Source organism: Camelina sativa, chromosome 12, assembly GCF_030686135.1.
Source record: "Camelina sativa cultivar CO46 ecotype springtype chromosome 12, ASM3068613v1".
Taxonomy (NCBI): domain Eukaryota; kingdom Viridiplantae; phylum Streptophyta; class Magnoliopsida; order Brassicales; family Brassicaceae; genus Camelina; species Camelina sativa.
In genome coordinates, this window is record NC_141891.1 from 10,330,610 (window position 1) to 10,399,797 (window position 69,188).

At 37.0% G+C, this 69,188-nt stretch overlaps 9 protein-coding genes and 5 pseudogenes across 23 annotated transcripts; 5 read left to right on the plus strand and 9 right to left on the minus strand.

Annotated features, from left to right (window-relative positions):
- Positions 1 to 83: 83 nt before the first annotated feature.
- LOC109127926 (uncharacterized) lies at positions 84 to 1,263 on the minus strand. Its single transcript, XM_087477936.1, has one exon. The coding sequence runs from the start codon at positions 993 to 995 to the stop codon at positions 201 to 203; it is 795 nt and encodes a 264-aa protein (XP_087334062.1). The 5' UTR covers positions 996 to 1,263; the 3' UTR covers positions 84 to 200.
- A 1,815-nt stretch (positions 1,264 to 3,078) lies between these two features.
- On the plus strand, positions 3,079 to 6,535 carry LOC104731251 (putative lipid phosphate phosphatase beta). Of its 7 annotated transcripts, XR_015575557.1 has the most exons (7): positions 3,111 to 3,849; positions 4,135 to 4,199; positions 4,504 to 4,617; positions 5,089 to 5,219; positions 5,652 to 5,924; positions 6,014 to 6,140; positions 6,334 to 6,535. XR_015575557.1 is itself a non-coding variant. In XM_087479854.1 (1 exon), the coding sequence occupies exon 1, from the start codon at positions 3,212 to 3,214 to the stop codon at positions 3,851 to 3,853; it is 642 nt and encodes a 213-aa protein (XP_087335980.1). In that variant the 5' UTR covers positions 3,079 to 3,211; the 3' UTR covers positions 3,854 to 3,995. The 7 variants fall into 7 exon arrangements, 1 of the variants encoding a protein (XP_087335980.1); XR_015575553.1 differs by lacking the exon at positions 4,135 to 4,199; XR_015575558.1 differs by lacking the exons at positions 5,652 to 5,924; positions 6,014 to 6,140.
- A 7,745-nt stretch (positions 6,536 to 14,280) lies between these two features.
- LOC104731254 (oxysterol-binding protein-related protein 2A) lies at positions 14,281 to 20,804 on the plus strand. Of its 7 annotated transcripts, none has more exons than XM_087479855.1 (11): positions 14,281 to 15,238; positions 16,881 to 17,246; positions 17,950 to 18,019; positions 18,248 to 18,603; positions 18,702 to 18,857; positions 18,957 to 19,124; positions 19,210 to 19,350; positions 19,446 to 19,676; positions 19,804 to 19,917; positions 20,110 to 20,304; positions 20,443 to 20,804. In XM_087479855.1, the coding sequence occupies exons 1-10, from the start codon at positions 14,780 to 14,782 to the stop codon at positions 20,278 to 20,280; spliced, it is 2,232 nt and encodes a 743-aa protein (XP_087335981.1). In that variant the 5' UTR covers positions 14,281 to 14,779; the 3' UTR covers positions 20,281 to 20,304; positions 20,443 to 20,804. The 7 variants fall into 7 exon arrangements, with proteins under 7 accessions (XP_087335981.1, XP_010448881.1, XP_087335983.1 ...); XM_010450579.3 differs by having other exon boundaries at positions 14,322 to 15,238; positions 16,884 to 17,246; XM_087479857.1 differs by having other exon boundaries at positions 14,327 to 15,238; positions 16,884 to 17,246; positions 20,438 to 20,804.
- A 51-nt stretch (positions 20,805 to 20,855) lies between these two features.
- LOC104731255 (uncharacterized) lies at positions 20,856 to 21,968 on the plus strand. Its single transcript, XM_010450580.3, has 2 exons — positions 20,856 to 21,160; positions 21,235 to 21,968. The coding sequence occupies exons 1-2, from the start codon at positions 21,011 to 21,013 to the stop codon at positions 21,871 to 21,873; spliced, it is 789 nt and encodes a 262-aa protein (XP_010448882.1). The 5' UTR covers positions 20,856 to 21,010; the 3' UTR covers positions 21,874 to 21,968.
- A 2,374-nt stretch (positions 21,969 to 24,342) lies between these two features.
- LOC147930357 (uncharacterized) lies at positions 24,343 to 24,675 on the minus strand. The gene has a single exon (XM_087476824.1). The coding sequence runs from the start codon at positions 24,664 to 24,666 to the stop codon at positions 24,343 to 24,345; it is 324 nt and encodes a 107-aa protein (XP_087332950.1). The 5' UTR covers positions 24,667 to 24,675.
- Positions 24,676 to 25,265: 590 nt separating this feature from the next.
- LOC147930358 (uncharacterized) lies at positions 25,266 to 27,305 on the plus strand. Its single transcript, XM_087476825.1, has 2 exons — positions 25,266 to 26,045; positions 26,232 to 27,305. Exons 1-2 carry the CDS (start codon positions 25,266 to 25,268, stop codon positions 27,303 to 27,305), a joined length of 1,854 nt encoding a protein of 617 aa, XP_087332951.1.
- Positions 27,306 to 28,704: 1,399 nt separating this feature from the next.
- Positions 28,705 to 30,704, plus strand: LOC147930359 (uncharacterized). Its single transcript, XM_087476826.1, has 3 exons — positions 28,705 to 29,052; positions 29,185 to 29,388; positions 29,454 to 30,704. Exons 1-3 carry the CDS (start codon positions 28,705 to 28,707, stop codon positions 30,702 to 30,704), a joined length of 1,803 nt encoding a protein of 600 aa, XP_087332952.1.
- Positions 30,705 to 31,558: 854 nt separating this feature from the next.
- Positions 31,559 to 34,022, minus strand: LOC147930360 (uncharacterized). Its single transcript, XM_087476827.1, has 4 exons — positions 33,482 to 34,022; positions 32,667 to 33,368; positions 32,496 to 32,578; positions 31,559 to 32,383 (listed from the first exon to the last, which is right to left on the minus strand). Exons 1-4 carry the CDS (start codon positions 34,020 to 34,022, stop codon positions 31,559 to 31,561), a joined length of 2,151 nt encoding a protein of 716 aa, XP_087332953.1.
- A 3,550-nt stretch (positions 34,023 to 37,572) lies between these two features.
- On the minus strand, positions 37,573 to 38,210 carry LOC104731256 (putative lipid-binding protein AIR1B pseudogene; annotated as a pseudogene). Its single transcript, XR_015575559.1, has one exon. The product of XR_015575559.1 is annotated as a putative lipid-binding protein AIR1B pseudogene (transcript).
- A 1,187-nt stretch (positions 38,211 to 39,397) lies between these two features.
- LOC147930361 (uncharacterized) lies at positions 39,398 to 40,066 on the minus strand. Its single transcript, XM_087476828.1, has one exon. It carries the CDS (start codon positions 40,064 to 40,066, stop codon positions 39,398 to 39,400), a length of 669 nt encoding a protein of 222 aa, XP_087332954.1.
- Positions 40,067 to 42,088: 2,022 nt separating this feature from the next.
- On the minus strand, positions 42,089 to 42,734 carry LOC104731259 (putative lipid-binding protein AIR1B pseudogene; annotated as a pseudogene).
- Positions 42,735 to 47,734: 5,000 nt separating this feature from the next.
- LOC104731258 (putative lipid-binding protein AIR1B pseudogene) lies at positions 47,735 to 48,330 on the minus strand (annotated as a pseudogene). Its single transcript, XR_015574163.1, has one exon. The product of XR_015574163.1 is annotated as a putative lipid-binding protein AIR1B pseudogene (transcript).
- Positions 48,331 to 51,009: 2,679 nt separating this feature from the next.
- LOC104731257 (putative lipid-binding protein AIR1B pseudogene) lies at positions 51,010 to 51,655 on the minus strand (annotated as a pseudogene).
- A 2,278-nt stretch (positions 51,656 to 53,933) lies between these two features.
- Positions 53,934 to 55,589, minus strand: LOC147930362 (uncharacterized; annotated as a pseudogene).
- Positions 55,590 to 69,188: the final 13,599 nt, after the last annotated feature.

Here is a 69,188-nt window from a genome sequence, read left to right on the forward strand (position 1 = left end):
AACGTGGTAATTAAGCTACCACGCCTCAACCCACAAGAAAAGTTTCATAGGCCACAGTATTTGTCTGCCTCCCCAAGAAAAGCTTTAATCACATATATCATCTTTCTATTCAAGTACCATGACCCTTCAAACAATTCACAACGGTGTTCATAAGCATGTGTTGTTGATAGAAAAAAAAAAAATATACAGTGTCTATAATATCACAATCTGAAAATGATTAGGAAACAAGGCAACACCGCACGTGTATCAAAAACAAACAACTCGCCGTCACGACCCGCTACCGAGTCCGACCCAAACCCGATTCTATCATCAACCCGACCCGCTATCACCCGACAAATCATCATCACCTTCCTTCCTCCGCCACATCCGCCGCTCACGTACGCTTCACCGCTTCCCGAAAACGTACACACAGCCTGACCTTTCCCGCCGGAGAAAACACACGCGCCGCCGTTAAACCCTTCCGGAACCGGATAAAACCTCATCATCTCGTTACCATCAGCCAAACACCGCGCGTCCTCCTCCTCGCACGTGCCTACGTTTAAACCAGCACGTGACTTCACAACCTCTCTGTACTCCTCGAACCGGGTCACAGTCCTCGCCCCGTTTTCCACTTTGAAAATCATCTCTATCCGACCCGGAAACTCGTCGGAGCTCCAGCTTGACTGGAATATGATCTCCACTACGTTCCTTGACGGGTGACCATCGGGAAGCTCGGTCAGCGTTTCGGATGATCGGGCAGATTTGCTTCTTCTGGTTCGGGTTTGCGAGTTAAGAAGCTCTGTTTCGGTTCGACAAGACTTCAAACGCCTTAGATTCTGGTCTGGTTTCGGGTTTTTGTTACCTAATAATCGTGTATCGATCACGTCTTTGACGCAGTTTGAGCTCTTTCGACTACAACCGTAACTCGACGAGATTAGTGGTTTAGTTTTGAAGTTACAGACATCATCGAACGCTTTTGATTTGCATTGCAATGACTTGATCCACCCGTTTGGCATGTTCGGGTCGTGACTCGTGATCTTTGTTGTCTTTTTTTTCTCTCTTCACAAGTTAAAGTAAAGTTGTAAAACTATGAAGGAACAATACCCGCGAGCGTTTTATCATGATCAGCAACTACGAATTTACCATTTTCTTTATCTACTAGGCTTGGCCCATGTTAACGTGGTGGGTATATATATATATATAATCAATAGGAAATTATGTTAATATTTTGGTCCGAAGTGGTGACTCAAATCATATAAGTTGATTTTGTGAATATTAAATTGATGCTTAGATTCTGTGTGTGGGTTGTGTATACATTATACAACTATACATGCGACTGATTTGATGATGAGGATTTTATTTGTAGTTTCTATAAAAGTTACTGCTGGAGTAGTATTGAAGAAGGAATTTATTACTAGAATAGGCCTGCCTGAGTGAGAAGAGAAGGTTAGGTGAAAGAAGCAAAAAAATTTCTTTTTACATTAAATGAGGAAAGCAAATTTGACGTAGTGTTTCCTGTTAACGTATCAAGAACTGAATGGTTTTAAGTGTTGTGTCGGATGTTATTTATTGAGATATTGACAAATAATAAATACGAATCCGAGTCATTTTACTGTAGTGTAACAACAAGGTAAGGGGAATCAGTAGGAGTAGGACCAATTCTAATGTTTTCTGAACATTTACTTCTTCATATAAGTATGGTAAATATGCTTATATAACAAATTGGGGATATTTATTGCGAAAATTTCAACCAACGAGCTTGACCGGTTCAAACGCTGCAGTTGCGGTTGCGGAAGATTGCAGAAGCGGGCGATTACGGTTTCAAGCGTTATTAAGCGTTTTGAACGACTGGTTTAGCGGTTTAAATTTGGTATGTTTGCGGGAGGTTTATGACTGGTTGACCAGCTGGTGCAATAGCGGTTGAAACAAAATAAATGTGATATATAATATATAAATGTTTAAAAACACCAAATTTTTTATTAAACTTGATTTATAATTAAAATTTATTACAAAAATACTAAAATAATTATTCAAAAAACAAATAAATTTCATATTGAAATACTTATTCCTTTATGCATTTGGATTTTTACCAAAAAATTAATCAAGTAATCTGATAAATAACAAAACATATGCTTTAGATCGTATATTTTTTCTCTTTTTTCTTAGATCGTGGGTCAGTAGTTGCATCGGTAGGAATGGTCAAGTGAGAGTTGAGAAGAGTCACTGGTGATTTGCTTTAATATTTTTCACAAATAATCTTGTTTTCTTAATTTTCTGATGAAATATTATATTTATTTAGATTTTTTTGAACTTATGTGCGATATGCCATTAAATTTACATCAAGTTTTCCGAGTTATTGTTACTTGGAATATTATTTTCTTCTAACTATTTATTTTATAATCTCTGCAACTGTATCCGTACTTCATTTTCTCCCATCCTTAATGAGTAAAATGGTTAGATAGAAGATATAACAAAAAAAATCTCATTATCATTGATTTCTTTTAAGTTTTTTTACAAAAAAAAAAAAAATTCCAATCGCAATCGCCCGCAACCGCAAAGGCTTGTGGGAAACAGCTTTTGGAATTCAATGGTTTGAAGCGGTTGAGAATGATTAGGAGCGATTAAGAGCGGTTTGTGTGATTGGTTCCAATCGCTAGCAACCGCTACCACCCGTAAACGCAGCGTTTACGGGAGGTAGCGGGAGAATCAATCAACACCTAAGTTATGTTTGATTTTGCAGTTGCTAGCGATAATAATCAATAGTTATGATGTGTTCGGTTTACAGTTTTGCTAACTACGATAAAACCGGGTTGGTTGATTCAAATTTTACACTGATAATAAATTTATATTTGTCACCAAAAGATATCAGCGAACTAACAAACTACAAAATTATAAGATTTAGTCTCTTTTGTCACTAACAAATTTATAACTTAGTGAAACAGACAAAAAATATGTTGCTACTTGCTAGTGTCTATAGCTAATTTTTGAAACTAATAGAGTGACTGAATCCCTGAATCTATTATTATCTATATGGGCTTAATAACAAAAGGCCCAATATAAATGTCTCCAGTTTCATGGATACTTTTTCTCCTCATACGACGCGACGTCGTTTCCTTAGAGTCTAAGGCTTAGACTCGGTTTCATAATTTTAAAAGTTTTTTTGACTAATCTCTTCCGTTATCCTAACAAACGTCGTCGTTTCATATCAGACTCAAATCTTTAAACAACAGTTATGTCTCCGTCGACGGCGGCGATTTTCGTCGGTCCAATCTTAGCGGTGGACGCCGCCGTATCTCGCGCAATTCACACGGCGGCGAAACCTTTCCTCCCACCGTTTCTTCTCCTATTCCTCGAAATCTCAGCTGATTTCAGATTCTCCTTCCCCGTATCACTTTCCCTCCTCCTCTCCCCTCCATTACGCTCTTTCCTCGTCCCATTCCTTCTCGGCCTCCTCTTCGATCTAATCTTCGTCGGACTCGTGAAATTAATCTTCCGTCGTGCTCGTCCCGCTTACAATCACCCTTCAATGTCCGCCGCTGTATCAGCCGATCACTATTCTTTTCCCTCAGGTCACGCGTCTCGCGTCTTCTTCGTTGCCGCATCTGTTCACTTCTTCTCAGCTGTTGTCAAAGCTCCCATGGTTGGTCCAACCTACTCTTTCTTAGATGGATGGATCAGAGATCATAACGATGGCGTTGTGAAAGGAGAGGTTGTGGTGGCTGTATGGATCTGGGCAACATTGACTGCGATCTCTAGGATTCTATTAGGGAGACATTACGTTCTCGATGTAGCTGCTGGTGCTTGCTTAGGGATTCTAGAAGCTCTCTTTGCTCTTCGGTTTCTGAGATTTGATGAATTGATCTTTGGAAGGTAAGCAAAGAAACGTATCCAAAAATGTTGCTGTTGGTTTCAACAAATTGTTATGTAATTGTTGTGAATTTGAAATTGTTTTGATTACATTTGAGAACATAAATTGTATTGTTCATGAATCAAAGATTGTTCCTTTTTTTGTTTCACATTATCATTACAATGCTTATTGTATGAAATCTTGTGTTATATCATCCTTAATGTGAGTGTTATTGAGCTAGGCCTGCATCATTAAAGGCTAAGCCTTTCACATTGATGTTATTGTTATCTGAGTATGGTTTTTATCAGGACCTGAGGTTGAGATCATCTGTGAACCAGATGAGCTGTTTGAAGCAATGAACTTGTGGATGAATGTAATCTTCTTAGCTTACTTTGTACAGATTTTTACCATATTCTTTCTATGTAACTTCTCTTCGTTGTTTTCTTTCGAGTTATGAAAAGATAAATTGAGGGAAAAAGGCACTGGCATGTGGAATGTTGGTAAAGAGAGACCATGACTGATTGATTAGATGTTTTTTCGTTACTGTTAAACATGCTTATGCTTGCCAATATCTGTGGTTCCTCTGCGTTTTGGGAATATTTACTACCTTGTGAGTTGGTTTCTATTTCTTTGCTCTCTTTCTTAGTGTAGCCAGCATGTTCTGTACTATGTTTCAGAGTCTTTCGTTAACGTCAGAGAGAAAACCGTTGCTACATTTCCCAAGGATCATATTATTTCTTTCAACCGAGGCCTTTGCTTTGTTGGATATACTTTTGCAAGCTCGGTCACAGGTATTTTTACTCGAATCTCTGCCTCTTCATGTTGCCTTTTCTTTGCTAATCTCATATTTTGTCTAAGGTTGTTGAAAGTTATGCATATGCTAGGCATGGGTTTATAGGGTATCAGTTATAACAGGTAATCTTAGTACATCAAAGGTTCAGTAGTAACTTAGGTACTTAGAATGTTTAAGGTTGCAGGAGATGCGTGTGAAATTGGACCCACCCTGCAGTATGTAAGAGGCTGTCTTCTACAATCGTGGAGCTAACTGGGTGGGAGATATTATTTTTTAAAAATAGCTATAATTGAAGCTTGAATGAAAGGTCCAAGATTGTTTTTTTCTTGAATAGCTTTTTCACCTTCTAATTATTCGTCTACTTTTTCTTTTTTTCTTTGAAATGTAGAAGATGGGTATGAATGTGATTGATTGATTGTGACATCATAAACTTGCTAAATTATCGCTGACAGAATTTGTTATGTGTCAGCTGTTTCTGCAGCAATTCCTGCAGGAAACTCTGTTGATTAGACTGAGAAAATAGAGCCAAGCTTAGATGGCAAGGAGGTGTAAAGTCCCGATCTGAAAATTCAGTTGACATGACTCTCTCTCTCTCTCACGGTAACAAACTCTTTTTCTAAGATATATCCACCATATTGCTTCTTGGATTGGGTTCTTGATGTTATCCAAATAAACCCGATACCAGAGCCAACCGGTTATGAGTTTGGGAGTGAGAGTATGAGTGTGTTATGAATTATGGGATCTGTATGTGTTGTTTACCTTGGATTGGTTCCTGTCACCATTTATGAGAGGGTGTGTTATGAATTATGGGATTGGTATGTGTTGTTTTCTTTGGTGTTATGTATGCTGCAAAAGTAGAGGCACACAAAGTAGGATGGTACATCAAGAACAATGCCCACCATGGGAAAACTTTGATTAATGAGTTCACATGGTTCTCTCCTGTAGATAAAACAAGGACATACCTTGTTTCAACCTTAATGATCACTCTTAGTTTTGTGTGGCTACCAAACAAAACCTCTTTTAATATTTCAGTGTCTCCTCATCAGACCCTACCACCATTTTGAGCACGCGGCGTCGTAGTTTATTGACAAAAAAAAAAGAACGGGAACAGACCCAGTTCTATGATTAGCAAAAGAGAGTGTGATTAGCAAACTGATAAATCAAACATTGTAAAAGATAAAGGAGTGATATTTGAGTTGAGAGGTGGTGATGGAACATCGTAGCAGTGAATCTCCTTTTACATCTGAGAGTGGCAGAGAGTTGAAAGGGGTCTGGTCTGGTCATCTCTTTGTTACCATATTTGAGGTGAATTATTGTTGTACTAGAGTTTCTTATTTTTGCCCTAAAATTTTGCAAGTCAAGCACTCTCCCCCTGTGACTGTGACTTAGCTCAGATAAAAAAGTGGATCTGAAGCTAGAGAGGTCTGATGCTGTTTCTGAGTTCATCATTATCATGTCCTGCACTAACATCCCAAAAAAGGAAGAAAATTTTGTTTGAAAAGAAAATTTGATTACAGACATGTGAGTACTTTTTATTAGAAATTCTGAAAGAGAAGAGGATAGTGCCAACAACAACACACACATACACCTATAAGAAATAACTTTCTTCTGATGTTTCTTTTGGGGCTTTGTTTCATATTCTTTAGTAAAAGTTAAATTCTTTTACTTCTAATTTTAAATTTCTTTGATGGACTATGTGACATTACTATTGCAGGTTAGGAGGAGGTTTAACAGCAGGAATTGGATTCAAATATTGGTATTTTGGTATAACAAAAAAAAACTGAATTTTTTTTCTTTTTATGGGGGGTCATTGTGGGTTGTCCTCCACTTTCTAGTTTTCTATGGCACTCGTGTTCTCATAAACTGTGTATATTTGTTAAATAATAAGAAAATATAGAGATAAAACTTATAAAGGACCACTGAGAGAGATTGGATTTTACAATGGCAAGGGGAACCTGAAGCACAGAAAAAGAAAAAGGTCAGATGTGATGACAGACATATAGTATTACACTTCTCTTTTAACTTTAATCTATGTTTCATATCTTTGCCAAATTATTCATTTTATAAAAGAGAACAAAAAATGTTTGCAATCTTGACTGGATCATCTATACCTTACAACAAGAGAGTGGTTGATTATGTGGGGAGTTGGAAAATGTAGTAATTCAATTTTGGGATCCAAAAGCATATTCTTCAGTTTTATATTGTATATCATAAACTTTATAGTTTCATACATAGTTGAATATTTGGAAAATGTAACGTATTTATTAAGAAAAGTGCTCTGGTTAACTTTTAAAGGGTTATCGTTTTCTTAAATGCTAAACCATATTTGTAAGAAAAGGGAAACTACAAAACAGTATCTTATTCATGGCTCAGTTTTATTTTCCTTCTTCAAAGGCAAGCAAGTGGCAAATCCGTACATATACATTAAATATGAGAATCTTTCTTATTTTCTCTCCTACCATTTTATATAGTAAAAATAAAAAAACTGTGTGTACCATTCTTGGTTTGGATTAATGTTGGAAGTTTTGGACAAAATAATATATACATTTTTTTTTTAAAAATGAAAGACAGTGTATACTATTCTTGATTTTTGTTACCTTCTTCAGCATAATCTGTTCTTTTCCCTAATATATATATCTATTTTAATTTACTTATTGCAAAAACTAAAATCTACACCAAAAAATCAAAAACTTAAAAAATCAAAATCCAAAATCCAAAATCTAAAAACCAAAATCTAAAAAACCAGTAAAACACCAGCAGCCATTCATGGCCTACATATATTGGATCTTGAGTCCTCTTGAAATTGAAATATGAATGAAGAAGTGTATTACGTATGTATATATAATAGTGACTCCAAGTACATATATAGTAAGAGAAAAATGGAATTGCAATTAAAAATATAAGAGCTGATTGGGATATAACCATCTTTACATCCACATGTTTTTTTATAAGGCTAATAATATACTACTTTGTTGTGGTATTTGTTAATATTACCCATAAAAAAATTATACTACTTATATGTTTTAAAATAAATATATCACAACGGTTACAATTAAAATGGTGCAATCAAGCAAAATTGTATAATGTACAATTAATGTTTTAGTAGTTTGTTTGATAGACTCAAAGTGTCTATGTAAATACAAGATTAAAATTATAAAGATGTAAAATATTGAAAAATACATGTAGATGGGGTCGTCCTTTATCAGTTGTAAATTGAGTTATTATCTCAATAAACGTTTCGAATATATGAATATATCTGTCTGTGTAGTCGATATATAATAAACTTGTACTACAGTTAATTCAATACAAATAGCAAAAGACTATGGAATTATGATAATTTATTTTTTGTTTTCTTTTATCTTGATAATTCTCGAATGTAATTGTACATAATGCTGTTATACATATGTAATACAATATAAAATTTAAAAACGAACGTAACGAACTTGTGAATGAAAAATTAAGCAAAATATCACGTGAAGCCTTTGCGAGTTGTAAAAAAAAAACAGAAATGATCCCATGCTGCTTCGTATTCTTAACTATCTTTACTAGTTTAAGATATACACATTCTCAAGTTTATAATTTATGAGATTATTATAATACATCTTGGAAGTTGTAACACTGACGAAAATACGATGGTAGAACATAACCTTGGAGAAAAGAACTCATAAAGTGATTACAAAAGAATGCTAATACATATAGATAATTGCAAAAGTAAGCTGTTCACAGCTTGGATAATTTTTTAATAGAGATAAGTAGATAACCTAGTGGGGGTGGATGAGTGTGTAATGTTGAGTACTTATGAAACATGGATTTGATATGCAAGCTTTCTTTGTGTATTCCATATTCTTCTCTTCTTGATGACCCACGTTTTTTTGCTTATTATTTATCTCAATAATCTCTTCCTCCCATTGTAATTTTCTTGTAAAATTTTCACATTTTAATTGATAAATACGCTTCATTGGATTCCTTTATTTTAATTTTCAAATTCAAGATCTATGACACTTTAGTCATTCGATGTCTTGCTTTGGACGTCATTTACATCATACAAGATATTTTCATGCAATTATTATATAGATTAGGTTTTACACACACCAACAAAAAAAGGACATATTAATATTGAATTATCAACAATCTCTACCAGTTCTTCAAAAATATAAATGAGCAACCAAATATGGACGACGGATTTGAACCTGCAAGTCTAATTACCATGATTTTTAGTTATACCTTTTGTTATTAGAATTTTGAAGTAAATAACAATTTATACTGTATTATAATATGATCAGTAAAAAAATAGCATTTTTTCATATAACTAGCACAAGTAACATTATAGCGTATATATGTCAGTCTTCTTGAAGATTTTCCTTTCTTGCCTTTGATTTTTATTTTGAAAAAGAAACCATCATTTTCGTAAGTGATGGTTATTTTGAAAACCTTTTGTTGTCAAAAACTAACATATGATCACATTTATTTTTACACATCTTCAATTTTAATTCATCTTCTTTTTTTTTTAGATAGTTGAAAGTTATCAAAACAATAGTATATTTTTATCATAAGTTATAGAGATATTGTTAGATCTAATGATTCTAATGTTTTTGAATGTTATAGTCGTAGTTTTTAATTGTTATAAAAGCTTAAAAGTTTATGATTTTTCTCAAAACACATAAATTTAAGATGATATTTACGCATTTTAATTTAGTCGATAAGATGGGGTCCTAATTCTTATAGATCATCATTTTTTCTGATGTAAGGTTTTATTTTTTAATCATTGTTTGGCAATTAGATGGAACTATGGAAGTATGGTTGGACATTTAGTCAAATGCCTTTTTGGACAATTATTGAAAGCAATAATAATATCTATTAGACATTTATCTTCTAATATAAAGTTGGATAGTACTTAATTAAAAATATCTTAACCTTCACATCATAAAAAGTTAAGAGGAGATAATATGGTTTGGAAGTTTTATTTGTCTTTAACTCTATTTTTAGTAGTTTTGCTAGTTCGAAGAATATTAATATTCTCTTTCTTAACATCGTTTGGACTTTTTAACATATGCTCATATTATTATAATGTATTAACAACATCTTGCATTGTGATGAAAAAGATTATTGTATTAACATTAAGATTGAAAGACACGTCAATTTTCCCACCAAAATAGACAAACAAATAAATATAATTATATGACTATATTTATCACAAAGAAAGGCTGATTCAATCAAATTATAGCGTTTTGTTATTTTTGTTAGCAATGTGCACATGGGAACATATATATGTGGATCCCTACATTAAATCGAGTCCATCACTTTCCATGGGAAAGCACCTCTCACAAAAGCAAGCTTCTCAATTATTTAATTTTGACGCTGATTCCTATTCATATTTGCTTATAAAAAGGTCTGAAGCATTACAAATTACTTAAATCAATTTGGAAATCCGATGTATTTTTCATATAATATAGAACTCTAACTTAGTTCCTACAAAAATCGTATAACTGATCATGTAGTTTCTGAAGATTAGTATTTATTCCATCATGTAATTGAAACCATCCGTTTAGTTACTAAAATGTAAACTCTACTACATTCATTGGATCATCCGTTTAGTTTAACCGACAAAGTCCAATATTTCTAAGATGCTTGATAAAAATAGAGATGAAAATGACATAAAACGGTTTAAACGTCTATTTTATTGGGATATTTGTAGACTAAACATTATCTTACGTATATATATATATATATATATATATATATATATATTTAATTAACTACCAACCATCTATTTTAAGAAACTCTCTCAAATTAGATATGATAAAAACTTTATATATTTATAGTATTACCAATGAAAAATGGGTTACTAAGTTAATCAATTATTAGTTGGTGCTATATATGTATACGAATAATACCCAAACGATACAGAGTCTTATCAATATGCAACTGATCGAACACAAAAAATATCATCATTTTTTTTTGGGTTAAAAGGTTAAAGATATTATCATTGTTGATATACTACTAAAAACTCCATAGATTCTTACCGTTTGCTAAAAACTAATACGAACTTATAAAACAAAATTAAATCTACACAAATTCATTATTGCAATGGCCCCTGGGTTAACATAAACGTGTAGTACAAGATTGATCAATAAAATTTGTTATAGTTTCAGATTCACTCTATTAATCCATATAAATTAGCACCGTAACAACGGATCCATATGTATAGTTTATACTTTAAGTCGAGTTCTCCTAACTTAATGGTTTAAATAGATTAGACATGTGACTGAGACTAACTATCTTAATAATTTTATAAAGAGTGGACAAACTATTTGGGAACAAAACCACATATATGGGGCATATGGCTGTTTGTGATGTTATCTAAAGATAATACTGGTCACAGACACAAAGACACGAAGAGTTTACCATTATTATTTATAATTTTTTGGTAGTTAGTGGTTTCGAATTGATCCATCTTGGTTTCGTATTAGGATGACAATTTGTTCCCTGTTTTAATTTTTGTTTTTTGTTTATTTTGGTAAATAATCGTGTATATGTAATTATTGAGTTTCGTTATTCATCAGTACTTCTGTTTCTGTAGATCACTAATATTGAGGGAAAATGCCGGGAACCTTCAGAACGAGATTAGCTGAGAAGGGCATTTTACATGCATAATATTTGGAATAGCCTTATACTGTTAAGAGAAAACATGTTGCGGAAGTTGCTGGAAAAGGTTTTATATGGTAAACATTTAAGAAAAACCTACCTGGCTACTGTAAGCATATGACGTTGACAAAGATCGTTTACGGTAAGTGATTAAGAAGAACCTTCATGGCATTGCGTTTGGGATGGACATTAAATGTATGTGAAAAAACTTTGCTTGCTAGCTAATGGGAAGGACTTTAAACGTTAGACATTTGGAAAAATTATTCTGTTATAGATTTATGGGGAAAAAAATTCCGTGGCAAGCATCTGAAAAATATTTTTATGGATAAATCACAAAAAAAAAAAAAAAAAAATTGTGTTTTTCGTAATAACCATCCACAATTCTTGAATACATAATGTAGTGATCATGATAAACCAATGTTGTGCTTTTCGTAAATACCTTTTAACTTTTATGAAAAACTATATAATTTGCTAAATTTTGGGATGAGAAAACCGAGGAATAAATCTTTTAATGTGAGAAATATACAAGTTATTTATAGTGTTTTCTTCAGAGAGCTTGCGAAGTATAGTTACATAATTATTTTGCAAAAAACTTACATTTGAAGTTATTTTACCAAAAAGAGGTTATCTACTACAAAATAACCATTCACAATTCTTGAATACATAATGTAGTTTCTTCTGATTCTAGGGAACTAAAAAGTAGTATTACATATATATATATATATATATATATATATGAATAGTTACTTACGGAATTAGTAACTATAAATAATGTTGTTTATCCACGCGTTGATTTATGGGTTATGCACTGAAGCATAATGTATGCTTGTCAATCGTTTTCGAAACTACAATGACAACTATCTCGGATAATAATTTCAAGCATTGAATTGCTTTTGATAAATGATTTTTTTTTCTTTCTGGTAGATGATTGTGATTTGTGGCAATGAAAACCATTTTATTTTTAGATTGTGTATTTTCTTTTTTAAAGTATATATATGAAGTGTATTATTGAGTTGGCGCTTGGCGGGGGAGTCAGTATACCAAGAAAAAAGAATAAAACTAGTGTTTAAGTACTAAGATTTGAACACTGATTTTTATAATGCGTTATGCAGGCGTCGGTTAACAAAAACGAATTATCATGACGACTGATAGACACGGGTAGGATTAAAAAGCCAAGTCGCAAGAAACAAGAAAGCGTGGGGAGTGGAACGCCGAGCCTCACAGAATTGCATAGACCCGAGTGTACGTCTAAATATAGACTTCTTTCAGTTATTACATTTCTAGTTTCACACCAGAATCCAGAACCAAAGTACTAAACAAAAACAATAATCAATTATATATTTGCAATAAGATTTAATTATATTAAGAAATTTTACGTTTTTAATTTAAGTTTTAGTATATAATATTAATGTTAATAATTATTGTTTAAACGAAAGTAATGAAAATTTTCATTACAAAAAAATATTTAAGATACTATAATATATATATATATATATATATATATATGTGTGTGTGTAAGAATTTTTTTTTAATAAGAACAAAACAATTTTAAAAAATATATATTTTCTGAGTGTTGTATAGAAAATATATAATATGACAAGGGTATCTTTAAACTATATGGTAGCTGCAAGGGAAAAGAGAAAGTAAAAAGAAATGAACTCTGACCCGTGTGAGACAGTGGGACAACAGGCCAGTACCGGGTCCTCCACGCCACGCTGGTTCTCTGCCTCAAACATCCCACGGTCCATGCTATATTTGTAATAAATGAGAATAATAAAACATTATGCTTTTGTACATCTGACATCAAATTTATAATTATACACTGTCTTATTGTAAACTTGACTCCACAGCTTTTATTACTACTCTTTTCAAATCTATGCGCATACTCTTTTCTTGTGTGACAAAATACGATTTTTTTTTTTTGAATGTCTAATACATTTGATTAGGAACCACAAATGGAGTCTTTAAGTGATACGAATGAGTTACTAATTCAACATATGTATCTATTTGTTTTTTCGTTTCTATGACTAGAATATATAGTGTGGCATGTTATTCCAAAAAACAAAAGTGGGCTTTTCCTTGATGTACGGTTTGTATTTTTTTTTACTATTTAACTTAGTGATTTTATTTTTTTCCCTCACTGATAAGTCATTTTCGCCAAACAAAATACGAGAAAAAAAAATGATTATAGTGGTTCCCTTTTTAATCTTTGGAAATTCTGTCTCCGAGTTTAAACCCAATTTCCTTCTCGAGCTTCTTTCATATAGTTAAAATAACTTTGGTTATTTTTTTTTAGTATACTTATAATAAAATAAAAGTATGTAAAATAAAAATAAAAAAACTAGTTTCCTCTGAAAAACTATGAATGATCCTGCCGGCACCCTTGAAGAGTTTTGAAAAAAAAAATGAAAATGGCTTACACGTCAAAATAATTAGATAAAGACTTTATATGCAAAGTCCAGTCCATTTCAAATTTTCCAACAAAGTGACAACCTATAAACATCTCAATCTAACAACATTAACACGTCTCATAACGAATCGGCATCAAATTTGTAACAACCGGAAAAAAACATTATGTAGTGTATAAACACTATTCCTAATCCATAACCTACCTAAACTGTATATAAAAAACAACTACAACAACTTATATTTATTTATTTATAAAGTGAATCATAATTTCCTAATGTGCATTACTAACAAAAGTTTAAACAATGGCTATAGATAGATGCTCAGGTTTATCCTCAACGGCTGCTCCAATTTTTTTTTTTCCTTTAACTTTTTTCATTTTTTATTTTATTTTAAAAATTTCAGTTGAATTGTGGATAAAATGATTTTTATTTTTTTTTTGTAGTAATAAACACTCTCAAGTCTCTCAATTGAGCTTGAAAATCAAGCTATGTGGTTAATTAATGTTGTGGACCTTTTCCTACTTTAAAATTAATATAAACAAATCCTCTTTTTATAACAACAGTATCTTAATCAAGGATAAAATCAGAAGATCATCAAGGAAAAAAATAATTTACTTACCATTTATATCCTCTTAAACATTACAAAATTACAATACAAAGCCATCGTCTTAAATTTTTTCCCAACTTCGTTCCCAACCTCTTTCTGAAACAATTCACACCATCACATACACATACACACACAACTATATAATATAAACACATTACAATGTATATATATAAGTTTTAATTTACACATAAAGCCTTTATAATTGGGTTCTCAAAGCTTTACGCAGTCTCACATTTAAGCAACCTCTCTCTCTCTCTCTCTTCTCTGAGAAATCTCAGTTTCAGAGCTTCTCTCTTCAGGTTCCTTTTATTCTTCGTCTTCTTCTTCTTCTTCAAATCTGCATGCTTCGATCTGGTATCATCACTGTATCAGATTCAAATACGATGAATGTGCTTCGTTGTTTTATGATCTGAGATTATTATTAAAAATCCCACGGCGACGGCGACGGTGACGGAGACAGCGGCGGAGGAAGAGATTGATTGATTATTAAAAATAAAAAAATGAGGGTGAAGGAGTTGCATCCGCTGTGTTGTATCACATTAGAGAGTCCACAAGGGATTAATAATAATAATAACAAGTCACCGGAAGAGCCGGTGACGACGACGACGACGACGACGGCTTTGATTAGGTCGAGGAGTTTACCGGCGAAATCGTTGTTGACCGGTGTTGGATCCAGAGTGATTGGATCGGAGCAGCAGCAGCAGCAGGCGGAGACGGTGGCTGGGATCTTATACAAGTGGACTAACTTTGGTAAAGGGTGGAGATCTAGGTGGTTCCTCCTCCGTAACGGAATCTTATCTTACTCTAAGATCCGTCGGCCGGAGAATTTGAATCTTCTCTCTCCTTCGTCGGATGATGTGAGGTTAATCGGAGATATCTCCGCCGATCGTCTCTCTAGGATGGATAGTTGTAGTGGTCGCCGGAAACAACATAAAACCGTCGGCATTGTTCATCTTAAGGTACAATATACTCAAATTTGATTTTTCCAATTTTTTTTTTTTTTTGAATTTGAAAAAAATAAAATTCACCTGAGATGTGATTTTATTGATTTCTGTTTGATTTTTGTTTTTTGGGGAAATGAAGCAAAACTTTTGTTTGGTATCAACTATTAGTTAGAGGAAAGAACCAGTGGTTTATAGAATTGTTCATTGTGTTCTTGTGAAAAAAGATAAACCCTAAAATGTGTTAGTACTCTCTTGTCCTATGACCTTTCATCATCATCAGATTCATCACCACTTTTTTTTCTTTTTTCTTGAGTCTTTGACTCTTGATTGACCCAATTTTTTTTTTGGTTCATGTGTATTATTAATATTAATCTTGATTGTATTTTCCAGCTTTGAACTTGCTGTTAATCTCTTAGTGGGTCACATCAACAGGTGCTTATGTTTGTCTTTTCAAAATTTTAAAATTTTTTTGGTGGTTGCTACAATCTGGTTTAGGGTTTTGTTCAGTGGTCACATTGTTGTTTTTTTTTTACAAGTTGGTTTCTTTGTGTTTGTATGTGTAATAATAAAAGGTCCTCTCCATCTTCAATGGTTTTTGTATTTTTTTTTAATTGGTTTCAAGATTAACTCATTTGCCATCCGTCAAAAAATGTGGATTCTTTTTTTTTTTTTTTTTGTTGGGGGAGAAGGAAAAAGCCAAAAGAAGCCTATAGATATGTCAATTTTTGGTCACTAGAACTAAGAACTTTTTCAGTTGCATAACTAAAACAAGTCTTTTGAGTTTTGGACACTTTTGACAATTTGTTCTTTGGTGCTTCTTTGCCCCTTTGCATGTGCTTGCTTTGATTTGTCTTGTTGGCAACGTAAGTTAATGGGTGGGTATACGCTTTTTTAAACTTTTCATTGTCATCTTTTACTTTGGAATCCTCTCCCTTAGCTATAAGAAGGCTATAAACTATATCTACATCTATCTTATATATTAATATTACTGAATATGGGTTTACTTGTATACGATTATCCTATGTACATTTAAAATATATCTTTTCTTTTTATTGCGATTTTGGACATGTTTGGTGTGTAGAAATTAGTTTGCTTAGAAATAATGGAGGTGTGGGGTCTTGCCAATTATAAAAAAAAAAAAAATTTGTGTTGACATGCTTGACAATGAGAAAACGATGGATTGTTCTGTATTTTTAAGAGGCATATTCTTTTGATGAACTTTCAAAAAATTACATTTGCCTAATCCAAAATACACCAAAGCTGATCCAGACATAAGCTTTAGATTTTTTTATTTCTTTGTTTCTGTTTTGCTTACAGATAATAAAACTTTTGTCTTTCTCAACCTATAGATCTAACGTGCCTTATCCAGTCTTAAAGTAAATTCTTCATGGGCCCAGCTTTGATTTGTTCCTAGTTCCAAATCTGTATCTTCAAAGTTTTTTCGAAGTTCTTTTGAATTCTTAGGGTCCATTTTTGCTTTTTATAGGATGGAACTTTAGATCTTTCCATCCAGAAACTGATTTCTGGTGAGTTTTCTTTTTCTTGTTTGATGAATTTGTGGTCACACCTTTTTTCTTTTGCTTTTGTGGTTGGAATGGTCCTTTGCTGGGTTCTTTTTTTCTCTTACTGGTTTGATTAAGTTGTGTTTCTTCTCCAGCAGGTTTCTTCTTTCAGAGAAAGCAAGTCTGATGATAGAAAGTTCTATATATTCACAGCAACCAAGACTCTTCATCTGAGGACTGATTCTATAAGCGATAGAGCAGCTTGGTTACAAGCATTAGCATCTACAAAATGCATCTTTCCTCTCCGGTCGCTTAATGGGGATTTCTCCTTCATATCACCAAAGGATTTGTCCATATCAACTGAGAGGCTAAAGAAACGGTTGCACGAAGAAGGAATGAATGAGAATCTCGTAAAAGAGTGCGAACAGATCATGCTCTCAGAATTTTCTGAAATGCATGGACAAGTTCAACTTCTACATGAAGAACGGACTAATTTGATTGACGCATTGAGGCAGCTAGAGGTAAACTTAGTTTATTTCCTTAATGCTTTTCCTTTTTGGTTTGTGTGATATCTTGATGCTGTGCTCTTTGTTTCTTGTGAAACCCCTGTGCATATCTCATAGCCTGCAAGCTATATTTTTAGTGAAAACTATAGTTAGTCTCGGTTCAGGTTTGGTCTTAGTTGTGGCTGAACTTTGGAAATGGTCTTGACTTTGCTGTTGACTGGAATAGTGTGTAGTGCTTTCTAAATCTATATTTCAAAGTTTCACAACTGCGTAGTAAATATAAATTTTCACCTCTTTTTCTGAACTCATGAAAGAGGTTGGCGGGTTGGTATTATTGTTCAAGAATTTAATAAGAGTCCCCTATTGTCTCCTTGAAAACTCCTAAAACAGGTCATAGTCATATCACCTTGTAAAAACTATTGGTACACAGCGAATAGATTGCAATAGTTCTGGCCAAGTATAAGTTGCTGTCGAGTATCTGTTTCACATTTATTTTGTCCATCTTTTATGTGGATATGTGGAGTGTGGACCATGGTATTGACAAAATTATGAATTTGATACATCTTGATAAAAGCCTAAAAACGTGTTCGTGTGTCTTGGATTTGGATGTGGGGACCATAGTGTAATTTTGCAATTGGAGTGACATCTCTAGTCATGTTACTTTTCAGCGATTTTATCCATGTTGGCTACTGAATGATGAGAGTTTTCTTTTGTACAGGCAGCTAATCTCGAAGCTGGTGCATCAGGGAAGCATGAATTTCCAAGTTTAGGACGTGGAAAATATAGTGGTACATACTCTTAACGCTTAATCCCTCTTCCTTCTCTGCTCCAGTTTTGCTTTGATTATGAGAGTATGTGAAGTTTCTCTTCATCTGATTCGTTTTCTCAGTGTCCTGTTTTGTTCTTGTGGTCTTTATGTAATTGTAACGCATTGAATGCTTTCAGCTTTTCATGTTTTTTTCGCTTAATTGCCTAGGCATCCTTTGTAAGTTTGCTTGACATTATTTGGTTTCTAGAATGCAGCACAACTGCTTCATCTGATGGTAAACAAGAGTTTGAGGATGTATCTGAGGAAGATGAGCCTTCCTTCCATGACACAAAGGAGTACTTTAATGAACCTAATGTTGGTTCTGTTACAAATCTATCTACTTCTGGATACCCGAATATCAAGAGAAGAACAAAACTTCCTGATCCAGCTGAAAAAGAGAAAGGTGTCAGTCTTTGGTCTATGATCAAAGACAATGTTGGAAAGGATCTTACCCGAGTTTGTCTCCCTGTGTACTTCAATGAACCAATATCATCCCTCCAAAAATGCTTTGAAGACTTGGAGTACTCGCATCTTCTGGACCGAGCATACGAATATGGAAAATCTGTAAGTGACAGCAAAGTCTCTTACGACTTAATACTTATATAGTTGTTATATAACGTTCTCTTAATATTAAATTGACTTTAAGCATGTTGGATTATTAGGGAAATGGTCTCCTGAGAGCCTTATATGTTGCTGCTTTTGCGGTCTCTGGATATGCTTCCACTGAAGGCCGGCACTGTAAGCCATTTAATCCTCTGCTTGGAGAAACCTATGAAGCAGACTTCCCGGAAAAGGGGATCCGTTTCTTCTCTGAGAAGGTATGTCACATAAATTTTAACTCAAAGCTAGAATGCGATGAACATAATTGTTAGAATCTTTCCAAAGACTATAGAATATCCTTCTTTTGGTTATAATAGGTCAGTCACCATCCAACTGTTATCGCCTGCCACTGTGAAGGTAAAGGGTGGAAGTTTTGGGGTGACACAAACCTCAGGTCAAAGTTTTGGGGGAGATCGATTCAAGTCGAACCTGTCGGAGTTTTGACTCTGGAGTTTGATGATGGAGAAGTATTTCAATGGAGCAAGGTATATATAAACTACTACTTTCAAGTTGCTTTTGTAGATTTTGCTGTTGGCCCTGAAGTAACTTTGGACTTATCTTTGTTCTTAGGTAACATCAACTATATACAATATCATACTAGGTAAGCTCTACTGTGATCATCATGGGGTAATGCAAATCCGTGGGAACCGCCAATATTCTTGTACGCTCAAGTTTAAGGAACAATCCATTCTTGAGAGAAATCCCCACCAGGTGAGTCACAGTGAAATGCTCTGTATATGTAACCAATAATATTATAATTTCCAATGCATGTGGCAGCCGAATACTTAAATTATACGCATACGTAGGTAAATGGTTTTGTAGAAGACGTAGCTGGGAAAAAAGCAGCAACAATATTTGGTAAATGGGATGATAGCCTTTACTATGTTTCCGGTGATGGAATCAGCAAGACGAAAGTCAGTGATCCCGCATCAAATGCCTCGTTACTGTGGAAAAGGACTAAGCCACCGCCTAACATCACTAGATACAACTTAACCTCATTCGCCATTACTCTGAACGAGCTAACACCGGGTTTGCAGGTATGTTTAAGATGTATCGATCTTGGTTTTATTATGTATATGGAACCCTGTTTCTTCTAGACATGCTATGCCTAATCGTTTTCTATAGCCTTGTCTGATCTTGTGTTTCATTGGATCGAAAATTTAGGAGATTCTTCCTCCTACAGACTCTAGGCTCAGACCAGATCAACGGCATCTTGAGAATGGTGAATATGAGAAGGCGAACTTAGAGAAACAACGGTTGGAAAGAAGGCAAAGAATGGTATGTCACCGTAACATTTCACTAGTCCATGAACTTGCAGTTGTCATTCACTCATTTGAAATCCCTGAATGGCTTCGCTCTTACTGATTCTAGTGGTTTCACAATTAAGTTCTTTACATTTTTTGAAAATCTTTACCGTGAAATGGTTAAGTTATGTTCTAAGAATTATAATTGCTTGGTTTTTTTCTGCAGTCCCGGCAACTTCAAGAAAGCGGGTGGAGACCGAGATGGTTCGAAAGAGAAGGAGAAAGCGAAACCTTCAAGTACACGGGCGGTTATTGGGAAGCACGAGGACATAGAAATTGGGATGATTGCCCCGACATCTTTGGAGAGATCACAGAAGAGCTAGCGGATTCCGCTTAGAAAGCTTCTTGGTTTCCATTCCAGGTAACTATATAACTCATCCTACCAGCTCTTGTATCAGCAAAACACCCGAACCACCAAAGCCTAGTGTGATTTCAAAACAAAAACAACGTTCTTAAGATTTTTTTTTTCGTTTCTTTCATCAAATTTGCTGAAGAGAAGATCTTCATCCGGACCGCAATGGATTTGTTTACACAGCAGAATACGTCTTTGGACCATGGATCAAAAAGTTCAGGTCTTACTTCTCTGCATGAAACAGGGCGTAGAACAAGATCAGAATTCAGAAAAGCCTTTGGTTATACTTTTTGTAATCCTTATCTCCTAAAGAGTCCTCCTTCTTTTGAGTCTTAGAGTGTCACTGTAAAGTCTTTATCTCCTCTCTTCCTCTTTCATTCTCTATCTCCCCTCGTTAAATAGTTGAGATTAAGTGTAGGTTTGGTCATCATACATTTGGACAAGTTCATTTGTAATCCATTTGTATTTAACTAAAAAAGATATGAGTAATAAATATAAATCCAGGCAAAGACTACTTCCTAGTCCTCTTTTACAAACAACTGTAAACCATAAATTGATTTAAACCGATAAATTAAATTGGCTGACTAAAACAAACCGGTCAAAGTCAACGTGGAAGAAATAGCAAAATTGGATTTTGCAACTTGTCGTCTCCTCTATTATTAGTAAGATCAGACTGAGAAATTTGAATCCAAGAAGCAAATCGCAATAACCAAAAATGTCAGGAGTTTACGATAACCAAGCTGATATCTACTTAGACGCACGCCCTACCTATCCCTCCGATTGGTACTCCAAGCTCGCCGCTCTCTCTCACCGTCACAATCTCGCTTGGGACGCCGGAACCGGAAACGGCCAAGCCGCCATCGGCGTATGCATTCTCTCCTCCCTTTTTTACATTTTCCGATCTGTTTTTTTTTTCACTGATTTTAATTTGTATTGAAGATCGCGGAACACTACGAAAGAGTCGTAGCGACGGACGTGAGCGAGACGATGTTAAATCTCGGGAAACCGCACCCGAAAGTAACGTACCACCATACGCCGTCGTCGATGACGGAGGACGAGATGGTGGATCTAATCGGAGGAGGAGAGAGCTCTGTTGATCTGATAACAGTAGCTACCGCAGTACACTGGTTCGATCTCCCGAGATTCTACGCGGTCGCGAATCGTCTCCTCCGTAAACCAGGAGGAATCATCGCCGTGTGGAGCTACAACAATGATATGGCTGTGAGTCCCGAGTTCGACTCGTTAATGGCTCGGTTCAACGCTGAAACGTTGCCGTATTTTAAATTCCCAGAGAGTCGGTATTTTTTGGACGGGTACAAAACGCTGCCGTTTCCGTTTGAGAGCGTGGGCTTGGGCTCTGAGGGAAAGCCCATTGAGCTGGAGATGAAGAAAACGATGTCGTTCGAAGGACTCTTGCGGATACTGAGATCGTGGTCTGCCGTTGGTGCTGCCAAGGAGAAAGGAGTAGATTTGTTGTCGGATAATGTAGTGAAAGAGCTCGAGACGGCTTGGGGTGGTTCTGAGCTTGTTCGAACCATTGTATACAAGACGTTCATGCTCGCAGGAATTGTTCGTTAGAATCTCTTGCTTCTTTTAAAATTGGGATGGCTAATGATAAATAAGTTTTAACCTAAGTTACGAAAAATAAATAAAAATAGAAAGATTCAAGTTTATTTTACCTTTTGTTCATTTGATACAACAGTTGAAGAACATCAAAAACAAACATGTGAAAACGTTACGAATGTTTTCACTTTATTTCAAGAACATAGATTTAGGTCACGTATAAATTATTAAAGGAACATATACTTTCAATGGCGGATCTAGAAAAATTGTTTGATGGGTTCAAAATAAATTCAAACTCATAATTGGTTGGGTTCAAACTGATTTATATTGAAAAAATTGGTGTAAATTAGAAGAATTTCAAAAATTTATTGGTGTCAATTGCACCCATAAGCTTCAATGTGCCTCCGCCACTGTATACTTTGCATGCACCATTAACTATTATTATTCGATATTACGGAATTTGTCTGCTTATATAGTATCATGAGAGGATTACGTGCAAGGAACATTTTGTCAAGCCCCAAAACAGTACATATCGGCCATATAGCCTTACAATATATATTTAAGGTAATATAAAAAATGTGTTCAGTCTACAAATGAAAGGTTTGGCAATGAAATTTATGTAAAACTTCGGTTCAGTCTTCAGTGTAAAGTCAAACTCCACAATTCATACCTTACTTTAATCGGTCATATATGTGCAATATCATGTATAGATCCGTATTGTCTTTTTTTTTTTTTTTTGGTGATTTTCAGTCATATCCAAAGTTCTAGGGGTATTAAGTATAATCTTGATAGCCAAGCAATTAGGAATATATATTTAGATTTCCTTTCGTTAGATATGCAGTTACATATCTTTAAGTTTGTATTTTGAATAAATAGAGACCTTTAGGTCACATAATCAAAAAATACAAATCATTGATCATATTTGATATTCTCTTGTCATGTGTTAATGTAAAATATCAGAAAAATGTGAAGAGATTTAAGTGATACTAGGTAATAACCCGTGCTGTTGCACAGAATGAAATTTTGGTTTGAGTTATTATATTGTAAATATATTTATTTAGTATAACATTTAAACTTATATTGGTTTGAATTTATCAAGTTTATGAAAGTTTAAAATAGTAATCATTTCAGCATAAATTGTAGATTGACATGATGGCGGATCTGGATAGAATGTGAACCGAATTAGTGATCGTTAGATTTTTATCAAAATCTTGAACTATCAAATCAGACAAAAATCGCAAAAAACTAAAATTACGTGAACCGGATAACTTAAATAAAATTCTTAATCCGGTCAAATCCATCCGCTAAGCTATCCCGCAACAGGTTTAAATATTTTGAGCCGAAAAATGTCTTTGCATCCGTCCCGCTTGAATTGTGAGATCCGCGTGGGTTACACATGTATTTCAGTAAATCATTTTTTATATATAAAATATATTTAAACTTAATTAATATTAATAAACAGATGTGATAAAATTTTTAAGAATAACACATTTGTTTTTTAATTTCAAAAACACAATGGCATGCCATATAGCTGTTTATAATAAATATAAATGAGGTTAAATAGCTAAATGTATCCCGAGCTCTCTGGTGGCGACACATCAGCTTTTTCAAAAGTATGTTTCTCTATTAATATATAGGGGATATAAAGGGTTACGACCTCTCCAATCATTGCCAATTAGTTTTGAGTTGGAAGCCCACAGTAAAGCCCGAATTTAACATGGTATCAGAGTAGTATATAAAGGGCTAGGACCTCTCCATTCATTGCCAATTGGTTTTGAGTTGGATGCCTACAGTAAAACCCAAATTTAACATCATGGTATCAAAATCAGGTTGATATTTAATATTCTTTTAATCACTTGTTAATCACTTGTCTGGACTGCAACCATTTACTGTAGTTGATAATTTAGTAGACTTCTGCGAATATATATGGATAAACGTTTGAGTATCATTTTGTTTAATTATGGTTAGTAATAATTTTTTTTTGGTTCGGTGTAATTGTTACCTCTTAGAACCAATATAGATCCGGTTCCACTAAATTTTTAGAGGGGGTATTCAAATGAGGATTTTAGAAAATTTTGGGTTTCTATTAAAATCAGCTATTATTCAATTTATGATTTTTAAATCACTTTCCAAATCCAATGTTATTCAATTTGGAATTTCTATAAAATCATTTAAAATCACTCACAATATCTTGTTATTCAATCAACAATTTTCAAAATCATATAGAATCAACTGTTATTCAAAATCTAATTTTTTGAAATAGAAAATGAAAACCAGATTTTAGAAGACTTTGGATATATTTTTTACATGAGAAATCCAATAGAAAAAATCACACCTTAGAAGGTGTTATTTTGAAAGATTTGTTTTTTGAAAAATAAATAGTCAAAACATGTCTCTTTGTGGCGTCGTGATGGACATACGTATAAGACTTCCTTCTCATCCCCACATACTTGGAACTTCCTACGACAATCACGACACTGGGTATTATGGCATAGCACAATTTGGTTTGAGATCATCATAGGGAAGGGTCTCGACGTTCTTTCTCCGAAGTTCACTTAGAGCAGGGCGTTTATCGAGGAGATGCCAGAGCCATTGAGGGTAATCAGAATCGGGCAAGATCTTGGGATCTGATCCTTCTTTGAGAGTATTAGCGCCGACAACAGTGGTGGATTTGATCTCTTTGCTCAAGCTGGAACCTTTAGGAGCATCGCTGGCTCCTCCTCCTCCTTTGCCACCTTTCTTGGCTTTGCTAGCTGCTGCGGCAAACGTTCTCCGAACTAGGTCCTTGGATGATCCTCCGCTAATCATTCCAATCCGTAATATTTCCCCTTACACACACAGCCATCAATTTTCTTTATCATTTTCCAGAAGAAATTAGGGTTTTAGATGCTGCCTAGCCCTATGTTGTATCCACGATCTGTCATCTCGGGCAATAGCAAAGGGCCTAGGTCGGGCACGTCTAATGGGCCAAGAGCGTATTACTGATCGGCCCAACAGGCCCGGAGAAAGGAAGAAAGCGCGGAGATGCTTCGGGTTGGTCAGCTCGCAGCTCGGGCTTGGTCAAAGATTCCCGCATTCAAGACGATTAATTAGGATACGCAAATCATGCCCTATTAATTATGCATTAATTAGGTAATAAATTGGTCGGTATAAATATGTAAGGGGGGAGTCTTTTGTAAGGGATCAAACAAATTTTCTAAAACAAGCAATAAAGTACAAATTCTCAAAACTCTCTCTCAGTTCAGTTCGGAACTATTAAACGGTGATAAACTCCTCCGCATTCGAATCACTTCGGAAGGAGAAACTTGATTTCAGTTCTCACATTTGGCGCTAGAAGGAGGGTAGTTATCACCTGACTCTCATTAGTTCTGGTCTCATATACAAATCTACTACACACAACCACCGCTATGGCAATCGACTCTCCCAATCAGGCATCCCTGGAGGTGATCCAGAAGCTCTTGCAGGACTTGTTTGAGAAGTCCGATCGTCAGCAAGCCGCCTCCGCCGCTCTTACCGAACGTTTTGACAGCTTGGAGGGACAGGTCTCCACCCGTTTGGAGGAAGTCACGACGTCCGTAGCTGACCTCTCAGCCTCCCACTGCGCGTACGCCGATCGGGTTGATCTCCTGTCTTCCGACCAAAACCCACGACGACGTGCTTTGGATTTTTCCAGTGTTACTCCACCTTCCACCTCGCAGGTGGCAGCAACGAATGTCACTCCGGAAGATTCTTTCCCACCTCAAATCAATACGCAAACAGCGCCACCGCTGGTTGGCGATGGCCACACTCCGGTGCAGCCCGGTGTCGCCAGATCTTCCGAGGTCCCAGTCCATCTTCCTCTCTCTGTGGATGGAAACACTTCGACTCCGGGGTATGTTACCAACCCCGAGATCTTCCGCATGCAGAGCGAAATCCGGGACATGCGGTCTGTGATGCACAGTGCAACCACTTCGGCCCCAGATATCTTTCGAGTGATCGAGGAGTCGAGGCGAATTCCTTTTTCCGATCAAATAGCCCGAGTCCGCATCAAAGATACTGGCAAAATTAAGTTCTCGAGCTACAAAGGAAAAGGAGATCCGACCAATCATCTCAAGACTTTCTTGTTGACAGCTAGCCGGGTGGACCTCGAGCCCCACGAAGCAGACACTGGGTACTGCAAGCTGTTCGCAGAGACGTTTTGTGGACCGGTACTGCTTTGGTTTGCGTCTTTAGCAGCCGGCTCCATAACAAATTTCACCGAGCTGTCAACCTCGTTCGTCAAGCAGTATTCTAGCTTAATCGAAACCGCGGTGACAGATGCTCAGCTTTAGAACTTAAGCCAAAAGGCTGGAGAGTCTCTCCGGTCTTACATAACAAAGTTCAAGGAGATCTAGGTCAAGATTCCAGGACTCTCGGACTCCACAGCCCTGGCCGCGCTTAAGAACGGCCTCTGGCACGAATCTCGCTTCCGTGAAGAATTGTCCGTGAATTGGTTCCCAACCATTCAGGACGCGTTACACCGGGCATCGAACTGGATAATCGCAGAGGAAGACAAAATCGCCGCTGCACAAAAACAAAGCGCTCAGCCTACAGGAAAACCACGGTTCGAAGCGTCCACCAAAAAGACTCCGCCTACGACTCCGAAGTCCAGGCCGAGCACGTTCGCAGTCACCCAGTCTCCTAAAAAGAATTCTCCAAAGAATTCACCGTCCAAACCTCCATTCTCACCTCGCTCCAAGAGTTGTGTACTCCCAAGTAACAAGTGGGTCCGAGATGAGGACACGTACTATGAGCTCCACAAAACAACCAGTCATTCCACTCGTGACTGCAAGAAGCTGATGCACCTCCTCGCAGAAAAGTACGTGGCAGGAGAAATGCCAAATGTAACAATTGAGGAGTTGGAGCAGAAAGCGACTCCCGAGGTGGACGAAGATGCTCCACCTTCAAAGAAACCAAAGCAGTCCGATGGCAATGAAACCCCTAAGAAAAGAATCGACGTGATAATGGGGGGATCGCGCCTCTTTCGGAACTCTATCACTGCGATCAAAGACCATCAACGGAAGCTTACTAGCCCCCAGCCGAAGCGAGCTAAGGTTGCTGCAAGCAATCTACCTGAAGTTTCTTTCTCCGAGAAGGAAACTGAGGAGCTGGACACTCCGCACGATGACGCACTCGTCATTTCACTTGACGTGGCGAACCACGAAGTCTGCCGAATCCTAATCGACACTGGGAGTTCGGTAGACTTGATTTTCCTCGAGACGTTCGGTAAAATGGGTATCGGGAAAGAACACATCGTAGGACCGCCCTCACCTTTGGTCTCGTTCACTAGCGAGACGTCAATGTCCTTGGGCACGATTACACTACCGGTGTCCACTCAAGGAGTGGTCAAAATGGTGGAGCTCATGGTTTTCGACCGACCTGCGGCCTATAATATTATCTTGGGGACTCCCTGGCTCTACCAGATGTAGGCAGTAGGCTCGACGTACCATCAATGCGTCAAATTTCCAACCCCGCAAGGAGTCCGGGAGGTTCTAGGAAGCCAAAGGACTGCAAGGAGCTGTTACCTCGCAAGTCACAAGCTCCTGGTCCAATAGCAACCACAGCTCGAGGTCCCGAAGTATCCAGTTCGGAAGCAGTTAAAAGGTGACCTCACTGAGTCCATTTTCATCAATGATAAGTTTCCGGATCAGGAAATCAAGATCGGAGTGGGGTTGGATAGCGAGCTCCGTACCAGTCTGATAACCTTCCTAAAGGAAAGTATGGCCACCTTCGCGTGGTCCGTAGACGAGATGCCCGGTATCAGTCCAGAAGTTATCTCCCATGAGCTGAATGTTGACCCGACGTTCCGACCTGTAAACCAGAAGCGAAGGAAGCTGGGTCCTGAGCGAGCTGAAATCGTTAATAAAGAGGTTGAACGTTTACTGAAGACGGGACAGATACGCGAAGTAAAGTACCCTGAGTGGCTCGCAAACACAATGGTAGTCAAAAAGAAAAATGGAAAGTCACGAGTCTGCGTTGATTTCACCGACCTGAATAAGGCGTGCCCTAAGGATAGCTTTCCACTTCCGCACATCGACCGGCTAGTTGAATCCACCTCGGGTCACGAGCTGATGTCCTTCATGGATGCTTTTTCCGGCTACAACCAAATCCTTATGAACCTGGACGACCAGGAGAAGACTGCATTCATTACGGACCGCGGGATTTACTGTTACAAGGTGATGCCTTTTGGGTTAAAGAAAGCGGGAGCAACTTACCAGAGACTGGTAAATCGAATGTTCGAGCACCAGCTCGGAAAGACCATGGAAGTCTACATCGATGACATGCTGGTAAAGTCAATAGAAGCCAGCTCGCATCTCGCGGATCTAAAAGTTTGCTTCGACATCCTGAATCATTTCGGGATGAAGCTTAACCCCACGAAATGCACCTTCGCAGTCCCATCAGGGGAGTTTCTGGAATATATCGTCACAGAAAGAGGAATCGAAGCGAATCCGAGGCAGATTAACGCTTTCTTGTCTATGAGTTCTCCTAGGACTTTAAGCGAAGTGCAACGCCTTAACGGACGGATCGCAGCCCTCAACCGCTTCATCTCTCGATCTACGGACAAATGCCTCCCGTTCTACCAGCTGTTGCGAAAAGGGGGAAAAAATTTCTTATGGGATGCGAAGTGCGAAGAGGCGTTCGCTCAGCTTAAAGCCTATCTGTCCGAACCACCGGTCTTGGCTAAGCCCGAGTTCGGTGAGCTGCTCTTTCTTTACGTAGCCTTCTCGGACAGTGCAGTCAGTGGAGTCTTGGTTCGTGAGGGGGGAGCAGCGACCAATTTTCTATATCAGTAAGTCGTTTACTGGGGCAGAGTCCAGGTACCCTATGATGGAGAAATTGGCCCTAGCAGTAGTCACTTTGGCAAGAAAGCTACGACCTTACTTCCAGTCCCATACAATCATAATCCTGACGACGCAACCACTTCGGACGGTATTACATAGTCCGTGCCAGTCCGGGAGACTTGCTAAATGGTCTGTCGAGTTGAGTGAATACGATATCGAGTTCCGGACTCGAACCTGTGCTAAGGCGCAAGTGCTAGCTGATTTTTTGATCAAAGTCCCACTAGCCTCTTCGGTTAGCGACAATGTTGAAGTCCCATGGACGTTGTATGTTGATGGCGCTTCTTTCAGATCGGGAGCAGGAATTGGGGTCTGCCTCACTTCTCCTACTGGCGAAGTGATCGAGTAGTCATTTCGTTTGGCTTTCAGCGTGTCCAACAACGAAGCCGAGTATGAAGCTTTCCTTGCTGGTTTACGCCTCGCAGTAGGGATTGGTGTCCGACGACTCTGAGCTTTTTGCGATTCGCAGCTGGTCACCAGCCAGTTCTTGGGGGAGTACGAGACAAAGGATGGTCGTATGGAGGCTTATCTGTCCACAGCTTGGGAGTTAGTCGCTAAGTTCGAGGATTTTGAAATCACTAAGATCCCACGAAGTGAAAACTCCGCTGCGGACGCTCTAGCATCTTTGGCATCCACTTCGGATCCCACGATGACAAGGATTATCCCCGTCGAAGTGATCCAGTTTCCATGTATCCAACTAGAGAGCTCAAACGTCGTCACCCGGGCGATAAAAAACAGTTGGCTGCTGGAGAGGCAGCTCGCAAGGCGGCTGCGGACTCTTTACCATCGGAGGATCCGGCCCCCGTTATGCCTACTCCGATGGAAGTTCACCCACCTCTGGCCGAGCTAGACGCGAGTCAAACTCCGGAATCGTCGAGCTCACCAGTTGACAATCAAGCTGTTATCCCACATACTACTTCGAGCAGTACGAATTCTAACAGCTTGGGGGCAGGCGACTGGCGGAGCCCGATCTGGGCTTACTTGCAAAAAGGGGAACTCCCAGCCGACAAATGGGTAGCCAGGAAACTCAAGGTTGTCAGTGCGCGATATTGCGTTCACAACGGAGTACTTCTACGCCGAAGTGTAGCTGGTCCTTATTTAACATGCGTGGCTGGTGAAGAGCCCGCGATGCTAATGCAAGCTGTTCACGATTGTCCCAATGGAAATCACTCTGGAGGTCGGACTCTGGCTTTCAAAATTAAAAGGCAAGGTTATTTCTGGCCCACCATGGTCACGGACTGCGAAAAATATTCTCGAGCTTGTGAGAAGTGTCAAAAGCACGCCCCGACAATTCATCAACCTACCGAGCTCCTGTCTTTGGTGTCCGCACCTTACCCATTCATGAGGTGGTCCATGGATATCATTGGTCCATTACGTCGAGGACCAGGAGGAGTTCAGTACGTGCTCGCTCTTACTGACTATTTCTCCAAGTGGGTAGAAGTGGCAGCCTATACGAAAGTAACAAGTGACGAAGTGGAACAGTTCGTGCTTAAGAGCATAATCTATCGCTACGGCGTCCCTTGTGAAATCATCACGGACAATGGTCCACAGTTCATCTCCTCGAAGTTCAAAGAGTTTTGCGCGAAGTGGAAAATTCGACTCAATAAATCAACTCCCCGTTACCCGCAAGGTAATGGGCAAGCCAAGGCGATGAATAAGGTCATACTTGCCAACTTGAAGAAACGGCTCGATGCTCGTAAGGGGCGCTGGCCGGACGAACTGCAGGGCGTCCTCGGGGTGATCCGAACAACACCTCGTCAGGCCACTAATGAGACACCTTTCTCCCTGGTTTACGGAGTCGATGTCGTAGTCCCAGCTGATATAGAAGTGCTCGGAGTCCGTACCTCGCTAAACCCACTCCGAGCTGAGGAGAATGAGGAATTCTTACAGGATACTCTCGATACAATCAACGAGCGTCAGGATCAGGCCTTGGTTCGGATCCAGAATTACCAGAACGCAGTAGCTCGGTACTATAACTCCAAAATCTAAAGTAGGCCCTTGACAGTTGGTGACTTAGTCCTCCGAAAAGTCTACGAGAACACCGAGGAGCTCAATGCAGGAAAACTGGGAATTAACTGGGTAGAACCATACAGAATTACTCGTGAAGTGCGAAATGGAGTATATCAGCTCGAGGATTTAGAGGGAACACCAGTCCCGAGGTCCTGGAATTCCTTACACCTTAAACTCTTTTACAGTTAATCTTTTTGTATCGAACTACGTTTAGCTTGATCCCGATAAGGGTACGTAGGCAGCCCACTTCGGGTCCAGCTATCCATATTAATAAAATTTAAAGATTTCTTAAACTTTTTTATTAATAATGGTTCAAAAAAAAAAAAAAAGCCGAAGTCCAACTTCGCATATATCATTAAAAGCCGAAGTCCGACTTCGCATATACCATTTAAAGCCGAGGTTCAACTGCGCAAGTCTAAACCGAAGTCCTCACTTCGTATTCAACTTTACTTTAAGCCAAAGCTTAGTTTTGGAAAACTCTAACCAAAACCGAAGTTCTCTCTTCATACTTAGCTTTACTTATTAAAGTCGAAGCTTAGTTTTGCAAAATTCTAATCTAAACCGAGGTAATCACTTTGTACTCGGCTTTAATTACTAAAGTTGGGGTGTCATTTTTTCGAACTTTTAAACCGAAGTTCTCACTTCGTGTTCATTTCTGCTCGTAACATCTTTTCAAACCGAAGATTGCGGAAATTAAGTTGGTATTTCAGATGGCAAAAAAAGATTTTTTGATACGGAGTGGTCACCACGACCAAAATACTCCGAAGCAAGTCTAAAAATAAATATTACAAAACAGGGGGGCAACCCGTGCCGAAACAACCCCAAAATAGAAACTATTGACTTGGAAGGGCAGGTTCAGACGCGGCTTCGGAAAGGGCCAAGCCCATCTCTGCAAGCTTCCCTTCCGACCTGGTGTTCGCCAGATAATCGTCCATCTCCTGATTCGAGATTTGCCCGAGGTTAGTGCCAGACTCGTCGATTGTGACGCTAAGCGGGTGCTCACTGCACAAGAGATCGGGCGTATCCGCCAAAAGGTCTGAGAATGCAGCGAGGTCGAGATCACGGGGAGTTACCTTTGATACCTTTTCGTCGGCTTCCTCCTCGTCAGTTTTCAGGAGTCCGAGCTCGGCCTCTATGTCTTGGATCTCCCCCCTGGAGATCTCCTCGACCAGCATCCGGTTAGTTCTGATCTCGGCGGCCCGGATCTGGAGCGGAGCTAGCTTCTCCCTCTCCTCGAAAGTGACCCTCACCTCCTCAACCAAGGGGCGGAGAGTTCGCCTCATCGCCTGCCTCTCCTCCCTCCGCACCCTCTCAATCTCGCAGCTGTTGCCAGCTTCGAGTAGCTGATTGCGGAGTTCGATCTCGTGCAATCTGTTTTTTGCTGCCTTGGCGTCCTCCGCCTTCTTCAGCTTGTCTCGAAGGTCTTCATTAGCAACCCCAAATTCGAGCACCTCTACCTCAGCCTTCTTCATCCGAGCTCGGATTCGCTTGGCTTTCGCCACGGTGTTAGCATTCTCGGCCTCCAGTCCGGCATACTCCTTTACCTGAGTTTCCAGGTCAGCAATCCTTTCTTGAAGGAGATTTACTTCGGAAGACAAGGGGGAGGCGAACAGTTGATCCTCGTAGGATGCCACCGAGGAGTTAAACTCGATCATTAGCTGGGAAAGATAGCGTGTTAAACACCAAAAAAAAAAAAAAAAAAAACAAAACAAGAAGGACGTGTACCTCGCCGATTTTGTCCACAAAGCGAAAGAAGTTCGCGCGGTTAACCTCGGACATATCAGCGAACGCCGGGATCCTAACTCCGGGCCGGACGTAGCTCCTCATTAGATCAGCTGGGGACACAGGGGGAGCTGAAGGATTCAAACGAAGCCGTGTCAGTTGTCAAATTATCAAAAACAATGATAGCATTAAATTCGGAGCACCTCGGAAAAACGTTACCTCGAGTTGAAGGACGTTGATCCTTCAGGAGAAGTCTTCCGGAGGAGTCCCCGGACTCTTTGGAAGCTGGGGCCTCCTTGGATCTCCTCTCCGAGGAGAGACCCCTGTCTCTCGAGCTGGACTTACTCCGCTCATCTCCTAATGAGCCAGTCCGGGCTCGGCTTTTCTCACGAGAAGAGGAGGAAGTCTCGGGTTCCTTTCTCTTTTTTGAGGAGTCAGCTTGCTGAGAACTGACCTCAGTAGGGGCGTTCTTCGTCAGCGAGGGGGAGGCCGCGATCTCCCGCGGCTCATCGCTAGAGTCAGCGATGATGATCACGGAAGGCACCAACGGGCCAGCCGGAGCCTCGGTAGATTCCATACGGAGCTCGGAGGAGCCAGCTGGGGGCGCGCAAGTTCCGCTTACCTCGAGAACGGAGGAGCCGGAGGAATTCTTGTTAGAAATGCGAGCTTTGCCTTCGGCAAGGGCCACCGCCATCTGTTTCTTTGCCTCTTTTTCCGCAGCTCGGCATGCGCTTTCTTCCCTGTAATTCATTTCTGAAATGCTCAAGGGGACAGAACAGACGAGAGAATGCTTTCCGAGCCTCGCCGTGGACTCATTAATCCTTTCGCAGGAGAAAGAATCCCAAGCGATCTGTCCTTGGCTGCAGAACCTCGAGAAGATCTCGGCGAATGTGGGGCAAAGCAATCCGCGTTCGAAGTGATCTGAAAAAGAAACAATTAAAAGGTGAGACGGAAAGTCAAAACAACACTTAACTTGGACCTAGCAAGAAACTCCATTCTACCGATTTTCGAAGGCCACTTCGATATGTGTGAACTTGCGAGGTGGCCAAAAGTGAGCTCGTTGACCGGGAAGAAAAAGTAAGACTTCCACCACTTCTCATCCTTCTCAGGAAGGTCGTCGAAGACCTTCAGTCCGGAAAGCGGACTTTCGTAGAGCGTGCCCTTGGTGCGACCTGTCTTCACCGTGTACACTTGAAGAAAGTCGGCCAGAGATAGTTTGTAGTCAAACTCTTCCCCCAGAGTTTGAAGACACATGACGGTTTGGACGAAGTTCGGGCACATCTGGGGGAGAGCGAAGCCCAGTTCGAACATCGTCTTTACGATGAGTTCGGGAAGGGGAAACGACAGACCGCACGCAGAGAAGAATATCTCAAACGCGCAGCAATACCCTGGGGGAGGACTCTCCGGGGACTCGTGAGCCTCCGGGAACTTAATCTCGATCTCCGATGGAATCCCAGTGGACCCTCTAATCTCGGCTATATTCTCCGCCGAGAGAATTGATGGCTGGTGAGGGCCGTAAACGCCCGGAATCAAAGGTTTCGCGGCTTTACCCGATGAAGATTTCGGAGGATACATATCTTTCGAGTAGTATGTGTGAGAAGAGGAGGGAAGTTGAAGAACTTTCCGGCGAAAGAAAAGAAACTAACAGGAGAAGAGAGAAATCGCAGAGCAAAAAGAAGAGAAAAACTGAGAATTAAAAGTGGAAGGGAGAAGTCGGGTGAGGTTACCTTTATACACGGAGTCGGGAGCAATGATTGCCTGGGGAAGTGAAAGGTCTCGCACCGCTTTCTCTCTCTCTTATAGCTAACACGCCACCTAGTGGGCCCCGAGGCTTGTTTGGGAAGGTAAATCTCATCATCACCACGATCAAATCGTGGAGATATGGGGAATATTCAGTTTCCCGAAATTGATCGCTTGAAGGTCAAAAGTCCCCCAAACTGCTCAGCTCTGGAGACTTGGGGGGCAACTGTTGTACCCACGATCTGTCATCTCGGGCAATAGGCAAAGGGCCTAGGCCGGGCACGTCTAATGGGCCAAGAGCGTATTACTGATCGGCCCATCAGGCCCGAAGAAAGGAAGAGAGCGCGGAGATGCTTCGCGTTGGTCAGCTCGCAGCTCGGGCTTGGTCAAAGATTCCCGCATTCAAGACGATTAATTAGGATACGCAAATCGTGCCCTATTAATTATGCATTAATTAGGTAATAAATTGGTCGGTATAAATATGTAAGGGGGAGTCTTTTGTAAGGGATCGAACAAATTTTCTAAAACAAGCAATACAGTACAAATTCTCAAAACTCTCTCTCAATTCAGTTCGGAACTATTAAACGGTGATAAGCTCCTCCGCATTTGAATCACTTCGGAAGGAGAAACTTGATTTCAGTTCTCACACCCTATGTGCTAATTGATCCAGAAAATTTGTGTAAAATTACAACAAGAGCGAGCAATATTAGGTATTTTCAATCGACTCACACAAGCCCCTTTGGAAAAGAGAGAGAAAACTTACGCTCTAGTGTTTTTCAGTGGTTCAGACTGCAAAAGTATGATGAATAAAACTTTGTCTTTCCAACTATAAACATATGTTGTTTGAGATGGACCTAATTAGCAACTATGTTCTGGGTGCAAATGGTTGGACTTGTACACTAACAAAGTTAGTGGGATACAACATTCCTCTAAAATTTACCGTTTAGGTTGAGAAATGTGGAACAGTAATACAATCATCATAGTCACACTAAAATTTCAATTTCTAACTGCAAGAAACAATCTATAACCCCAAACAGTTTTGGTTATCTTGGAATGAATCTGCAACAAGATCACAAAATAAGATGGGTATCTTCATCATTCTTTTGCAACAATAGGATCAGCTTCAGAGGCATAATCATGCCTGCAAACAACACATATATCAATGTCAAAACAGAGACAAAAAAAAATCAATAGTGAAGTTTGAAACAAGTTGTTGCACGTACGTGAAGAGATTTGTTGAGGGTATTATTAAAGTGTTGCACGTACAACACATATGTCAAGAGTATTATTAATACCAAGTTGTTGAGGGTATGAAAGTGTCTATCGAGGTTTCTGAAAATCTGCAATGTCATTCTCGTCATATAAATCTCTTAAAATCACCTAATATATTCCTTTAAAGTCTAACCAAATCACAAACTATTTTACCTTTTTTAAAATTGAAAAACTAACAAATCCACCAAAATATCCTAAAAACTATCAAAATCCAAAATCTCTTAAATTCCATCAAATTCTCCAAAATCCCATTTGAATACCCCCTCTTAGATTGGGTGTTTTGGTTTCGTTTTTGTTTGATCAAAGTCCCAAATGCAAGAAAGGCTTAACTCGATCGGCTCTAACGCTCGCTTATTATACATGTTAACTCTGGCGACGCTTTTTAGCCTTCTCTCGCTGTTTATTTGCTTACAATTTGAGAGTACAAAAAGGGTTTCAGTATGTTCTTTGCACACATAAAATTGAACTTTCGGTCTGTACGTGGCTTTCTTAGTCCAATCTAAATATTTTGGTTCACAATATATATTAATCTATACTATTTATTGGGGAGTACACCTAGAGATAAAAAAAAAAAATATATAACATATATCCATGTTGCCAAACAGATCCATTTACCTACATAATAAAAAAAAATTAAACTTCCCTAAAACAATGGTAACAACTATTAAAGAAATAAATGATTAAATTTTTGTATAATTGGTTATAGATTTCGTATCTATTTTTTGATATGAGTATAAAACATAAAGAATTAATTTCGAATATATTAAGTTTTCCAAATATATTTTTAAATTAAATATTAAACATTTCTAGTTTTCTAAAATTTAGAGATTATTTCTAAAACTAACCTTATATATTTACTCTCATCGGTTTAATAGGAAAATCTAGACAATTAATTCAAAATCCAAATCTAATCATCCATATAGATTCAAACATATTTTATATGCATTAACTGAAAACTAAATAAGTTTTTAAAAGATTTTATATATTTGGGTGTTGAGTGTTAATCAGTACTTTAAGACGTTAAAAATAAATCTTACTATTCTCAATTGAACTAGCATAAGTTCAAAATAAAATAAAATAAAATAAATAACTAAAATGTGTGAACTATTTTAAAAAACATAATCTAATATAGGTGAAACATATATAAAATAGTAAGAATAAAGAAGTCAATTAATTTTGTAATATTTTAATTAAAACATATGATATGTAGATATACTATATATGAATTATATTTATGTTTATTTCATACGGGAGTTTGAGAATTTATGTTTTCGTCTGGTTCCCTCCCGTTTTCAATCGGAAATACAAATTTTTCCCATATTCAGAATGTCCCATATTGGGAATGCTTTCTGTTATGCAAAGAAAGTTTGAGAACGGGTGTAGGACATAATGGAACTTGACAAAACGAAAAGAGAGTTACGGCCATCCAAAATATATGTATATGTTTCAAACGGGTTTTCATCGCTGTTAGCGGTTATATATCCAATTTGATAGTTCACAAAATTAATAGAATCTAACCAATCATTTATTTGATTTAGTTTGTTACTAATCCAACCGTTATGTTGTTTCAAATTTTAAGATACTGCTGAAATCATTATTATTTTAAATTTTCAAACATTAATAAACCAAACCAAATATCAAATTAAAATCTCAATTAGTATAACTGAATATATATACAAAATTAATTTTGTTTATAAGTATAACCCCGCACGTACGTGCGGATGCGAACCTAGTATATACATATATTATAGTTATATTATCCTTTGTTTTTGTTAATGAATACAAATTTAGTAAAATCTTGTGCCGACAGGATTCAGACAAACTTGTTACGTAATGTATTTGGACAATTCATTCAAAAAAACAAAAAAAAAAGTATTTGGACAAACCGTAAACCAATGCACACAAGTAATTATAATCGATCCTAAACCATTGCAACTTAATTAACTAACCCCTTTTAAACTTGGACAGAGATGATTTAGGCTCAAAACCTTTTTGGGACAAGGCTACATGAAATACTTTCGGTCGATTCAGTTTCGAGGTGACGTAGTTAAACCTTGATATCCGAATTCCCAATGGTATTTTGAAAGTTGATGAAATAACAAAAATAAAAAAATTAAACATAGAAAAGGTGAAGTGTATTTTACTTTTTCATCTGAAATACGAGATACAACATAATTAACTTGAAGAAGACAAATACGAAAATGTGAAAACAGTACGAGTGTACGACTGTTTTCACTTTATTTATAACAACAACGTAGATCATGCTAAAACACATAATTATTATAGAAACATACTTGCACCATTATAGTAAGGAACCGGTTTTCTTATTTAGTCTTACGAGAAGATCAAGCGCATCTGAAACCAGCTGGGGGATTGACACCGCAGGTATTAAGAAGCTGACCAAGTCTCACAGTGACGCTCACTAGATTGAGAATATTGACTCTAACGGCATTGCAGAGGCATACAGAGGCCACAGAGGCATCAAGCCCAGCCACGAGAGTGCAGCATTGGCTTACACTTCGAGGATTGATGAACACGTTGAGGCCAAGCACGTTGACACAAGCTTGAATGTCTCTGGGACACGTCGGAGCTTGAGGTGGTGGAGCCTGGGCCACGGTGAAGCCAAAGAAGACGAGGTTGATGGTGAGGACGAGAGCTATCGTGTTTTTCATCATGTTTCTTGAAACCATGTGTTGGAAAGGCTGATTAAGCTCTCTTTTTGTTTTAGAGATGAGTGTTGTGAGTAATTTGGGGAGGTGAGGGTTTGTATTTATAGTTAAAACTTAAAAGAAAGAAAAAAAAGATTGGCTGATTGAAGAATTCGCTCACATCTAATTAAATGCCAACTGAACTGATCACACATTTGGTTAAATATTGTCTATATTTTTTTGAATAAAATATTATATATTTTACTTCTGAATATAAAGATTACGTTATCTTTGAATTATTCCTGAAGTTTAGGATTATTCTTAATATATTATAATAAATTATAAAGTGAAAATATTTCAGACATTTTAATTTTGATTGTTTTTGCGATAACAAAAATGATTCCATGAAATGTTTTATCAAATTTAAGACGGAAAGAGTATTAAATATTGTATAAATTTCACCATCCATTAATATGTTTTGTTCAAAAGAGATTAAATAAAAGTCATGAACAATAAAACCAATTTTTTCTGTCAATAGAGATTTGGTTTTAAGCTCTCTTTGTGTGTTTCAGAGAAGTGTAGACTGGTAAGTTTGGGAGGTGGGTGTATCCATAGTTTTGTAGAAGGTTCGGTTGGATGTGGTTTAAGAATTCTCTAACGTCTAGTTATAAAAGTCAACTGAGATAGTTATTAATGGTTTATCACTAACCCAAGTCTCTTCAAGGATAAATGTAACTTCTGGTCTTACAAGTAGCACGAGTTGCATCTTCTCAGGAATATCAAATCTCAATATATCTAAGCCTCATCTAGAGACTAGAGAAGAGGTTTGGCGCGCAAGGAACATTTTGTCAATCCCCAAAATAATACATATCGGCCATAGCCTTACAATAGCTACTTTAGGTAATATGAAAAATGTGCTCAGTCTACAAACTGATCAAGGTTTGGCAATGAAATTTATGTAAAACTTTGGCTCAGTTAAAGTCAAACTCCACAATCCATAAATTACTTTAGTCGGTCATATGCAATACTATCATACTGTATATAGATCCGTATTGTCAATTATTTTCTGTGATTTTTACTGATATCCAAAGTTCTTTTGATATTAAGGATAATCTTGATAACCAATAATTACAAATATATATTTAGATTTCCTTTTCGTTTGATATCTACATATCTTTAAGTTTGTATTTTGAATAGATCACATAATCAATAACACAAATCATTCATATTTGATATTCTCATGTCTTTTTTTTTTTTTTTTTTTTGTCAAATACTTGATTTCATTCATTTCTAAACAAAATACAAGGAAGAGGATTCACAGATCCAAAGTTTAAACCATACAACAACAGAGGCATTCCCCAATGCCAAACAAGGAAATATAAAATAGATCAACAAGGAGTCCAAGAGAGCTTTGAAGCAAAAGCTAGATAGCAGGTTGCCACATGTGAGATCAAGGTTTGTTGAGAGGTCTTCCATGAGTAGCTCAATGGTAGACAAGTTGGTCATAGTCAAGCTAAGACTTAATGACGTTGAAAAGGTGTTCTTAGCGAACGGCTGGGAGACTATGATTTTGTAGTCAGGACAATATTGCTTTACCAAACAAAGCATGAGGACTGGATCATATCGATAATTCGCACTAAACGTTAGTTGGTCTGGGATCCGAGTGGTAGGGGTGGGACGAGCAAGATGCTTTGAATCATCAGGTGTCCAGCTTAAGTGATAATCGTCAATGAGAAAATCAAAGCCAAATTTATCACTAGAGCTAGAACAGATCGAGAAGCATAACCTAGGGAACCATATTGATTCATTCTCAAACCACAAGCCCCTAAAAACATCTAGAGCCAGGTTCTGTATAGGATGTATGAATAGCCAAAGCAGAGCTGGTGTTACCTTTCGCCGATGGAGTCTTCGACCATCAGTTATCGGGAAACATATCAGGTCAAGGCAATGGAGATTCATAGGCAGTGAGGAGTTGGGCTGTGAGACGCTATTGAAGCCTATTTGATAAGAGTTGAAGGCCTCAGGACTTTTTTGGTTTAATGGGCCTAAGCTGAAGACTAGGTCCACTAGGGAAGGAAAACCCTAGTTTTAGCAGGAGGAACCGCGCAGGATGTCGAGGAAGGTCGCCGTCCGAGAGCTGTTGCGAGATCTGCGGTGCAGGAGACTTCTCCGGTGAGTGAGAGAGCAGCGGTATCATGCGATATCCGTGGTAAAGATTGCCATTGGTAGTTAGGTCCACTGGGGAAAATCCTAACTTTGAAACCGATTGCCAAGATGAAACAGAGATGTGGCGGCTTCCCGAAACTAATGGAGGGGTTTGTGCTGCAAAGCGCAACTCCGGTGATTGAAGGATTGGCGGGGACAGCTGGTGACCTTGGTTTGGATCGGCGATGGAACCTAGGTCCACTGGGGAGAATCCTAGTTCCGCTTGAAAGAGCCACGGTGAGGAAATAGTATGGTTTGTGTCCGAGCTTTGTGAAGAGGTTTTCTCCGGTGAGTAGCAGATCGGCGGACACGGACGGTTTTCGCTGATGTAATTTGAGATAGGTTTTATTAGGGGTTGGAAAGGGTTAAAAAAGATAACAAGTTGGGGAAAAAACTTAAAAAGAGCTACACTAGAGAAAGCAGAGAAGAATTGAGCGAGAGATTGATCGAATTTGTCCCGACGCCGGCGGCCAAAGGCCTCACCGGTGCCGGGTAGCTTGGTTGCAGAAAGTGTCTTGATAACCATGTCTGAGAGAAAAGAGTGTTTACTTAACTGGATAAAGAGACTATTATTTGATATTCTCATGTCATGGTATCAGATTCAGGTTGATACTTGATATTCTCTAATGTTCTTGTCAATTGAAATATTGCAACCATTTAGTAGATTTTTGAAAATAAATGGATGGGCATTTCCGTATCATTTTGTATAATCCCGGTTAGTAATTAATAGCTATGCCGTTGAATTTTTATTTTTGGTTGGGTGTAATTGTTACATCATAGATCCAATATGTAGATCCGGTTCCACTATTATTTATTTTTATTTTTATCTTTAGTTCCAACATGTAATTCCAATATAAGAACCAATGTAATTCCAATATGTAATTTTTATTTTTATTTTTGGTTTCGTTTTTGATCGCTTTTGTTTGATCTGAGTCCCAAATGCAAGAAAAGCTTAACTCGGCTCTAACGTTTGCTTAGTAGATATGTTGCTTTGGCAGCGCTTTTTCGCAGTCTCTCGCTATTTACTTGTTTACCATTTGAGAGAATTAAAGGGTCTCGATTTGTCACAAAAAGGGGTTTCGATATGTTTTTTGAGCACATAAAATTGAACTTTCGGTCTGTATGTGGTTTGCTTGGTCCAATCTTGGATTCTGAATAATAAAAAAAAATGGTGCACAACAGTTATATCATCCTTTTTTTGGTTAATAAATAATGAAATATTCCCTTTGTCTCACAAAGAGATTGAAGTTTAGGATTTTACACACATATTAAGACAGAGAGAATATATGATTTATTTTTCTAATACTTTTTCACTTTCCCACCTTCCCACTTTTACACTCCATACACTCTACAGCATCAGTAATCATTAAAACAAAAATTTATTAAAAATATTCAAAACATCAATCTTGTTGGGACAAAGAAAATTCTCTAAAACTTCAATCTTTATGAGAGAGAGGGAGTACAATTTTATGAAAACAATGAAGGTAATATTGGGCCGGAGGATTCAGACAAACTTGTTACCTATGTATTTGGAAAACACTAAACCAGTGCACACCAAGTAAGTATGATCGATCCTAAACCATTCCAAATTAACTAACCCCTCTAAACTTGGACAGATATGAATTTAAGCTCAAAACCTTTTTGGGACAAGACTACTGAAATACTTTCGGTCCATTCAGTTTCGAGGTAACCTGAACTTGATATCCCAATTCCCAGTGGTATTTTGAAACTTGACGTAATAACAGAAATAGAACAATTAAAATTTAAACACAGAAAAGCTGAAGTTTCTCTTACTTTTTTCATCTGTAAGAAGAGATACAACACGTATATGGAAATTTAACTTGAAGAAGACAAATGCGAAAATGTTAAAACAGATCGACTGTTTTCACTTTATTATAACAACAACATAGATCATGCTAAAACACAGAACTATTATAGAAACATACTTGCACCATTATTATCCGATAATACAGAACCGGTTTTCTTATTTAGTCTTATGAGAAGTTTAAGCGCATCTGAAACCAGTTGGGGGATTGACACCGCAGGTATTAAGAAGCTGACCAAGTCTCACATTGAGGTCCACTAGATTGAGGACATTGACTCTAACGGCATTGCAAAGGCATACAGAGGCCACAGAGGCGTCAAGCCCAGCTACGAGAGTGCAGCATTGGCTTACACTTCGAGGATTGATGAACACGCTGAGGCTAAGCACGTTCACACAAGCTTGAATGTCTCTGGGACACGTCGGAGCTTGAGGTGGTGGAGCCTGGGCCACGGTGAAGCCAAAGAAGACGAGGTTGATGGTGAGGACGAGAGCTATCGTGTTTTTCATCATGTTCTTTGAAGCCATGTTTTGAAAGAAAACTGATTAAGCAAGCTCTTTTATTTGTTTTGGAGATGAATGTTGTGAGTAATTTGGGGGAGGTGAGGATGTGTATTTATACTTACAAGAAAGAAAAAAAGATTGGCTGATTGAAGAATTTGGTTACATCTAATTTAATGCCAACTGAACTGATTACACATTTGGTTAATGAAATAATTATGTAATAAATTTGGTCCTGCCACAAGTAGCATGCATGAGTTGGACCTTCTTTACATCAAAACCTCATTCAGTCAGAGTCATAAGAAGAGGTTTGGCAAGGATCATTTCGTCAAAAATGTACGTTTTTGTATTGCCCCAAAAAATACAAAATGTAACAAATTAAAGTTGTAATTCCTGGATCATTTGTTTTTGTTTTTTTCTTTCTATTAATTTTACATTGACCTAATTGCCGCTCACTTTGTGATATTACACTTGATAATCTATATACTTGATAGTGAAAACGTCATCTGGTTAATATTTTTGACCCACTTCAAACCAAGATGGCTAATCAACCAATCTGGGTATAAAGTGATTCTTACGCTAACGTTTTGTAAATAGGAGATGAAATTCAATTTTTGTTTTTAATCACTGCTATTTTAACGGCATTACATAAAAGTGGAGTGGTATTTTCCTTTATTTATTTTTAACTCTCAAGGTATCTATTCTAAACCTCATCTAGAGAATTTTAGTATTTAAATGGAAATCAACCATATAAGTTTAGTATATAGTTTTAAACAATACAATATAAGATACTTTATCTTAATATTATTTCAAGTTAAATATTTGTTTCCGTAATAAGTTATAAAGTGAAAATATTTCAGACATTTTGATTTTTTTTTTAAACTTAAATTTAAGTTGGAAAGAGTATTAAATATTGTAAAAATTTCATGCACCAAGCATAATTGTTTTTTTTGTTTTTATTTTTTATTGTGTTCAAAAGAGATTAAATAAAGACATGAACAGTAAAACCAAGATTATATTTTCCTTTGATAAAGCGTCCAATAAAACCAATATTCTTCTGTCAATAGAGATTTGGCAGCCAAGGTAAATGTAAAAGACTAAAACTGTTTACTGTCTACGAAATAAAAGATTAACTAGATTAGGATCCGTGCTATAGTACGGGTTGAAATTTCTTTTATTTATATTATAATTTTAGAATAAAATATAATTTATATGATTATTTTTAAAAGTTTTTTTGGATAAAACAGTATGCAATAAAATCATATGCTAAATATGATGGCTTGAAAAAATACCTATTTTGTAAGTTTTATATTGTTAATTTTATAATTTTATGTATGAGAAATAGTTATGTTTGTTGTTTGTTTTTATTTTAATTTTTGAATATGTTTGGTGAAAGTGTTTTACTATGACCCATGCTTAGGTAAGATTTTATTTTCAACTGCACAATAAAATCTCGGAAATTACGATTAAGTGTGATAAATTGTCAAGATTTTTTTTTTTTTTACGCATAACAGTATATGTTTATGTCTAGCAGTATATATTTTGTAATAATACATGAAATACTAAATATTTTATTTTGAAAATTGTATAAATCATTAGAATATTCTCTTTAAAAGAATTATTTGGTATATTCTTAAGTATATTCATATAGCTCTCGTATTGACCAATTAATTTATAACCTTTTTTTTGTAACCAATCTATATTTAATTTAGGGGAATTTTCAAAAACACCCCTTTTTCTATGTCACTTATAAAAATTATATTGGCTACCAAAAAAAGGTTATGTACCCCCCCCACCCTTCACCCCCACCGGGCTCTTTCTCTTTGGGGTCTAATTTTCTTTCTATCTGACAGGACAAACTAATAGGAAGAGATAATTCTTTCGTTGCATTGATAGAAGTCTAACTAGAAAAGGATCTCTCTATTACTTTGAGAAGAGAATTGTTTGTTGGTTTGACCGACGGGAAATCCGTTTTATTATATAGGGGATTATTAATTAATAACGTCCCTCCAACAAATCAGTCATAAATTTGCAATAGAATTGAGTTACTGACGTCATAGATCATAATTGTCAATTCTTGTAAGTAAATTTACACATTCTTTACTAATATTAAAAGTTCTCTACTTCGATGAAGAGAACGGATATAATTTCTGTTAAATTGGAACTGGGTTTATGATTTTAAGAATTCTCTAGCGTCTAGTTATATATAAAACGTCAACTGAAATACTGTGATTAAGGGTTTATCACTAACCAAGTCTCTTGGTTGTATGGTTTTGCATTTTAACCATAATTTAGAAGAATATATATAAAATTAATCAACAAGTAGCACCAGTTGCATTGCATCTTCGAAAGGATATTAACTCCCAAGATATCTTCTAAACCTCATCTAGCTAGAGAAGAGGTTTGGCACGCAAGGAACATTTTGTCAAGCCCCAAAACAATGTACATATTTAACTCTAACATATCTTTACTGGACACAATATTAAGTATTAATTTAACACATCGGCCATAGCCTTAATTATAATAGAGATTCAAGGTAATATAAAAATGTGCCCAGTCTACGAAGAAAAGGTTTGGCGATGAAAGTTGGAACTAATGTAAAACTTCGGCATGCAGTTAAAGTGAAATTCCACAATCCATATCTTTCTTAAAGCGGTCATAAATTTGCAATAGAGTCAACTGTCATGGATCCGTATCTTCAATTGCTTTTAGTGATATATACACATTTTCACTGATAAAGGGTTTGGCTATGTTCTTTGAGCACATACAATTATTGTTCAGAATATATACATATATATACATTCAGTTATATTATATATATACTAGATGAGAACTCGCACGATGTGCGGGTTTAAAGTTTTATAAATTAAATTAAATTTAATAAAAATATATTAAACTTTGTTGTACATTGTTTATAAATTTTATTTTTGTTATAATACATTGATTTATATCGATTTACAAATCTTTTATGTATGATACTATTAAAAGTGTATTTTTTTACATATAAATATACTATATGTTACAAATATATTCTTTATCACCATTTAGGACATGTCTATATGAACACATTAAGCCAACTATTTTACTTTCACTTCTGCATAGTTTTTTAATTACTAAAATTGCTGGCTTAAAAAATATTTTGAATAAAAAATATATTGCATAGTATACTAATCAATGATGTATCATCACAATAATGTATGCCCACCATGGAAAAAACCTCGGGCTCCGCCCTCATCTCTTAGGGAGATAACCTTGCGTCCAACCTCCTCCACCTTCCTCTCTTGGGGAGATAACCTTGTGTCCAACCTTCTCCACCATAAAAGAATCTCGGCTCTATCCTTCTCCTGTTTGGAGAGAACATGTTCACGTCTTTTTGCTATCTCAAAATAGCTTGCTACAAGCCTCCGACAACCAATAAAAGTAAAAAAACTTTTTCTAACGTCACAAATTTTTTTGATAGTAACTAATGTTAAATTTACCAATGTATTCGTGGAAGGGTCTTTGACACACCATGATGTAGCCTCTGTCTCTGTAATGCCTCAACCGCCACCTTGCTTAGTGAGCCCATATACACTCTCAGTTCATGGGCCCATCTTCCTAAGTGGGCCCTACATCTATTCCCGGCCCGTGGACCCATCCATATTTGATGGCCGGTTTATTACGTCTGGGAGGCTTTAAAAACTTGTTTACCGACCTTACCAATCAATAAATGATCTTTTTTTGTGTTTTGTCCTCACTTGCACAGTTCCGACAATTACTTCCAGGAATGCCACCCATCATAAAGTTCTCTCAGGATCCTTAACCGAAAAAATAATTGCATTTTGGTGACATTTATGTTTTTCCAATCTATCTATCTATGTTTGTTGTAAGCACCCTACCAAAAAAAAATGTTTGTTGTAAGCTTGTATTTTATCTATCCATTAGGTTGATGAACTTCTACTCGTTATCTTTCTTTGGGATTGAATGAATAATGGTAACAATTATGTTTGCAAAAAAAAAGAAGAGTTTATGACCAACCAATCAAGGTTGAGAAATTAGAAGAAAATTAATTTGACATAATTAAAAAAATAATAGAAAATTAATTTGACATAATTAAAAAAATAATAGAAAATTATAAACACGGTAATATATGAATCCCAAATAATTCAAAGATGAAAATATAAATTAAATAAAACAATCTAATAATACTACACTAAATTTTAAAATACAGTATTAGGAAAAGAAGACGCATATATTAATTTTTTTTTCGGGTCAACATATTAATCTTACCTATTTCCAACTGAAAAAGGAGAAAGTATGATAAAATTTTGGTTTAAAAAAATAAGAAAAATTTACCTTCCTATTAAAGAAAATTGCCGAATTAAACAAAGTTGAAAGCATTGTTTTTAAATAAATTATTTAAATATGAGACGATCTATGTTTATATAGAAGTGAGCATTTACAAAATTTAAAATTAATAATTAACTGTATATTTTCCTTAATCACTTTTTCTATTTTTTATAGAATTAATAACTTAAAATTAAAAATAAGTAAATAATATTATATTTTCAAATTTTATGAAATATATATATATATATATATATATATATATATAAACTCCTTATAATTATTTTAAAATACTTTGTATTTTTTTTATAAATTCTGTAATTTTTGAATTATCTTTTCACATTATTAATATTTTTGTAAACAAAATATTATAATTTTTTATAATCATATTTCTTCTTTTAAATATTAACTTTAACACATGTCAAATTCTGAGATTGATAACTTGACACATGTCAAAATCTTGTTAATGACTAACTTTCAAAACTCAATTATATAAAATATATATATATTTTTTTGGTCAATGAAGATAATTTTAATAAAAACAATGAAGGTAATATTGGGCCGGTGGGATATTCAGACAAACCCTAAACCATTCCAATTTAGCTAACCCCTTTTTTAAACTTGGACAGAGATGATTTTAGGCTCAAAACCTCTGAAATACTTTCGGTCCATTCAGTTTCGAGGTGGCCTAGTTAAAACTTGATAACCCAATTGACCAATTCCCAATGGTATTTTGAAACTTGACGAAATAACAAAAATATAACAATTAAACATAGAAAAGGTGAAGTGTATTTTACTTTTTTCATCTGAAATAAGAGATACAACATATATGGAAATTTAACTTGAAGAAGACAACAACATAGATCATGCTAAAACACATAATTATTATAGAAACATACTTGCACCATTATTATCCGATAATACAGAACTGGTTTTCTTATTTAGTCTTATGAGAAGATTAAGCGCATCTGAAACCAGCTGGGGGATTGACACCGCAGGTATTAAGAAGCTGACCAAGTCTCACAGTGACGCTCACTAGATTGAGAATATTGACTCTAACGGCATTGCAGAGGCATACAGAGGCCACAGAGGCATCAAGCCCAGCCACGAGAGTGCAGCATTGGCTTACACTTCGAGGATTGATGAACACGTTGAGGCCAAGCACGTTGACACAAGCTTGAATGTCTCTGGGACACGTCGGAGCTTGAGGTGGTGGAGCCTGGGCCACGGTGAAGCCAAAGAAGACGAGGTTGATGGTGAGGACGAGAGCTATCGTGTTTTTCATCATGTTTTTTGAAACCATGTTTTGAAAAGGCTGATTAAGCTCTCTTTTTGTTTTGGAGATGAGTGTTGTGAGTAATTTGGGGAGATGAGGGTTTGTATTTATAGTTAAAACTTAAAAGAAAGAAAAAAAGATTGGCTGATGAAGAAATTGCTTACATCTAATTAAATGCCAACTGAACTGATTACACATTTGGTTAATGAACTAATGTAATATTTGGTCCCACAAGCAGCATGGATAAGTTGTATATCTAATTAAAACCTCATTCAGTGTCCAGATGAGATGTTTGGCAAGGAACACTTCCTCGAAAATGTACGTTAATCTATATCTAACAAAGTTGTTTATTCCTGTTGGACACATTTGTTTTCTCTTTTCCTTTTTTCTATTAATTTTACGTTTACCTAATTGCCGCTCATTCTGTAAAATATGTATGTAAGTACGTTAATCTCTATATATATAATTGATGGTGAAAACGTCATCCGGTTAATATTTTTGACCCACGTCAAACCAAGATGACTAATCAACCAACTTTGAGATAAAGTTATTCTACGCTAACGTTTGTACATCGGAAATGAGACTCAATTTTTATTTTTTACTGCTTTATACTTTAGCGGCATTTCATAAAAGTGGAGTAGTATTTTCCTTTATATATATATATATATATATTAACTCTCAAGATATATAAACCTAATCTACAGTATTTATAATGGAAATCATATAAGTTTTGCATATATATAGATTTAAACATTACAGCATAAGGTACTAAAATTAGTTTGGGTTTTGGTTTAAAATGTATTCTTTCTGTCCCATATAAATGATGTTTTTTTTTGTCAAGTTAAATATTTTTTTCGAATAAAATATTAAATATTTTACTTCTAAATATAAAGATGATGTTATCTTTGAATTATTCTTGAAGTATAGGATTATTCTTCATATGTTATAGTAAATTATAAAGTGAAAATATTCCAGACGTACTGATTTTGGTTGTTTTTATTTATAATAAAAGTGATTCGATGAAATGTTTATTAAATTTAAAACGGAAAGAGTATTAAATATTGTATAAATTTCACTATCCATTATTATGTTTTGTTCAAAAGAGATTAAATATAAATGTCATGAACAATAAACCCAATATTCTTCAGTCAATAGAGATTTGGTTTGAAGCTCTCTTTGTGTGTTTGAGAGAAGTGTAGAGTGGTTAGTTTGGGAGGTGGGTGTATTTATAGTTTTTTTTGAAGGTTCGGTTGGATGTGGTTTAAGAATTCTCTAACATCTAGTTATAAAAAGTCCACTGAAATAGTTATTAAGGGTTTATCACTAATCAAGTCTCTTCAAGGATAAATGTAACTTCTAGTCTTACAAGTAGCACGAGTTGCATCTTCTCAAGGATATCAAATCGCATTATATTTAAGCCTCATCTAGAGACTAGAGAAGAGGTTTGGCGCGTAAGGAACATTTTGTCAATCCCCAAAACAATACATATCGGCCATAGCCTTACAATAGATATATACTTTAGGTACCATGAAAAATGTGCTCAGTCTACAAATTGATCAAGGTTTGGCAATGAAATTTATGTAAAACTTTGGCTCAGTTAAAGTCAAACTCCACAATCCATAACTTACCTTAGTCGGTTATATGCAATACTATCATATATAGATCCGTATTGTCAATTATTTTCTGTGATTTTCACTGATATCCAAAGTTCTTTTTGGTATTAAGGATAATCTTAATAGCCAATAATTACGAATAGATATTTAGATTTCCTTTTTCGTTTGATATTTACATATCTTTAAGTTTGTATTTTGAATAAATCACATAATCAATAACACAAATCATTCATATTTGATATTCTCATGTCATAGTATCATATTCAGGTTGATACTTGATATTCTCTATTGTTATTGTCAATTGGAATATTGCAACCATTTAGTAGATTTTTGAAAATATATGGATGAGCATTTCAGTTTTATTTTGTATAATCCCGGTTAGTAATTGATAGCTATGCCGTTAATTTTTATTTTTTGGTTGGGTGTAATTGTTACATCATAGATCCAATATGTAGATCTGGTTTTACTATTGGTTTTTATTTTTTATTTTTATATTTTGTTCCAATATGTAATTTTTATTTTTATTTTTGGTTTCGTTTTTGATCGCTTTTGTTTGACCTGAGTCCCAAATGCAAGAAAAGCTTAACTCGGCTCTAACGCTCGCTTAGTAGATATGTTGCTTTGGCAGCGCTTTTTCGCAGTCTCTCGCTATTTACTTGTTTACCATTTGAGAGAATTAAAGGGTCTCGATTTGTTGACAAAAAAAGAGTTTCGATATGTTTTTTGAGCACATAAAATTGAACTTTCGGTCTGTATGTGGTTTGCTTGGTCCAATCTCTTGGATTCTGAATAATAAAAAAAATGGTGCACAATATTACAGTTATATCATCCTTTTTTTGGTTAATAAATAATGAAATACAATTTTATTAAAACAATGAAGGTAATATTGGGCCGGAGGATTCAGACAAACTTGTTACCTATGTATTTGGAAAACACTAAACCAGTGCACACCAAGTAAGTATGATCGATCCTAAACCATTCCAAATTAACTAACCCCTCTAAACTTGGACAGATATGATTTTAAGCTCAAAATCTTTTTCAGAAATACTTTCGGTCCATTAAGTTTCGAGGTAACCTGAACTTGATATCCCAATTCCCAATGGTATTTTGAAACTTGACGTAATAACAGAAATAGAACAATTAAAATTTAAACAGAGAAAAGAAGAAGTGTATTTTACTTTTTTCATCTGAAATAAAAGATACAACATGTATATGGAAATTTAACTTGAAGAAGACAAATGCGAAAATATGAAAACACAAAACAGTGCGACTGTTTTCACTTTATTATAACAACAAGATATAAATACATAATTATTATAGAAACATACTTGCACCATTATTATCCGATAATACAGAACCGGTTTTCTTATTTAGTCTTATGAGAAGTTTAAGCGCATCTGAAACCAGTTGGGGGATTGACACTGCAGGTATTAAGAAGCTGACCAAGTCTCACAGTGACGTCCACTAGATTGAGGACATTGACTCTAACGGCATTGCAGAGGCATACAGAGGCCACAGAGGCATCAAGCCCAGCCACGAGAGTGCAGCATTGGCTTACACTTCGAGGATTGATTAACACGCTGAGGCCAAGCACGTTGACACAAGCTTGAATGTCTCTGGGACACGTCGGAGCTTGAGGTGGTGGAGCCTGGGCCACGGTGAAGCCAAAGAAGACGAGGTTGATGGTGAGGATGAGAGCTATCGTGTTTTTCATCATGTTCTTTGAAGCCATGTTTTGAAAAATTGATTAAGCTCTCTTTTTGTTTCGGAGATGAGTATTACGTTGTGAGTAATTTGGGGAGCTGAGGATTTGTATTTATATTAAAAAAAAAAGATTGGCTGATTGAAGAATTCTTAAATGCCAACTGAACTGATTACACATTTGGTTAGTGAACTAATGTAACATTTGGTTCCACAAGTAGCATGCGTAAGTTGTACGGTTGTATATCAAAACCTCATTCAGAGAATAGGTTTGGCAAGGAAGTACTAGTTATTTAATGTAAGTTTTTGTATTGCCTCAAAACAATACAAAAATGTAACAAAGTTGTTATTCCTGCTGGACATATATATATATATATATATATATATATATATATATATATATATATATATATATTTATTATTAATTTTACATTTACCTTATTGCCGCGCACTTTGTAATACATGTACGTAAGTTAATTTATACATATAACTGATAGTGAAAACCTCATCCGGCCACAATTCAAACAAAGATGACTAATCAACCAACTTGGGGATAAAGTGATTCTTATGCTTATGTTTATTTAAGTTTAACGTTTGTACATAGGAAATGAGACTCAGTTAGTCAGTTTCTATTTTTACTGTTAATTTAGCGGCTTATCATATATATAAGTGTAGTAATTTCCTTTTTTTTTTTGTTTCTTTTTTTCTTTTAACTCTCAAGAATTTGAAAACTCATCTAGAGAATGTTAGTATTTAGAATGGAAATTAACCGATAAGTTTTGATTGAAACCCCAAAATTTATTTCTAGGTTTGGTTGTTTGATCAAATTCAGGTTTACTTAATAATTTCAACAACTCTACACTTATGTTTTAAAAGCATATCTTCATGTTCGAGCAGATACTATATGAAATCTACATGCTTTCGTTAAATATCTCTCTTTTTAACAAAGTTTGACAGATACATGCAAAAGTACTAATTAATACACATACACACAAATAGAGTGCATCATAGTTTTAAATCAAGTATTAATGTATGAAACACATCACATGCACGACAAAAAAATGTTTAATCCTCAACGGATTCAACTCTCTCAACCACGTTTATTCCTCTCTCCTCTAATCCTTTTTCCCACTCATAGCTACAAAACTCTTAATCTGGGGTTATTCTATATAGTGGAAACATGAGTGTCTTTTTTTTTTTCTTTTTCCACTTCTCTCAATCTCATCAGCAATGTATTTCTCGGGGACTAGCTTTTTGAGGTGTTATGATATACAAAAGTTTGCCACAATTAAGATTTTGATGTACTTATAGTGTTTAGAAGCTTTAATTAGTTGGTTTACGTTGAATACTGTGACTAAAAATTCTCTACCTTAGTTATTTGTCATTTTTTTTTTTTTTTTTTGATAAAAGCTTACAAAAAGTTTTTGGACACAGTAACAACGTAGAATATCGAAATCGTGAAAAAATGAAATAATTTTGCAGAATGTCATAAGTGAGAAAGAAAAAAAAAACTTGATTTGATTGCATATCTGCGAAAACTGGGTTGTATTTCTGCGCCGATGAGGTTGGTTGATTTGATTGCATATCTGCGGCGATGAGGTTGGTTGAGTTATATTATAATATTTTTGTACTAATTACAGAATTAAGATAGGGATATTGGTTAAAGAAATGATTCCACTAAAAACTGTGATAAAAAAGACTTGCGGATCGGAATCACGAATTCATTCAGCACTTTTCTGTAAATATAATTAATTAATTACGTAGCCACAGTTGTAGCTTTTGGTCCCTCTACACTCTACAGTCTACATGTGGCCTAAGTTGCAGTTTGAGGAAAAGGTTTGGCAAGTAAATTTAGTGATGCGAACAAACATTTCGTGAAGTCCGAAAACTCTAAAAAAAGTAAAGTTAACATCTTACAAGAAAGTTTGACAAAAAAAAAAAAAAAAAAAGTTTGACAAAAAAAAAAAAAAAATCTTATAAGAAAGAGATATGATATTTATAATTTAATACACTTAAAAGTACATAACCTAAACGATGTAAAAAAAAAAGAAGGGGTACATATCTAAGGGTTTGTGCTAATAATGTCATTGTATCAACATACACTAAACCTGCATAGTGTATATACACTTAAGATCGTTTAAATATACACTTAAGATCGTTTAAATAACTGTTAACAACATGAAAAATCATATAGTCATTTAAATATAATAAAAGTGGAAAGAATGCATTAGCCCATCTAATTAAAGACTTAAGGATCCAGGTAACGTAGGGTGAAGCCCACCTCAATGCCTAACATAGTTTGTCAATGGAACAAGTGGTACATAACCATCGAGTGAACATTTTAAAGTCTTATAAATACCCACAACCTCACTTAAATTTAGTTCACCAGTATCCATACATAATCCTCCGTTGAGGACATACCTCCATTGAAAAAATGGATAAAAAATGTACAAAAGCATCCCTAGCTTTTGTCTTTGCGCTCATCATCCTCTTCCTAGGCCACACCGAAGGGCAGCCTCGTCCCCGCACACCACCTCCACCATCAACCCCAAGAACTCCACCAACTAATCCTTCGCGTACACCACCAGATCCTCCTCCTAGAATTATCCCAACCACTCCTCCACGAACGCCATCGATATCTCCACCAAATTTTCCTCCACAGACACTACCAATACCACCTCCAAGAACCCAACCAACTTCATCGCCGCGTGCACCACCACAATCTCCACCAAAATCTACACCAACTTCTCCTCCGCGTGGATCACCAATGTCTCCGCCAAAAACTCCACCAATTTCATTTCCGCTTGCACCATCAAGTCCTCCACCAAGAATTCCACCAATGCTTCCTCCGCGTTCGCTTCCAGTGTCTCCACCAATATCTCCTCCACGGACACCACCAGTTTCTCCTCCAAGGACTCCCCCAACAACTCTCCCACAGGCAACACCAATATCTCCACCAAACTTTCTTCCAAGAACACCAACAATGCCTCCTACAAAAACCCCACCAACCTCTCCGCCAAGTGTAACACCACAATCACCGCCAAGATCTCCACCAACTCCTCCTCCGCGTGCACCACCAATTTCGCCACCAAGAACTTCACCAACTTCTCCTCCGCTTGCACCATCAGTTCCTACTCCACGGGCTCCCCCAACCATTACCCCACAGATATCACCGCTATCTCCACTAAGGAGCCCACAAACACCACCAATACCTTCTCCAAGGAGTCAACTAACTTCACCGCCGCGTGCACCACCAATGTCTCCGCCAAGAACTACACCAATTTCTCCTATGCTTGCACCATCAATTTCTCCACCAATGCTTCCTCCACGTGCATCTCCAGTGTCTCCACCAATTTCTCCTTCACGAACACCACCAGTTCTTTCTCCAAGGATTTCTCCAACCACTTCCCCACAGACAACACCGATTTCTCCTCGAACGAGTCCACCAAATTCTCTTCCACAAACACCACCAATGTTTCCACCAAAAAAATCACCAACTTCTCTCCCGCTTGCACCACTAGTTTCTCCACAAAGGAGTCCACCAAATTCTCCTCCACGGGCACCACCAATGCCTCCTCCAAGAACATCACCAACCTCACCGCCACGTGCACCACCACAATCTCCGCCAAAACCTACACCAACTTCTCCTCCGCTTGCACCACCAATGTCTCCGGCAAGAACTCCATCAATTTCTCCTTCGCTTGCACCATCAGTTCCTCCACCAAAAAGTCCACCAATGCTTCCTCCGCGTGCACCTCCAATATCTCCACCAGTAGCTCCACTATCGCCTCCTCCACAGACACCATTAATACCTCCTCGAAGAACTCCACCACCGCCTCCCCCGCGTGGCACATGCCCAAGGATTGGTGTGCAACTACGAATATGTGGCACTATTCTAAGTATTATTGATGGTTTCCTAGGATTTGGAAGGGCACAACCATGTTGTTCTCTCATTCGTAATCTTTCTGATGCTGACGCACTTGCTTGCCTTTGTGAATCAGTGAGAGCTCCAAGTCGCAGTCTCTCTCCTAATATCATCAACCTCTATAGAATATGTGGTCGTAGGATTCCTCCGGGGTTCACTTGCCCATAACCACCTCATTTGCCCCACAATATACTAAAACTCATTTACTATATACGCTTTGTCCGTAATTTTATTTTATATACTATATCCCAATAATCCAATAAAACATAAATAAAGTTTGTATGATATTTGATTGTGTCTTAATTAATATCTTTTCTAATCAAGTTGGAGTTACACATATTGCTAGGGAAAAAAAGAAAACAATTAAAGAATTCTATTAATCTTAAACAAAGTGATTTCATTTTTGATCCCCGCTTTAATAAGCTTTCATAACTCTTCCATATGGGAAACAAGTATATGCAGTTCTTAGATAATGAAAAGACTCATCAGCAGTCAAAGATTTCCTTCTAAATTAACGACAGGCCGACGGTCTATATATAAGTAATTGTTTTATCTCTCGACTGTAAATTTGGTGAAGCCACCATTAACCAGAGCATCAGTGGGTGTGGGTTCTTCTAAATGTGTTGCCCTTTTGGAGACCACATATATTATTTTGTTATATTTAAATTTTTAGATTTACAACTTAAAATCAATTAACAAATAATAGATCTATTGGATTTAGTAAAAACTGGTCATATAGTTTCGAGAAATTTCGTAAGTATTACTTGTTTTCCGTAGCAAGAAATAATTTGTTACAGTTTTGTGACAAATAAAATTAATAACTATTTGGGTGTAGCAAAATTTTCTATCATCACTAAGTGTAACAACTTGCTACAAATTAGCGACTATCATATATGTAACAAATTGCTACTATTTGCTACCTCCTAATGTAGCTATTTGTTACATAAAGCGTGTTTAAAAAACGTAACAATTTGATACAACAAACCACATAATACTTGCCGTACATTTGAGACAGTAAGCTACATTGTTAGTTGTCGTAAACTTGTAATTAATTGCTACGATAAACTTGTGGCTTATTAGTGACAATTTGTTTTGTCTCCGCCGTAGTAGAGTAGTTTCTAGTAGCTACGAAAATTTGTAACAAAGTAGCTTCTATTGGCTACATTGTATCTTGTCTTAGATTTTCTACAAGTACTAACTGCGTGGTTGTAACAATATAGCAACAATTAGTGTCGTAAAAAGCGTTAGTAATAGGGACAAAATGTTACGAAGAAAGGACAAAAACCACATCTTTCAATATTTGAAAACCCAGAATTTGCTACAACTTTCATTATCAAATTCAAAATGAAATAATATCCTGGGAAATGGTTGCCTTGTCGATGAAGTTTGGAAAAGTAGGGCCAAACAAAAGCTCCGATTTAAACATTCAGACAAAAGACAGAGCTTTTATGTTGGTAAAATTTATTCGACGTAAAATTTCTAATTAATATCTTTCAAAGGTTTAGATCTATTGGAATATATATGTTGCGGTTTTGGCATTGTCAAGCAGTTAAGTGTCTATTTTTTTAAAGGATTGAGGCAAGTTTTTAAAATAAGACAGTTTAATTCTTAACAATATTATTATCTAATTTTCATAATTAAAATATAATTGGGGAAAAACAAAATTCTAAAAGTTTACGAAATTTGGTTTTAAACTCAGGATGAACGCCCACAAATATACAGTTTTTATCAATTGATGTTCGATATTTACTTTCTGTACTTTTATTCTTTGAACTGAGTTACTATATAGTAACTTGATTATATAGTTATGTTTTTTTTTGCTACGGAAAAGTTAATAACAAATATTAACTACAAAAAGTTACGAATTAGTGGTGAATTATTAGATAATAGGTTTTGTTGCAAACTAGTTACTTTTCGTAGCTAGATAATTACAAATAGATACCGGGGTAAATTTGTAGCAAATTTGCTACAAAATTAGGGACAAAATATGTTGTAGCCCTGGTGCACACAGGAGAAATCGTCACAGATTGTTGTAAATAATTTATAAAATAATGTAAATAACAAAGACTGCCACACTTAGCCAAAATATTTTAGTTTGAGCTTAAGTTGTAAATCTAAGTACAAAATATCCCATTCTCATTCTCAAAGATCTGAGAAAAAAAACTTTTGGCCTCTCCATATCCCCTTCTCATTCATAGCTTTCTTTATTCTCCTCTTCTTTTTTTGTAAGCCTTTCATCTCCTCTCCTCTTCGATCTCATTGCATTGCCTCTTGCTTTCTCTCCTAAGATTTGTGGGCTTCACCAACCAGATCTAGGAACATTGGGAAGGGTTCACTTAAGAACAAAGGTGTTTAGCTTTAATTCGCCATTGAAAAAGGCATAACCTGGGTTTTATTGGGTTATCGGTTTTGTTATTTTTCTGATTGGGTTTTATTGGTCAGATAGTCAATTACTGGATCGGTTTTTAAAGGAAGAGGTTGTGGTGGGAGAAGATCTCATATACGGTGGCTTAGCCTAACGATAATTTATTTTTATCTTATCTCAATTTGTGGTGTTCTTATCTATGGTACATGTTATTCTTATCTCTCATATCTTCAGGCTCTTTAATTTCTAATGTGTTCATAAGGTTATTGGGGCAGTAGATGGTTTAAAGAATTTAAGGCATGTTGAACTTATCTTTTAATATGTATTTTATACTTTGAATGATATTTTGTACAATTGTTTCATATAAATATTATAAAATTTTGGTATTTTCTGTTTAATTTGTCAAACTATCCAAAAACTAATTCTTAGAAACTGTTACTATTAAGCTACAAACATATTGTGTTAATTTGTAACAAGTTTATGACAAGTGACCGTGTAGCTAGTTGTGAATCAATTAGCCACAAAATTTTGTCACTTTTCGTATCTAGTCGAGACTAATATTTCTGACGTAGATTGTAACAGATAGGGGATAGATACATGTAACAAATAGTAACAACTTGCAACATACACTACTAAAAAATTGTTAAGTTAAATCACTTAACTTAAATCACAAAACAAAATGATACTATTTTAAATTATTTATTTATAACTGATAAAAAAAAAAAAAATAATGCACCATTTGCAATTATCGATGTTGTTATTAATTTGGGTGGTATCAATTGATTAAAACTGATGCAAATCTAAATTAATTTGTATCACTTGTATATATTGATACGAATATATTAATTTACATCACTTAAACGATCCATTTATACTAGTAAGAAAGGAAAAATTGATATATTTATTAATTTATATTAACATCACTTAAGTAAATGATTTACGATTTACATTAATAAAAAAGATGATGATAATAAAAGTATCATTTCATCTTTTTCATCTCTTTCTTTCTTTTATGGGAGACTTGCAAAATTGAAACCCTAACTTGAGTCAATTGCAATTTTTTTTTTTATCAAAAGGCTTTTAATAATAAACGGCTTAAGGCCCAACTACATAGATAAAGCCCATTTGGCTAGTTCATCTGCTTGCCGGTTCAGGTTCCGGAGAACAAAAGAAAACGAACAAGAGGAAAATACAGTCAATAGAGAGAGGATATCGTGTTGAATCCCATGAAGATCCTTCGATTGGAGCTTCGAATTAAGAGCCTTGACCAGCAGCTGCGAGTCGGAGGCGAAAGAGAGGTGCGTGAAGCCCGATTCGATTGCAACTTCCATGGCGGTGAGAGTTGCCAACGCTTCGGCCATCAGCGGTGATCGAACATGCATAACGAGATCTGATCCTTGTCCGTTGATCTGGTGGTTTTGGTTGTGGAAGATCCATCCAAGACCAGCTTTAGCTTCTGTGGTCCAGGATGCATCCGTATGACACGTTACGAGATTGAAATCTGGGGTCTCTGGTTGATGGAGATTCTGTGGGGTGGGAATTTGGGGGATTGAGGGTCTATGGATCTGGGATTGTTGCCATTCCTTCGCGCGTAAGATGGCGAGGAGAAGGGCTTCCTCCGGCGGGATTTGTTTCTTGCTAAAGACTAAGTTGTTTCGAGAAGTCCAGATGGACCACAAAATCTAAGGGTAAAGGGGTCCATTGTTGGGATTTAAGCGGAAGAGATGTGGAGAAGAAGAGAGAAATCGGCAAAGAGAATAAGAATAGAATTGTATTCCATAAGTTACTCTTACAAGGTTTACACAAACTATATATATCAAGAGAACTAGGGCTACACCCTTTACAATAAATCGCATAGGGAATAAGGAAAGAAAATTGGTTCTTCCCAATATTGAAAAAGACCCCTCCTTATTTCCTTAAAAGAGCACCACCCGTGACTTTACTCTCTCTTCTTTTCTAACGGCTATAAGGAGGATCTTGAACCTTCTCATGGGCTTACACCAACAAAGCCTCCTTATACACATAGATAACTCGGCCTTATGACATAGTCGTACGGACGACCTCATAGTTGTACGGTCCAGGTGATCTTGATCAATACTCTCCCTCAAGCTTAGCCATGGAAGACTACTAAGCTTGGAACCCGCGTAAGATCACCTCATTAAAAACCTCAACATAGAAAACCACATGGGACAAAACCATGTTAAGGAAAAGAGTATGATCTCCACGGGTTAGAGGAGTTTCTCACGGATGTGTTGGATCAACAAGTCCAAGTTTGCTGGAAATATATTCGCAAATCTGAGAACTCGTGGCTTTGGTAAAGATGTCTGCCAGTTGGTCTTTGCTCGGAGTGTAACACGGCAAGACTACTCCTTCTTCAATCTTTTCTCGCACTTTATGGCAATCAACCTCAATGTGCTTAGTCCTTTCATGGAAGACCGAGTTGGTTGCTATGTGTATCGCCGCCTTATTGTCACAATGCATGGTGATTGGTTGATCAGACTCCACTCCAAGATCCTTAAGGAGGCCTTTGAGCCATGTTAGCTCGTTGGTTAGCTTCTTCATAGTCCTATATTCCGACTCGGCACTTGATTGAGACACAACTTTCTGTTTCTTCGATTTCCAGGTTACTAGGTTCCCTCCAACAAACGTACAATACCCTGTCGTAGATCTCCTATCTATTGTATCACCAGCGTAGTCTGCATCACAATAGCCGACAAGTTCCGTGTTGTTGTTCTTTCCCATCCAAATACCTTGCCCTAGGCTACCCTTGAGATAACATAGAATCCGCTCGAGCGTTTGCCAGTCATATTTCGTTGGAGCCTTCATGTGTTGACTGACTTGGTTCACCGCATAGCAAATGTCCGGCCTCGTGATCGTGAGATAGATAAGCTTGCCCACCAGCCTTCGATAGCGTCCCACATCTTTGTATGGTTGGTGCGACTTGTGAACTGGAGCACTGGGTGTTGGCTTCTCCCCCTTTCGCTTGACCTGGTAACCCTCCTCAAGTGGCGTGGACACCGGTTTGGCACCCATCTTACCTATCTCATGTAAAAGGTCAAGTGTATACTTCCTTTGAGAGAGAAACAGTCCCTCCGGAGAGCGAGAAATTTCTATCCCAAGGAAGTATTTGAGTTCACCTAAATCCTTACTATCAACGGTAGAGTTAAGAAGAGCCTTAGTGGCACAAATACCATCCTTATCATCGCCGGTGATAATGATGTCATCAACATAGACGAGAACAACGACTCGTCCACCGCTAGTGCGGAGAGTGAACAGCGTATGATCAGCCTCGGAGCGCTTGAATCCATTCGTACGTAGTGTAGAGCTGAGCTTGTGGTACCACGCCCTCAGAGATTGCTTGATACCGTAGATTGCCTTGTGGAGCCGGAGAACCTTATCTAGAGCAACAATGTGTTCTAAACCCGGTGGAGGATGCATGTAGACTTCATCAGTCAGCTCCCCCTGAAGAAATGCGTTCTTGACGTCAATTTGGCAGAGCTCCCAAGAGAGGTTAGTGGCCAAGGATAAGACTACCCTGACTGTGTGGAGTTTGGCCACCGGTGCAAAGGTATCCGTATAGTCAAGACCATAGGTTTGAGTGAAGCCGCGTGCCACCAATCGGGCTTTGTAGCGCTCTATCTCACCAGTGCTAAGATATTTGATAGTAAACACCCACTTTGAGCTGACATCCTTTTTACCTTTCGGAAGATCGGCCTCGTCCCAAGTCCTATTTCGAATCATAGCTGCAGTTTCATCATCCACCGCATCAAGCCATTCCTTATATTGCTTAGCTTCCTCGTAGGTTTGAGGAACAAAATGCACATCCAGCTTACCAAGGAAGGCAGCATGAGCTGAGGGAATAAGGTCAAGCGAACATACGGCCTGAATAGGGTGGGCAACAGCCTGATTGTTGTAGTAAACCCTCTTGTCTTTCCATGTAGACGGATGAGATCGGATTCGGTTACTACACCGTAGCAAGGATTGAGTAATCGGCTGGTCTAGGTGCTCACGAGTCTCTTCTCTATCTGTGCTCCCTGTTTGTTGTTCGACATGATCGGATTCGGTAGGCATTTCCGTAGTTGATGGTGCAATGGGTTCGGAAACTAGTTCCAATGGTGGACTTGCAATAGGTGAACTTGTATCCAGCCTATCTACAGATTGGTCCGGAGGTGACGGTAAAGAATCAGCATTGATGTCCTGTTCGCCAAGTGTTGTCGGTTTAGTGATGCCTAGGTGGTCAAGAAGAAACCGCAAGTTGGCTGCCCGGTCAGTGTTAGATTGAGATAAGTCTTTTAAGCCTTCCAAATCCCTCTTGTCGTAGTAGCCTTGTTGTTCAAGAAGCTTGACATCGCGTGAGACCAGTGTGCGGCCATTGATTGGATCGTAACACTTGTACCCCTTCTGGCTTGTTGAGTAGCCAATGAATATGCTTCTAGTTCTTTTGGCTTCAAGTTTATTCCTTTGTTTTCCGGGTACTAATACAAAACAAACACACCCAAACACACGTAAGTGATCAAGACAAGGTTTAATTTTGTTTAGTACCTCATAGGGTGATGTGTCGTTTAAGACTTTTGTTGGTGTTCGATTAATCAGGTAGCACGCTGTCATGACCGCATCCCCCCAAAACCGCTTAGGGACATTCGAATGAAACATCATTGACCGAGCCACCTCCATTAAGTGTCGATTCTTCCTCTCGGCCACTCCATTTTGTTGAGGCGTATATGGACAACTGGTCTGTTGAAGGATTCCATGCTTAGCTAGGTGCTCTTTGAGTTTGTGGCTTGTGTATTCACCTCCATTATCCGATCTTAGTACCTTTATTTTTGCATTAAATTGATTAGTAACATAATTTTGAAAATTGACAAAGGCATCATAGACTCTAGCTTTAGATGGTAACAAGGTGAGGCAAGTATATTTAGATTTCTCATCAATAAAGGTCACAAAATACTTGTTATTATCCCTAGATAGACAAGGAGATGTCCACACATCAGAATGCACTAAATCAAAGCAATGTTCATAAATGGTACTTGATTTGGGAAAAACGGTTTTGCAATGTTTACCACGAATACAAGACTCACAAGTGGAGTTATCAAACGAAACATTAGGCAACATTAATTCAAATGCACGAGCATGAGGATGGCCTAGTCTAGCATGCCATACATCACTTAAACTACTACTAAGGTTCGAAGCAAAAGAAAACGAATTAGAAGGATGTGAAGCTTTCTCTAGGACATAGAGATATCCTCTACCATCTCCTTCTCCAAGGACCTTTCCACTCTCAATATCCTGAAAATGTACACTGTTAGGTCCAAAAGTCGCATAACAATTCAAATCTGTAGTAGCTTTCTTTACCGATAAGAGATTCGAGGTAAATGAAGGCATAAAGAAGGCTTTAGAACTTTTATCAAACAACTTTAGTTCTCCTATTCCTTTAACCTGTACTCTATCTCCATTAGCAATGATAACATTACCTAGTGCTGGTTTTATGTTGTGTATAAGACTAGGGTTACTAATCATATGATGAGAAGCACCCGAGTCTACAACAAGAGAGGTACTAGGTTTTGAAGCAAAGAAAGTGGTACCGGAGTCCTTTAGTGCGGCAATGGACTTGATGAGGGCCTCTAGATCCGACTTTCTCACCAGGTCTCCAAGGGAAGCTGCCATGGCCGTGGCTGTTGCATCTTCTTGATTCGCTGCTCCGGTGCCTTGACCGCTTGGTCCTCCTTGCGATAGATTGGCCTTGAACTTCGCCGGTTTGAGATGTGGGTGAAGGATCCAACATTTATCTTTCAGATGGCCCTTCTTCTTACAGTAGTCGCATACCATCATTTTCCGGTCCTCATGCTTGTACACTCCCTTGTTAGCCGTCGCCAAGTCCTCTTTACCGCTAAACAAGCCTAGCGACCCTTGCTCTTTTTGGACTTGTGAACACACATCTTCAAGGGTCGGAAGCTTGTCACCATGAAGGATGTGCTTGATAAGGTCATTGAATGCCGGATTCAGAGTGAGGAGAAGACCGAAGACCTTGTCTTGCTCCTTTCTTTCGTTAAGGATGGCCGGATCTATGGTGCTTGGCCGAAGCATCTCTAGTTCGGCCCAAAGAGACCTAAACTTGCCGAAGTGTTTTGTGAACTCCAAGTCTTCTTGGTGAAGACTGTTGATAGCCTTCTTAACTTCGAACACCCTGGTCAAGTTAGTCACGTTTCCATACACGTTCGCAAGTGTCTCCATAACTCCTTGGCCGTCTCACAGTACGAGTATGCTTCAAGGATTGGTGCATCAAGCGAATTCTGAAGAATGGCAAGCACAGTCTAATCCTCTTGGAACCATTTGATTTCCTTTTCGAGTTCAGCCTCCTTGTCTTCTTCTTTTCCTTCTTTACCGTCGTTCTTGGTGACTTTCTTGGGAAGTTGATTCGTTTCAACGTGAATCCATAGCCCCCGGCCACTCAACACGGTCTTTGTGGTTCTTTTCCACAACAAATAGTTGGCCCCTTTTAAGACCACCGGTGTAACAATGGGTTTGGTAGTGTCCATGAGCGAGATCTGCTAGAAATGGGAAGATCGAGACTAAGAATGTCGAACAGAGAGTGTAGAACACAAGTATACCAAGAACTGGGAAAGAGATTGAAGAGGATAGAACAGATTTGAGTATAAAGAAGAATAAGAGTAGGTTAAGAGGATCAAAGATCGAAGAACTGCTCTGATACCATGTTGGGATTTAAGCGGAAGAGATGTGGAGAAGATGAGAGAAATCGGCAAAGAGAATAAGAATAGAATTGTATTCCATAAGTTACTCTTACAAGGTTTACACAGACTATATATATCAAGAGAACTAGGGCTACACCCTTTACAATAAATCGCATAGGGAATAAGGAAAGAGAATTGGTTCTTCCCAATATTGAAAACGACCCCTCCTTATTTCCTTAAAAGAGCACCACCCGTGACTTTACTCTCTCTTCTTTTCTAACGGCTATAAGGAGGATCTCAAACCTTCTCATGGGCTTACACCAACAAGGCCTCCTTATACACATAGATAACTCGGCCTTATGACATAGTCGTACGGACGACCTCATAGTTGTACGGTCCAGGTGATCTTGATCAATATCCATCACTGATACCAGATGGGGGCAGACATGTAAGCTTTGACAATGTCTTCAGTCCTGATTGGATCAAGGGAACTTTGGTTGGATCGAAGGACTCTTTGAAAGGGGCTTGGGACCAGATTCTGATTGCAAACGGGCAGTTGAAGAAGAGATGGAGTTCTGTTTCCGCTGCTTGACAATGGGGGCAGTGTACTGAATCTGTGATCCTTCTACGGGTTAGATTCTCTCCAACAGGTAATGCTTTCTGAGCTAGCTTCCAGAGTAATAGTTTTGTTTTAGGAGAGGTTTTGATGGCCCAAATATGTGTTTTCCAGCTGAACTGATTATCTTGTGTTACTTGGTTTTGACTGTTGGTTGCGAGGGGGGGGGGTGGGTCTGGTGAGAGAGCTTCAAAGTAGCCTGACTTGGTGGAGTAGACACCGTTCTGATTAGGTAACCATGCCCATCTATCAGCCGCATCGTGTTTGCTGGGTTTTATCTTCAGGATATCAAGTTCATACTCAGGGACAACTTCTCGAATGAGCGGGATGTTCCAGGTAAGGGATGTGGGGTCAAGGAGGTCTGAGACTGTCCAAAGTTGTGATTCTAGCGTGGGAGGGCCCATTGGTTCACTAGGGAGGTCCGTTGAGAGCCACGGTGCATGCCAGAGTGGGATAGACCTTTTTGATCCTACTATTAGACCAACCCGGGGTTTGAGTAGGTCTCGTCCTATGCAAATGCTTCGCCAGCCATGGGAGGCAGAGTTGGGGACTCGACAGTCTAGAAAACTAGTATGGTGACAGTACTTTCCAAGGAGAACTTTGGCTAGGAGGCAGGTGGGGTGAGTCAGGATTCTCCAACTAACCTTTGCTAGCAGTGCATCATTGAAGGTTTGTAAGTTTCTAAACCCCAACCCGCCTTCCTTAAAAGATTTAGTCATTTTCTGCCATGAAACCCAACACATTTTCTTCTCAGTCTTTGAGTCCCACCAAAAGCGCGTTAATGCTGATTGGATTCGCTTGCACAGGTTATTTGGAAGTTTAAAGCAGCCCATGGTGTAGGTCGGCATAGCAGAGAGTACTGACTTCAACATAGTTAATTTTCCAGCCGACGAGAGGAATCTAGAAGACCAAGTAAGTACCCGTTGTTTGATTTTATCAACTATCTCGCTGAATAGATCCTTCTTCTTTCTCCCAAAAAGTTCAGGTAAGCCCAAGTATTTGCCTTGCCCTCCTTCCTTTTGAATACGAAGGATGGTTTTTGCGTTGTCCTTTAGTTCCTGGGGGGACTTTGCAGAGAAAGTAATTGATGATTTGGCTTTGTTGATCTGTTGCCCTGACGCTTGTTCGTATTGTTTCAGGATTTGGAGGAGTTTAAGGCAACTATTCCGGTCAGAGCGACAGAAAAACATGGTATCATCAGCAAAGAGAAGGTGGTTAATCATTGGTCATTCATTGGTCATTTGCCACTTTCTCCCTATTAAATCCTTGGTCATTCATTGTATTCACGAAACTGCCATTATTTCTGATTTATTTGAATTTCTTGCGAAAATATTTATTACATCCATATCCTCATCTTCTTCTTTTATTTACGGTTGTGCCACCACCATCAATTTTCCAACAACCATGAACAACCAAATTTGAAGCTCTTAAAGCTTCAACAACCTGAATTTGTAAGCTTAAATAACACCCAATGCTGTGAGAACTTCATTTTCTTCTATCTCCTCTCCATTTTAATCCACAAAAATTTGCAAGTGCATTTATCTTGTTATATGTCATGATTCTTGGATAGTGATTAAATTGGTGCTGGGTTTCTTCTGTGGTGACTAAAGACGACGTCCTCGGTGCTTGTCATTGCGAAAAATCTACCGATAAGGTTATTTTCCGGTAGATTTCATGATTTTCCTTGATTTTTTTTTTGCGAAAGTAGACTTCATTTGTTAGTCTAACCATCATAATATCATGTAAAGTCTACCCTGTGGTCAATTTTGCAATTAAAAATTTATTGAGTTTCGAGCCCGTAGACTGCAATTTCAGTCTCCTTAATTTCATTTGAAAACAAAAAAATATGGTTCAGACTGCATTATAATCTTTCCGTCAGATACTTCGTTTGCAGTCTACTAAGGTGTATTTTTGCAATTGACCAAATTCTTGACTTTTTAGTTATGACTGCCAGACGAAGTCTTCTTACGATAATAAACGAGTAGACTTCTATAGTGACTATTTTTAGCATTGACCAAAATATTTAAGCATTGACCGTAATATTATTATATTAAAATAATTAGTTGACTGGAAAAGAAGTCTACTTATTAAAAAATTCAAATGTTGGTCAACCACAAAAATGACCACGGCAGACTGCAAACGAAGTCATCATTATTGTGTATGAAGTCTACTTGGCAAAAGTCAAACTTGGTCAATTGCAAAACTAACCACGATGAAGTTTACTTTTTCTTGTTGACAGATAGTTGAAGTCTACATAGTAGACAGAAGTCTACTGTAAAGTCAATAGGTTGGTCAATTGCAAAAATAACCAGAGTCGACTATAAATGAAGTTAACCAGTTGAACTTTCCATTGAAGTCTACCTAGTTTTATCTATTTAATTGCAAAACTAACCAAAAAAATTAACAAAGGAAGACTACAAAAGAAGTCAACCGGTTCTGGTAGACTTTGTTCGCAGTCTGCTTTGTTAAATTGTAATTGCAAAAATAGACCGCAAGAAATAGACTTCATTTGAAGTTATCCTCGTATATTCTTTTTTATGTCTACCGTTGATGTGAACATGAAGTCAGCATTATTTTAAAACCAAATTATTGCAAATTGGTGAATAATTTTTAAGATTTTCTTGTTGTATTCTTTGATATATGTTATATACTTTCCTCTGTATGTTTTTGACATGAATCCATATTATACATATGGAGAAATCAAGTTTTTGGTTTTTATTGGCAATTAGGTCATTAAGGTAGACTAATTTAGGAAGTCAACGTGTTGTAGTTATCTGTGAAGTCTGTATAATTGACAAGAAAAATAATCTTGGTATTAGAAAACCAATTCCGGTTTATTTGAAACAGTACCAGAAAAATATAAAGAAACCGACTTCTTTGGCAGACTTCTTTACCAACTAACGTCAAATCAATTAAATCAATTTAAACCTTGTAATGATTATGTCACAACTTCTCTGGCAGACTTCTGCACGGAAAACTGAACCATCTGCAAATCAATCAAATCAATTTAATATTTGTAATGATTATGCTGAAGACTTATCTAGAAGACTTCTTCTAAGAATATAGAATTCTACAATTATAAGTATGAAATGAAGTGATATATAAACTTTTTAAGAATTACCCAACTGTGAATGATTTCAGTCTCCAACACTACAATGAAGGGTATTCTTAGCTATTAGTTGTTACACTAAATCTTATTGAAATTACAAATTTCTATGATTTTTTTTTTCAGTTTTTGGATAATTTGACAAATTAGAAGAGAAACCTGCCATAATTTTATGAAAAATATATTTTTTATTATGTCGACGACTTCTCTGGTAGACTTATGCACGGGAAACTGAAACGTCTGCAAATCAATCAAATCAATTTAATATTTGTAATGATTATGCTGAAGACTTATCTAGAAGACTTCTTCTAAGAATATAGAATTCTATAATTATAAGTATGAAATGAAGTGATATATAAACTTTTTAAGAATTATCCAACTGTGAATGATTTCAGTCTCCAATACTACAATGAAGGGTATTCTTAGCTATTAGTTGTTACACTAAATCTTATTGAAATTACAAATTTCTATAAATTTTTTTCAGTTTTTGGATAATTTGACAAATTAGAAGAGAAACCTGCCATAATTTTATAAAAATTATATTTTTTATTATGTCGACGACTTCTTTGGTAGACTTCTGCACGGGAAACTGAACCGTTTGCAAATCAATCAAATCAATTTAATATTTGTAATGATTATGCTGAAGACTTATCTGGAAGACTTCTTCCTGGGAAACTAAACCGTACTTTAAACTACAGATCTCAAATTTTTATTTAAAAGATACAAAAATAATTTATTATAATAATTAAATTAATAAAAAAAAATCAAAATCTCAATGATTTACAAACATATTCTGGGTAATTCTCTTCCACCTTCACTGCTCCACCGCCCGATCTTCTGTTTAATCTTCTCCTCCGGCTGTAAAATTCTCGGCCTCCATCATCTCCTGTTTAATCTTCTCCTCTGCCTATAAAATTAAAAACATGAACAAGCTTT

Coding starts and splice junctions, on each gene's coding strand:
- LOC109127926 (XM_087477936.1), bottom strand. CDS start 995: ATGCCAAACGGGTGGATCAAGTCATTGCAATGCAAATCAAAAGCGTTC.
- LOC104731251 (XM_087479854.1), top strand. CDS start 3,212: ATGTCTCCGTCGACGGCGGCGATTTTCGTCGGTCCAATCTTAGCGGTG.
- LOC104731254 (XM_087479855.1), top strand. CDS start 14,780: ATGAGGGTGAAGGAGTTGCATCCGCTGTGTTGTATCACATTAGAGAGT. Junction 18,604..18,701: donor CATACGAATATGGAAAATCT/GTAAGTGACAGC, acceptor TTGGATTATTAG/GGAAATGGTCTCCTGAGAGC. Junction 19,125..19,209: donor AAGTATTTCAATGGAGCAAG/GTATATATAAAC, acceptor CTTTGTTCTTAG/GTAACATCAACTATATACAA.
- LOC104731255 (XM_010450580.3), top strand. CDS start 21,011: ATGTCAGGAGTTTACGATAACCAAGCTGATATCTACTTAGACGCACGC. Junction 21,161..21,234: donor ACGGCCAAGCCGCCATCGGC/GTATGCATTCTC, acceptor TTTGTATTGAAG/ATCGCGGAACACTACGAAAG.
- LOC147930357 (XM_087476824.1), bottom strand. CDS start 24,666: ATGATTAGCGGAGGATCATCCAAGGACCTAGTTCGGAGAACGTTTGCC.
- LOC147930358 (XM_087476825.1), top strand. CDS start 25,266: ATGGCAATCGACTCTCCCAATCAGGCATCCCTGGAGGTGATCCAGAAG. Junction 26,046..26,231: donor CAGAGACGTTTTGTGGACCG/GTACTGCTTTGG, acceptor AAGGAGATCTAG/GTCAAGATTCCAGGACTCTC.
- LOC147930359 (XM_087476826.1), top strand. CDS start 28,705: ATGGAGAAATTGGCCCTAGCAGTAGTCACTTTGGCAAGAAAGCTACGA. Junction 29,053..29,184: donor TCACTTCTCCTACTGGCGAA/GTGATCGAGTAG, acceptor TGCGATTCGCAG/CTGGTCACCAGCCAGTTCTT. Junction 29,389..29,453: donor CAAGGATTATCCCCGTCGAA/GTGATCCAGTTT, acceptor GATAAAAAACAG/TTGGCTGCTGGAGAGGCAGC.
- LOC147930360 (XM_087476827.1), bottom strand. CDS start 34,022: ATGTATCCTCCGAAATCTTCATCGGGTAAAGCCGCGAAACCTTTGATT. Junction 33,369..33,481: donor CACTTTTGGCCACCTCGCAA/GTTCACACATAT, acceptor TTTCTTTTTCAG/ATCACTTCGAACGCGGATTG. Junction 32,384..32,495: donor CGTTCGCTGATATGTCCGAG/GTTAACCGCGCG, acceptor TATCTTTCCCAG/CTAATGATCGAGTTTAACTC.
- LOC147930361 (XM_087476828.1), bottom strand. CDS start 40,066: ATGAATCTCCATTGCCTTGACCTGATATGTTTCCCGATAACTGATGGT.